The sequence below is a fragment of the Pelodiscus sinensis genome, chromosome 1, assembly GCF_052426305.1.
Source record: "Pelodiscus sinensis isolate ZL-2025 chromosome 1, ASM5242630v1, whole genome shotgun sequence".
NCBI lineage: Eukaryota > Metazoa > Chordata > Testudines > Trionychidae > Pelodiscus > Pelodiscus sinensis.
Genome location: NC_143052.1, coordinates 250,395,561 through 250,467,649, shown reverse-complemented (window position 1 = coordinate 250,467,649; position 72,089 = coordinate 250,395,561). Strand labels below are relative to the sequence as shown.

Genomic DNA, 72,089 nt, shown 5'->3' with positions numbered 1-72,089 from the left:
GGCTTCCCTGTAGTGGTGACACACTATTTCGATATTGTAAAATCAGGCATTATTAAGTTGAATTTAGTTATTTCAAAATAATTTCCTAATGTAGACATGATGTTAGGTGGTTGATCATAAAGGTTACTATTTCAAAGTCTCTGTGTCTCCCTGTGCCATTCTGCTATGATGCACTTGGACATACTCACAGGCAGAAATAATGAAAAATAATGGCATTATTATTACAGTGTCCGCCAAATGTAATTAAAAGAAAATGGATATTTATATTCTTTAGGGAAATAAAGAGATCTAGGCAACTACAGATTTGTTAGTCTGACATCAGTCAGACTAACCTGTTTTCCTTCTTTGAGGTATAACTGATATTTTAGGTAAGAGAAATGCAATAGATCTTGTATGCTTGGACTGCAGTAAAACATTTTACCATGTGAGAAACTATTAGCTACATTAGAAAATAAGGGGATCTGTACAAATACTGTAAGGTGGAAAAGGAACTAGCTAAATGGTAGACGGCAGCAATGGTGTTGAAAGGTGAATTATAGGACTGGAAGGAAGTTACTAGTAAAGTTCCTCAAAAATCAGTCTTTGAACCAATTTTGGGTCTTATTGAATCTTTCTATATATTTTAGAGATTTATATGTCTGTCTATGAGTCCATTTGTTCAAGAACTCCTCCTAAACAGTAAGAACTAGGCCCACCATATTTGTTTTATGCAATTTCTTCTTATCTTAACTTAAAGCAAGGTCAGGGTTTGGTTGTGCCAGGAAAATGGGATACACTTGGAATTCAATTGTTTTGCATAACATGGAAAGGGAGGGGGCAGAGAGGACGGGTGCTATACTTACAGTCACCACTAGGGGCAGCAAGCACAGGTGATAGCTATTCTGCAGAGAGTGGCCAGCTGGGAACAGGGCTTGCCATCCTGCCTGATCCCAGCTCAAGTAAGTGCCCCCCTATCTCAAACTCCTATTCCCTTGCCTTCGGACCTAGTACTAGACGGGGGAAGAAGTCCCACTGGCCCCACCCCATGGCTCCCCGGGACCATGGCAGCACAGATCTGGCCCCTGCTGCGGGACCCAGAGCCGAGTCCCCCCAGCACTGCTGGGCTGCCTAGTATGGCCTTCACAACAACTCTACCCTCTAGGTCAGGCCCAGGGAACACTGGCGGGAGGCCTGAATGGCCCTTCTGATCCTGGGCTGTCCCCCGTTCTGGTACTGGGCCCCTCTCCAGCCCTGAGCTGAGCCTGGGAAGCACTGGTGGGAGGCCTGCATGGCCACCCCATCTGCCACCACGCTGGATCCAGGCAATGCCAAGTCTTCTAGTATTTTTATAAATGACCTTGACACAGAAGTAGGAGCGCGCTAAAGAAATTTCTTGACGATACAAAGTTGAGAGGCACCATGAATACAGAGGAGAATAGAAATGCTTATATGGGATTAAATGTAATAATGCAGAGTGCATGATCAGGCAGTTAGGCCCTACTACTACTAATTTTATGCTACAAGTTGGGGGCTCATCAGTCAGAAGAGAATAACAGAAATGTTTCATGGCATGTCTTTGATCTGAAACATGTGGAGGTGTGTTTGAAAACACTGAACTTTTTTAACATGGCCTGCGCATGAACCTGATCTCTGCTTCTATTGAAGTCATCCATTGGGGTCCCTGGTATGGATAAAATGGTAGGCCCTTCCATGGATGCCATGGGCATAAAAAAGCTTGGAAAGTCTTTGTGTTGTAGAGGGAGGGAGGAAGGAAAATTATTTCCCCCCCTATGTTTTCATAAAGCAATGCTCTGTGGCACCTGTGCCCATTGCAGCAAAGAAGGCCAAGATGGGGCCAGGCTTGGAATATGCTTGTCCAATAAGTTAATGAGGGATGTAAGCCTTTCAGAGGTGTGGGGCTTTTATTGCAGTAGTAAATATAGAACTTGTAGTAGAATCCAATACTGTTTGACAAGAGCTCTAAAAGGGATGATAGGTGTGGACTGTAACTATGTTGTTTAAAGCTAAATGTTGAACTAAGGAAGGCCTAGTTTTAAACTGAACCATCAGAACATACATCTTTCAGATCCAATTTTCCTGGTCTCCAGAGAACAAACTGTACTGAGAAGCAATAACTTTCACATGCTGGGCTGTGACATGTAATGTTTCTTTTTCCCTCCTCTCAAATTGTGTGTGTCCAATGAGGTCTCTGACCTTAGTAGCTCTACTTCAATGACATCTCTGGGCATATGTTGGGGTTTTCACATTTGACGGTAAATATTTCATACAATCCTACTAATTTTAGTATTGTGGCTTGAGACATATTGTTAATAACACAGATATCGGAAAAATGACTATAGTTTACTCTGACAGAGTAGGTGTGGTATAATTGTAACTGTAGTACTTAAAATGCAAGACAGATCAGGTGATTTGTAAGCCACATATTAGTAAGTGGATTAAATGCATTTTTAAGGCCAGAAGGAACCATTATGATTATCTAGTCTGACATACTGCATAACTGGTGTCCTACCAAATTCATTGTTCATTTTGATCAAATTCATAGTCAGAGGGTTTAAACAATTGGTGAATGTCATGTTTTCAGAAGTTTACAACTGAAGTTTCATGGTGTTATAACCGTGAAGAACCTGACCCAAAAGGGAGTCATGAGGAAGAGGGTAAAAAGCTGATGCCGGGAGGGTCATGAGACTGCCACTCTAACTTCTGTGATGCCTTCAGAGTGGGTCTGCAGGGGGAAGAGGATGTCCCATCCTTACTGAGCTCAGAGGGTAGCATCTGGAGCCTGGTGATACTAGAAACCCCAGATTAGGGTACCACTAGTCCTGCTGCTCATGGGAAAAATCCAACTGCATGATCAACGAGATGTTTTTTCATAGCCGTGAATTTGGTAGGGACCTGTACATAGCACAGACTATGGAACACCACCCAGAAAGGCTTGTGTAATCACCACTGCATGGATTTGTACCTGGGACCTCCAGTGTTTAGTGTAGGAGTCTTTACAGCTTGAGCTATAAAGCCAGCTGGCTCTCAATTTAGGCTATAGAGGTACCTTGTTCTTATCTCCTGCTATAAGTGGTATAAGTGCCACTTCATGGGACAGTCACCTGCACTAGGTGTGTGGGTTACACTTGCACTGAGGATATAACTTCTGGTTGAGCTAGAACATTGTTTAAAAACATAACCAATATTGATTTAAAGATTTCAAGTGACGGTAAACCCATGTTCCTAAGAAAGTTGTTCTCGTGCTTAATTAACATGCATGTAAATAGCTAGAGAGTCTGGGTCTAATTGTTCTAAGATAATTCAATTCAACAGCTAAATCCATCCTGCTAAAGGCTTATTCCCATGGGGAATGCCTGGCAATAAACCTCCATTTATTGCTGAAGAAAGGGTCCACCTGCAAAGATCCAACAGCAATATTGAGACGTAATTAAGTGAATGGGAGTTTGAATTAGTGTAACATACTGAGGGGGCCAGAAGAAGGTATAAGTTGCACCTGTTTAGCCTGTGCTGCGAATTTGACCTTGTAAGTACAAGCTATATTTGCAGTGATTATACTACCTTGATATTTGATGATGCAATAAATAGAAAAATATATTATTATATAATTTTGCTAAACCCGTCATTGTGGTGAGTAGGAACATGGTATCAAGTAAGTTAAATAGCACATGATTTACATGATTTAATGTAGAGAACAAAAGCCATCTCCCTCCCTTTATCATACCACACACTAACTAATCTAGCAGTGTCAGGCTAATTAATGATGGACTGAAAACATGGCCCTCTGTGCTTTTCTGCAGGTCAGCAAATCTGAGGTCTGCTTCAAAACAGAAAACTTGACTGAAATAATTGTTCAGACAAATGAAAGTTAGAAAATCTTTCCATGTGCAGCAGGGTATGACTTGAGCAGGGAAAAAATAATTGTTTTCCTTGTGCTGCTTTACAGTTTACTATGGGCTGAGTGCCCCTTTGATCATTCAAAGTGCATATCTTTTATCTGAACTTAGTCCTCTTATCCGCATAGTTATCTGATAAGAAATAAAGCTGTTTTCAACTGTAATGATGGTACTCTTGCATAAAACTATATGGCACAACCTATCTGATTTCCATCTCGATTTGTTATCTTTGATTAAAGTCACAAAAAGTAACAATTAATTTTGAATCTCTAAAGGGAAACCTTAGAGTTATCACCCTTTCTGGTGACTTTTCCTTTCAAAAGAAAAGAGACTTGAACTTCCTTTCCCAAGTTCCAGGTCAGTGTGCTAACCACTGAACTTTGCCTCCCCCTTCCTAGAATTCAGGCCCTAAAATCTGAAGGGATTTAAATGTGTGTTTTTTACAGGTATTTGTAAGGGTAAATATAATTGATGATACATTTAATAAAATCATAGAAATGTAAGACTGAAAGGGACCTCTAGTCCCCTGTCCTGAGTCAGGACTAATCATTGTGGGATCCCACTTGATATGTCCTATCAGCTCATTTTGAATTCTTGATAATTACTCTCCATGTACAGCTTTCCAGCCAATTGTGCATCCACCTTATAGTATATTTCTCTAGTTTATATTTCTCTAAGATCAAGTGAGACAGTACCAAAAGTCTTTATAAATTTGAGATATAGTGCACTTACTGCTTCCCCACCGCCACATGATTTGTTACCCTGTCAAAGAAAGATATTAGATTGGTTTGATATGACTGATTCTTGGCAAATCCATGTTGACTGTTACTTATTACCTTATTTTCTTTTACGTGCTTACAAATTGATTGTTCATTTGCACCACTATCTTTTCTGAAAAGTGATGCGGAATGGTCTATATTTCCCTTGGCTGTCCTTATTCCCATTTTTATAGATAAATTCTATATTTGCCCTTTTCCAGTCCCCTGGTTTCTCTTCTGTCCTTTGTGAGTTATCAAAGATAATCACTAATAATGGCTTAGGGATGTCTTCAGCCTGTTCCTTAAATGTTCTAAGATATATCAAGCTCTTCACACCTGAAAATCTAATGTATCTAATGCTTCAGAATGGAAACTGAGTTAGTCTCTATCAGGAAAAACTTTAAAAACAACAAATAGACAAGTAGCACCTTGAACACTAACAAAACATGTATGGTATCATGAGCTTTCATGGGCACAACCCACTTAAGTAATTCTTAACATGTTCATTTTCTATGTTAGCCTCAGATCCTATCCCATTTATACAAATGTTCACTATTCTAGTTGTCCAATTACTGTTAACATTTTAGATGAAAATTGATATGACAGTTATTTAATATTTCAACAATTGCTACTTTTTCTGCTATTGTCTTTCCTTCCTCACTGAGTAGTAGACCTACCTTATCTGTGTTCCTCCGCTTGCGTCTCATGCATCTGTAAAGTGATTTCTTGCTGTCATTTATATCCGTAGCTTATTTTATCTTGTGCCTTGGCCTTTCTAATTTTGTTTCTAAATACTAGTGGTTTTTGTTCATCTTCTTAAATTTGACCTAGCTTTCACTTTGTATGTGACTCTTCTTTGAGTTTTAGATCATTGAAATAATTGAAAATTGGGTAAGCAAGGGTGGCCTCTCACCATACTTCCTATCTTTTCTATGCTTTTTGGATTCTTCAGTCTTGTGCCCTTAATATGCATATTTTAAAACTTCCAACTCTCCTTAACTCTGAGTTTGCTAAAGTCTGCCTTCTTGAAGTTCACTGTCTTTTTTCTGCTGTTTTCCCTCCCATCATTCCTTTGAATCATGATCACTTTTACCCAAGCTGCCTTTCACCCTCAGATTCATTGCTAGTTCTTCCCTGTTTGTCAGAACTAAATCCAGATTGGCCTCACCCTTAACTGTTTTTCTACTCTCCATAATAAAAAAAGGTGTCTTGAATACATTCCAAGAAAATGTTAGATAAACTTTGCCTTGGTATATTATGCTTCCAACAGATGTCTGGATAGCTGAAGGTTCCTATCACCACCAAGTTTTGTGCTTTGGATGATTTTGTTTAAAATCTCATCCGCCTCTTCTTCCTGGTTAAAGGGTCTATTGTAAACCCTTACCATGATATCATCCTTGTTTTTTAGTCCTATCTTTACACAGAGATTTTCAGTAGATCTGCCTCCCACTTCTCTCTCTACATCACTGCAGATATATTCATTTTTGATAAACAGGGGAACACCTTCTTTCTTGTTCCCTATCTGTTCTTCCTGAACAAGCTGTACCCTTCTATACAATATTCCTCTCATGCAAATTATCCCAACAAGTTTCTATGATGCAAATTGTGTTGTAATATGTTCAGTAGTAATTCTTGTTCTTCATGTTTTTCCCTATACTTCTTATATTATGTACAGACATCTAAGACATTCATTTAATTTCCCTTCTGTATTGCTTGTCTCTCCTTTTTTCCTGCTGTGATTGTTCATGTTCCCCCCCATATTCTCTTCACCCAAGTGTCCATGTTTTGTGCTGACATGGATTTTTATCTTCTGTTCTTGTGGAACCTAGGCCGTGTCCAGACTCAGGGGTTTTTTCGGGAAAAGTAGCCTTTTCCCGAAAAAACTTCCCCTGCGTCCAGACTCAAGCCGCGTTCTTTCGAAATTATTTCGAAAGAACGCGGCTTTTCTTTCAATGGCGGTAAACCTCATTTCACGAGGAAGAACGCCTACTTTTGAAAGTTCCTTTTTCGAAAGAAGGCGTTCTTCAATGTAAAGAGGCCGTCTTCGAAAGAGAGCATCCAGACTCGCTGGGTGCTCTCTTTCGAAAAAGCGGATTTCTCTTTCGAAAGAAGCCTGCAGTCTAGACATAGCCCTAGTGTAAAGGCTGCCACACTAGATTAGTCGGTCTGTTTCCAAAAGTACTTGGCAGGTGGACCCCATTTCTAGTCAGCAGTCCTTCTTAGCCAGATAGGACCTGTTGGTTAAGGATGCTGAAGTGCTACTGGTGACACCATCCTTGTAGTGAATTTACATCCAGGCTTTGTCCATCCCTGTGCAGGCCCCGCCCTTGACCAGAAGGCCAACACCTTCCCCCCTCCCACCGACTACTTCACCCGTACTTCCAGAGCCCCATGTAGTCACTTCTGATCTGCTCTGGGTCCTACTTCACTGTATCATTGGTATCCACATGGATAGTAGTCAGGGGTCTTGATAAAGCTTAGCAATCCTTCTGTAGTATCTCAGATATTGACCACTGGCAGGCAACACCTCCCAAGATGCCATGTCAGGCCTGTAGCTGGATTTCTGCATCCCGATAAAAAAGGAGTCACCAACCACTCATGACTTTTAATTTCATCTTGGCAGAAGTGGCTGCAGTTCTTACGGCCTTTGTGGGATACATGGGTTCTCCTCCTCCACCTTTGTGAGAGATTCCTCATTCCTCATTAGCAGGGCTCTACACTCTTTCATTCCCTGATGTAATCATTAACTTGTTTATTAATAACAATCCATCCAAATCTTTTAACTAGCATATAAATTGTACTAAACTAGTCTCTTTAAAAACAATACATCAAAGGTAGCAACGTTGGGAAAGCCTATATTTTATTGACTGCAAACTGAGAAAAGAATCATAGAATAATAGAACTGGAAGGAACTTTGAGAGATCATCAAGTCCAGTCCCCTGCCTTCACAGCAGAACCAAGCACTACCTAGGCCATCCCTGACAAGTGTTTCTATAACTTGTTCATAAATATCTTCAGGGATGGAAATTCCACAATCTTTCTATGCAATTTATTCCAGTGTTTAACCACCCTGTTAGCTAAGAAGTTCAACCTAAACCTCTTTGCTGCAATTTGAGCACATTCTTTCTTGTCCTATCATCAGAGGTTAAGGAGAATCCTTCTTCTCAATCCTCCTTGTAACACCATTTTAGATACTTGAAAGCTATAATCATGTGCCCTCTCAGTCTTTTCTTTTTTAGACTAAACAAACCTAATTCTTTCAATCTTTCCTCATTGGCCATGTTTTTAAAACCTTTAATCATTTTTGTTGCTTTTCTCTGGACCTTGCAGTGTAGACATACCCTATGAGACCAGAGGAAACTCCAGCAGAGAAAGGTGGCATGACTGGCTTCCAAACTCTAAAAGCAGGTTGGAAACTCCACTTCAGCAGAGATGTCTTGGGAGAAGGTTTTGTTTTGAGCCAGGAAGGCCAGTGACAACTGTGTGTAAAGACTTATTAAATTAGAAGCAAGAAGAGGAATCTTGTTCAAACTGGCTACGTCTAGACTGCAGGCTCCTTTCGAAAGAAGAGCATCCACACCACTAAAGTGCATCGAAAAAGTGATCTGCTTTTTTGAAAGATAACATCCATACTGAATAGAGGCTCTCTCTCATTTAAACTGTGATTACTATGAGCTGAATGGCCACCAGGGCACCTGTGCTTTTTTCCTCTTTCCTCTTCTTCCAAAAGAACTCCTTCTTCCCTGTCCACAGACACCTTTTCCCTAAAGAGGATTACCAATGCCAGAAAAAAACCTCTATTCTTTCGAAAGAACGCGATTGCAGTGTGGACGTAATTGAAGTTTTTTCTGAAAAACAGCTGTTTTTCTGAAAAAAAACCCTCTGTAGTGTAGACATACCCACTGTTTTGAACTGTGGAAAGTAATTGGGAGAGCCAGGAGGAAACAGGTCATGTGGCAAAACAGGGCCACCTTATGCCATGAGAGGCTTTCTTAGAGATGGTGACCTGGTCACGTGAATGAAAATTTTCCTTTACTTTGGGGGAGGGTGGAGTGGGGGAATAAAACAACAACCATCATTAGGAACAAGCGCTGAGCAGGGAGCCACAAAAGCACTCCCTGGTCCTTCACTATCTTTAGCTTCTCTTCTGACGATGCTACTACTAGAACTCGAACAAGCTTATCTAGGAATCTGCTATCACGCCCATGTAATAAATTCCACTTGTGGGATCATCAAATTGTTTAAGCAAAGCCTTGCCAGAAGGAATGCGGGTGATCCCCCAACTGTCTCGTACTTTATGAGGGAGTGTGGATGATCCCCTGCCTGTCTCAACCTGTTTGAGGAGTTGTGGGGATCCCCTACTTTCTTCCCTTGTCTGGGATGTTGCCTATTTTGTCTAAAAGGAGGTTGCTGAACTACTCTGTGGGTGAGAGCAACTGGGTTTAGAAACACAAAAGAGGTTCCATATGCCTGGGGGCCACTTTCCCCTATGAGTAATGACTAATGTTGCCACATGGTGGTTGGTTCCCGTGTCTTCATTACCTTACAACACTCAAGTACCTTCAGGTCTGCAGTTACTCCCCAAGATCCTCTACAATACAGAGCCCACTAGCGTGGAATAAACAAGACGCAGGAATCCAGAGACAGCCACTCTGTGGGTTGTGTTACTTGGGGGTTATATGGTGTTACTGATGTACCCAATCAGTCTTCCCTTTTCCATTATATGCTTTCTCATTTCCCCTTGTAAATAAAGTATACTTTGATTTATCCATTAGGGAGACATCAGAAAAAAATATGTATGAGGCATCAGGATAATCATAGGGACAAGTGCTGGACCAGAGATAGTTGAAACCACCTTCCCCCGTTGGGGACTGCCCCAGCCCCAAGCCTCCCACCCCTCAGGCACACTTTAGGGAGTGCAGAGATGTGTGAAGCCTTTCCCCCCCAATTCATATGGGGACATTGCTGGCTGTTCCCCTTTGTCAGGGAGGAAGGGGAAATTACACAATTTTCTGCATTCCTCACTCTGGCTGGGGAACACGGGGGTGGGGCACAGACAAACCTGGACCTGCCACTACCTGGGCACATGCACCCATCCTCTGGCTGTGTCCCCTGAGCTGCAGAGGTCACGGAGAAGCACTTCTCACCTATCCCCAAGTTGTTTTGGTGAGAGAGAGAGCTAGGGTAGTCCTTTTCCCCTGGGGCAGCCTGCATACTGAACTGCATACTGCAACTTCATCCCTATCCCAGAGAAATGATTTAAATGAAGCACGTATGCTTTCAATCTATTTTCCAAAAATCAAAAATTAATTGAGTTAAGGACCCAAGCAAGGCTGAGTCAATCTTCTTATATTTAAATATTATGATTCTTAAACAGCTTTTGTATAAGTATGTTGTCACAATGCAGTATATCACTGCTGGTAAATAAGTTTGAAGTGTTTATCATTCTTTTGTATTGTGGTGTTTGTACTGAAAAGCAAAAATTCTTAAAACGAGTATAACAGAAATGTGTGATAAAAGTCGTAGGGAAAGAGGAAGTGAGGTGTGGGAGTTCGTTTTAAAAATGTATGTTAGGTTTTCTACAACTTAATGATTCAGCAGATCTGAAAATTAAATTACAGCTATAAACTGTGAGATAACAAAGTTTATATGGGATGGTAAGACTAGGTGTAAAATGAATTATGTTCCTCATGGTCAAGTACATCTGAGACCATATAAATCTATATAAGGTAGCGAGTCCTTGGAGAAATAAGGGAGTATGTCCTTGAATTGAATGCTCCCAGAAAAAGCCTTTGAGTTCTGCTTTCACCTAGAGTTGAATCACAGCATGTTTCAGAGCAGGATTTGGTCCATAATGTTCAACAGCAAGATAGTAATTTATACTAAATAGAGGACAAACTACATACACCGGGTCTGATCAAACCTGCATTGATGTCAATGGAAATATTGCTGACCCTTGAAATTTTATTGCAAGCTTTGAAATATTTGCTGCTTGCTTTAAATTCACAAATCCTGGAATTCTGTGATAATATGAGGAGCTCAGATTTCTTTTTTCAAAGCACATTTCATGATTATAGAGAAAAGTGTAAAAATATGAACCCAAAATACTTGAAGCTGAGAAGGCATGTAATACCTACCCCTACATTTTTTTAATTAAAAAAGTCTCATGATTTTAACTTTTTAGGGACCTGACATCATTTTCACAGTCTTGGGGTTAACATTGCTACTTTTTATTAATAGTTGTTGTATCAAGGCCAGAGATAGCAAAATTTACGATGCATAGTCTCTGTTGTCAATCTATGTATTCATAGTCTTCAATGTCTTCAGTGAATTTTACTTGTGGTCCTTCTGATGATCCTTTGTAGATGCTTCTGTGCAAAGAGGTTGGGCTGGGTAAAACTTGTTAAAGGATTAGTTATACCAGTAGTATTATTCATTTTTAAATAACATTCTAATAATATATTTACTAAACTCCAGAATATTTAAGGTGTTGATTGCCAAAACTCTATAATGAAACCTCATGGGAAATGCCATGTTGGAGGTAAATTCAGTCATATGGGACTGTAATTGTGGCATGGGAACTGCTTCTCTCCCAGCCCGCTCCTTGAATGAGCCAAAGTTAAGCTTTCAGGAGCTGTGGATCATGAGGGATCCAAAAGAAACAGGAAGAATTTTAATAGGGGGACCATATGTTCACATATCATCTGTAACCCTTCACCCAGCCCTCTTCCCATGGAGAATGGCTCCTTTGGAATCACACCATGATTTCCTTAAATGACAGCTGCTCATTGAACAAAGAAAGAAATTCACAGCATAGAGGGGAGAACTTAAGCAGAGTTAACTGTTTCCTGGATTTCCCACTGGACTTTGTTCGGTTGAGAGCAGAGTGGTATTGTAGAAGCAGCCACTTTTTCTGAAGGCAAGATTAGCTTCCAAAGAGACCCTCTTTATGTAGCTCTGGGCCAGGTGTGATCTGACTGTATGTTTTACTCCCTACTATCATGATTATGGTTATACACCTGTATAAATGAAAGATGTTATCACTGGGTACAGTTAAAGGTGCATTACTTTATAGGAGCTCTTCTACTGTGAAACATGCAAGGTCATAATAGCATATCAAATAACCCAAAATAGACTCCAGTAGGAAAACAGACTCATCAGATACCAAGTCAGTAGCAGTATACTATTTTCTTTACTAAAAGAGAACAATATTGTTTATTATAGCGCCACTATTCATTATGCTGCATGTCTTTTAGAGGTGTATGACTTAGCATAATACATTTTACTTCAGTACAAAATTTGTCAAACAACCTGGCCACTAACTGTTTTTGCTTCTATCAGTTTATAGTTTTAAGTAAATTGAATGCTTGTCTGAGAGCTTTGGAAGTCAAATCCTATGCACAAAGAATGTGTATCATCTAAGAAGTAGCAGTGCAAGCTTCCCAATACATGTTTTCAGTGCTGGCCTGGAAAGTCCACTGCTTAATGAAAGGTTAGTTTAATCTTCATTCGGATGCAGTTCTACTATAATGTATCTTTGAGTGTTTGAGTGATGTGACTGGTTTGCAAAAATCAGTGGCTATTTACCAGTAAAGAAGCCTGTGATTTTCAAGTTAAAAGATACAGAGTGTAGTTGGATCTCCCCATGTGAGTGTAATTTATATAGTAGTAGTGGAGGGTATGGCTACACTACAAAGTTAATTCGAACTAACAGCCATTAGTTCGAATTAACTTTAATAGCATCTATACATACAAACCGCTATTTCAAATTTAATTTGAAATAGCGGAGCGCTTAATTTGAACTTGGTAAACTTCATTGTATGAGGAATAACGCCTGATTCGAAATAGCTAAATCAAAATAAGTGCTGTGTAGACACTTATTTCGAATTAGGGGGCCTCCAGCCCTTCCCAGTTCCTCCTGGTGGCCACTCTGGGCCAAACCAGGAAATCTCCTCTCCTCTCCCCCAGCCCCGGGGCCCTTAAAGGACTAACCTCTGGCCAGATGGCACTTGCCAGAGCAAGGCCTGCCAGCAGTCTCTGCCCCGACCCAGTGGCCCCAGGATGAGCCAGGCAGCCAGTGACAGCCAGCCGTCCCCCGTCCAGTCCCCAGCACCCATGGGCCAGCCAGGGGCCGTAGACGGCGCACACCCTCCTGGACTATTGTGGAAGTCATGGACCTCATTGAGGTTTGGGGACAGGCCCCCAACGTCCATGATCTCCACACTAGGAGGAGGAACACGGCCATCTACGGCCACATAGTGGCCACCATGGCCCGAAAGGGACACGGGCACACCCAGGAGAAGGTGTGCTTGAAAGTCAAAGAGCTGCAGCAGGCGTACACCAGGGCTACCAGGGGCAGCGCCGCAGCAGGGGCTGCCTCAACCAACTCCTGGGGGCCAGGGCAGTCCATGCCAGCCTGGGAGGCAGTGAGCCGGGACCGGAGGACCCTGACCCGGGTGCACCGGAGTGGCCACCGCCAGCTGTTCTGGCACCAGAGTCGGCAGGGTCATCCAGGGAGGCCATAATGGGTAAGTGTCAGCACTGTCCCCTGCCTGGGGGGGAAGAGAGGAGAGAGACCAGGGACCACGTGCATGGGCCATGCCTCCTACGGATCACTGAGCAGCTTGGGCAGGTGGCTCCAGCTGAGTGACACCCAGGGGCCGTGGCCCAATAGGCATATGCATGTGTGAAGAGACCTGACATGCTCCCAACACCAGGGCGGGACCCAGCAGGACTCTCTCCCTTCACACAGACCCTCTACACAGAGGCAGGGGACATCTCCCCCCCGCCCCAGCCGCACTATACACGGCACAGGGGCATAGGTGCGGTTTTGGGGCAGCTCCCAGTCCCGGGGAGAGCCAGACATCCTGACCATGGCCTCTGTGAGCACAGAGGCTCTGACGATGCAGGGCATGGTCACCCTCACCTCGCGGGGGGGCTGGGCATCATCCACTGTGTCCGCAAGGAGAACTGACCACTCCTCTTCTTTCTCTTAAGTTGCACCAGCTGTTCGTGCAGGGCGCACCATCCCACCCGGGACATGCTCCCGCACCTTAGGCCTGCTCCGGACCACCACCACACGGCAGGAGTACTGGGGCCAGCACCTGGGGGCCCTGCGAGCCCTGCACTGCACCGTCCAGGCCTGGATGCTGGAGGACCTGCAGCTCCACCGGGAGCAGCTTGCAGAGGACCTAGAGAGGAACTGTCACCTGCAGGACCTGCTGCAGAGCATGGTGCCCTGTGCCGGTCCTGCACCTGCTGCCCCCACAACTACTGTCCCTCCTCCCACTCCTACTCCCCCTCCCTCCTCTTCCTCCTCAACCTCCACACCCTCCCCCTCAATGTCCATACCCCCCACCTCAACCGCCACACTCTCCTTCCCATCCTCTCAGGGATGCCGAGGCCCCCTCCCTCGCCATGCTGGGAGGCAGTTGGCCCGGTGAGACCCCCACCCCTGATCCCTGAGCTTCCTCTCCCCCTTCTTCCCCTTGCTTCCCCCTTCCAGCTCCCTCCTCCCAGTTTCCCCCTCCCCTCTCCCATCCTCTCTCCTGCCCTCTCCTGCCTCCTTTCCCCCATCTCCCCACAGTTTCATTCCCCCTCCCCAGTTGTGTTCAATAAAGAGAGTTGTTATTTTTGAAAATATGTGTATTTTATTTGACATCGGGGGGGGGGGGGGGCTAGGGAAGAGTAAGTGGAAGGATGAGAGGGAGGAATGGGGCACAAGCCCCCAGTGGGGCAGACCGGGGAGACTGTTAGTGCTCCTCAGGGTGGTAGCTCTCCTGCAGGGCCCCCTGGATCCTCACAGCCCCTCAATGGTCCTCCCGGATGGCAGCCTGCAGAAAGTGCAGCCAGGCTGAAGGCAACATGTCCACGAGATGCAGCAGAGTCCCTAGGGGCAGGTCAGGTTCCATGTTGCAGAGTGCCGTGGTGTCCCGAGTGAGGGCAAGCAGAGCACTCTAAGACACAAATGCTTTGCTGTCCGTCAGCGAGGTAGACGAGGAAGCAGAGAAACCTGAGAACTGTCTGTCCGAGATGGGGAGTCGGGTCCTTTTAAGCACAGCCTGAGGCAGCAGCCCCACAAAATAAATCCAACCCTGATGCCCTGCTGGCACTGGTTCCGGCCACCCTTACCTTTGATTCAGGGTCCACTCAATGTGGACGTGCTATTTCGAATTAGAAAAATGCTTTTTTGAATTAGCTTTTGTGTCTAGATGTGTTATTTTGAATTAGCTTAATTCAAATTAATTAATTCGAATTAAGTTAATTTGAAATAACGCTGTAGTGTAGACATACCCAGACTTATCTGGCATTGTCCAGGTCCTTCAGGACAGTGGACTGGTAGTGTGTGTTTGTGTGTGTGTGTGTGGGGGGGCGGCGGGGGCAGGATTCAGGACAGGGCTTTGAGGATGTGGAGGGGTGTGTGTGCCAGAGGCTGAAGTCAAAGGGGCATGAAAAGAGTTGGGGGTGAGGAGGGGCTCAGGGTTGACATGGGCCTTATTTCCCCCCAGCCCAGCCCAACCCAGCCCAGCCCAGCCCAGCTACCAGGGACCTTATTTTTCCTCCAACATGTCCTCTGGCTGCCAGGGAACTTTTTTTCTCCACCCTCCATTTCTCCCCAGCTGCCAGGGGGCTTTTTTTCTCCCTCCTCCCCCTCTGGGGCTGAAGCCAAGCAAGAGCTGGGATGGGGGAATGAGTGTGGTGCAGGGGGCTACTTGGTGTGCTGGCAGGCAAGATGGCAGAGCCCCAGTCCTGTGCCACTCCTTTAATGGCATAGCTGCCTCCATTGGACCCTCTGCAGGATAGCTCTTCCCTGTGGGTTCACTGCCTCCTCTCATATTGCATCCCTCCGAACAGCAGCCCTTCCCTTTGCATATTATGGAAACAGTACTTTTCCAAGGGCTTCCCATTGTCCTGGTACAACCAAACCCCAACCTTGCTTTAAGTTAGGGGAAGAGAAAGCCATATACCAAATTTGGTGGCTCTAACTCTTATTGTTTAGGAGGAGTTCTTGAACAAATGGTCTCCAGAAAGACACACAGACTCTAATATATACCATATATATTTGATCATAAGCCTAATTTTTTGGTAAAAAATGATGCAGTAAAGAGCAGGGATCGGCTAATGAATGAATTATTGCGTTTTACCATTTTTTTTAAACTTGGGGATGGGGATAGGTTGGCAAACTTCAGTTCCCAGCTCATCAGGGCAAATTGTTGGTACATCAGGACATTTTATGTACCAGGAGTTTCTGAGGGCAAAGAGCTCGTCAGCTCCCAATAGCTGCTGTTCGCTGTTCCGGGAGTGGTAGGAAGTAGCAGTCAACATGTCCCTTGGCCTGCACTGTTTCCTGCAGCTCCCATTGAATGGGAACTGCAAATAACAGTCAATGGGAGCTGAGAGGCTTTGTGCCTGCAGACGCTTCAGATAAACAAAACAACTTGATGTGCCAGTGGCTGATGGTGACAAGCTGCGACTGAAAGTTTGCAAACCGTCAATATAGAGTCGGTTTATGAATGGGTCATTGTGATTTTTACATTTTTCTAACTGGGGGCATAACATCTTATGAATGTATGGGCTTATGAATGAGTACATTATCTATCTATCTATCTATCTATCTATCTATCTATCTATCTATCTATCTATCTATCTATCTATCTATCTATCTATCTATCTATCTATCTATCTATCTATCTCTCAGAACCTGTTGTGTGTAGCATATCTATTCAGTACACTAGGCCTCTCTGCTGAGGATGCCAAAAATAATATCAATTATTATTAGTTGTAGTACTGTTGCTTCTCACTGTAACTTAATTGGACTGAACTCACAAACTCATTTCACATAGACCGCCTGATAGAGCTTGTTAATAACATTCAGTTCTTGCTAGTGGGAGGCTCCATACAAAACTACCATTTCTCTGAGCCAGCCAGTCCACTACTGTTTTAGTCATTAAAAAATTAGTTTGTTTTTAAGATAAAAATGTGTGAAAAAATATTTGGTTTTGGGTCAATTTTGACTTTTTAGAATTGTAAGGCCTTGTGGTTAAAAGAGATTTATTGGGTGTTTAGTCCATATTGTATCTTTATCTCTCTGCACTATTAAATAAAAGAAGTTAACACTTAAAATAGTTTGTATAATAAGGTTTAAAATTCAGTTTCTCAATATCCTTTTTGCCAAGAAAAGAAGTATGGATTTTTATTGTAGGTCTAAATCTATGTTTGCTCCATAGATTATAGCAGCTGCATTTAAAGCCAGAAATGAATATCAAATAAAAATGAGTTTTAAAAAAGATTTGTAAAATACCTATTCAGTGTTCATGTAATAAACCAAAATACCTCATTAAGTGCTTTTCTAGAATGCTGAGTAAATAAGTGGTTTAATACCTATCTAATACATATGTTCACAGTGGTCTTATAACATGTTTTTGACTGTATTAATGAAATGGGAGTGCATTCTATTTTTTTCTATCTTAATAAATATGGCTATATTTTTAATAATCATTTCTCAACGTTCTATGTTTCTTCCATTTAATTACTGCATGGGAATTTTTAACTTGCTGTATAGTTAGATTCTATTTTTTTCAGAAAAATAAATGCATGCTGTGGGCAGAATTAAATTTAAATTATGGTCACATATATTAATAAATGAAGTACTGCCTAACATCAAAGCTGGCAAGACCTATAGAAAATAGAGATAGACACCAAATCAAAGTTCACAATAGACAATTTTAAGTCCCCAGCTGTAAGTAACCGTATGTAATCTTGTTTTACCTCATTTTCAACTGAGCATGGGACAATGGTGACTTTAGGTCTAAAAATAAGAAATGTGCAATGTAATCAGGCACAGTTGACACAAAAAGTGTCCAAATCCACCCATGGTGTTACTTCAATAAAGTCAATGGCATAGTACCAAGATGGAATGAATCTGGCACAACTGTCTGTGTAAAAGAATCACAGAAATGTAGGACTGAAAGGAACATTGAGAAGCCATCCAGTCCCTTCTGCTGAAGCAAGACCAAGTCAACCTAGACAATCTTGGCAGGGGTTTGACTAACTTGTTCTTAAAAATTGTGAGTGACATTTTCCTACAACCTAACCTTAATTTCCCTTGCTGCAGATTAAACTCATTATTACTTATCCTATCTTTAGTGGATATGGAGAACTATTGATCACAGCCTTCTTTAAAATAGCCCTTAATGCAGGGGTGGGCAAAATGGCCTACATGGGTGGTTCTCTCAGAGGTGGGAGGAGGGATTTCAAGAGCTATCCCATCCCAAGGCCAACCAGAGTCTGTCGGTGGGAAAACACTGGAAGTGTCCTGGCCCTGCCCCTTCTTCTCAAGGACCTGCCCTTTCCAGGGTGCCCCAGATCCACTTCAAAAATTTCTGAAGTGGCCCCAGTCAAAAATTATTGCCTACCCCTGCCTTAACATGTTTGAAGACTCTGTTCGAGTGCCCCCAAAATCTTCTTTTCTGAAGATTAACCAGACTGGTTTTATTTTAACCTTCATTTTCTAAAACTTTTATCATTTTTGTTATGGTCCTTGGGACGTTCTCCAATTTGTCCACATCTTCCCTAAAACATTGCACTGAGTACTGGACGCAGGAATCCAGCTGAGCTTTATCAGCATTAAACAGGGTGTGACAATTACTTTTCGGCTGTGTCTACACTGGCATCCCTTCCCGGAAAAGGGATGCTAATGTAGCACTTTGAATAGGCAAATCTGCGGGGGATTTAAATATCCCCCACGGTATTTGCATTAACATGGCTGCCGCTTTTTTCCGGCTTGGAGATAAGCCGGAGAAAAGCGCCAGTTTAGACGTGATTCTCCGGAAAATAAAGCCTTTTCCAGAGGATCTCTTATTCCTACTTGAAAGGAATTCCTAGAGAATCACGTCTAGACTGGCGCTTTTCTCCGGCTTATCTCCAAGCCGGAAAAAAGCGGCAGCCATGTTAATGCAAAATATTTAAATCCCCCGCGGATTTGCCTATTCCAAAGTGCTACATTAGCATCCCTTTTCCGGAAAGGGATGCCAGTGTAGACACAGCCTTCAAGTCTTACAAACAACTCTCCTGTTAATTCACCCCAGAATATTAGCCTGTCACACAATTTTATCACATTGTTGACTCATTCAATTTGCCAACCGCTACAGCACCAGATCCTTTTCCATCAGGTTTATGATCCCCCTTCAAGTCTGGCCTGCAAGGCCTCTTGGCTGAGGACATCTCCTCTGACCAGGGTCCTCTTTTTCTCCCTCCAGCTGCTAGCTACACCTGGCCCCAGAATGCTCCAGCCCAAGCACTGCTGCCATTCTTCCAGGCATGCAGATCCTTGGGCCTCTCCTGTAGTCAGAGTGGCTCAGTTCCGTTCAGCTCAGTCTGTTCCTGTGGCCCATGAAGCTCCCCAGCTCAGCCTGGGATTCTGCTTCCTCCTTAGCTTAGCCCACTATGGCCCAGGCAGCTCAAGCCAACACAGAAGATGGAAACCCTGGAGTCCTGAGTCCCTCATTAGCCTGCCCACCTGCCAATCAGGGTGACCTAGAATATTTGCTTCTCCTCATTTCCCCCTGTCAGTCTCATGACCTGATTTCCCATCAACCCATCCCCTTTCTTTTGGTATTGGAAGATGACCAACTACCCCTTCCTCTCACACACAACAATTTCTTATGTTAAGCAGAGGGTCTGGCCCATAGAACTTAAAGTGAACTTCTCTCCTTAAAAGTGACTCTGTAAAACTTAACATAGTGTTCCATGTTCATTGTCCCCTGATTGTTTTCACATCACAATCACATATTCATTTTTACAAGTAAGCAAAGGTATCACCCCACCCCCAACTCTTAGCTCTTGGGATTCAAACTGGATTCTTTCCATCTCAAACAAATCCAATGACCAAAAATACAAACATTATTTCAGTTTATCATTTCATACTATTTACAAGTGTTTATTTTATATATACACATATGTGCTTGTGCTTCTGGTGTCCATCCCAGAGAAAGCAAAGCCGGTTAAATTAGTTTAATTAACTGGATAGACTGCACGTGGGGGATAGCCAAGGCTTGAAAGTTTGATTGAAGACTTAAAAGTCTTCTCGGTTTAGCTGAGAAGGAACAGGCAGGGCTTGTATAAAACCAGGAAGTTGGGAGCAGAGCTGGCTACAGAGAAAGTAAACGGCAGTCACTCTGTAGAAGAAGGGAGGTGTGTTTGGGGTTAAAATATTTAGTTTGCAGTTATTCCCTGAGTGGAGGGAGTTTGGGCTGGTAAGCCAGAAGGTGGGCAGAAGAGAGAGCAAAGAAGTAGGAAAAAAGTCCAAGGAAATAGTAATAGGATGTGAGAACAAGCAGATAATAGTTACGCAAGTGGTGGATTGGCCTGTCTTCTCCTATTCGTTGCTGGGAAGGTAGCAGAGAATCTACCTGTGGCTTGGAAGTTAACCAGGAGTGGATGAGGACAGTTTACCAGTGGGATTTTGATACTTTGATCTACACATGGTGACCTGGCTGGAGAACTGACTTGCAAAGAGGAAGTGTGTGACATCCTAGTGAGCAAGTGGGCTATGGTGAGGGTCAGATGACAGAAGGGGATTCTGGATTGGACCTAAAGTAACCAGGGGTAGGTGATCACAGCAGAGAGTGTATCCTGTAACACATGCTTGTATCCTATTAAAGCAAGACAAACTATGAAACTTAATATATTTTTCAAATACAGTGAAAGCATGTACAGAAAATTTTCCCTTCAAAAGCTCAGAGGTGATTCTAGCTTTAACATAGCAGACAGGAATATTAAGTGAGCAAAATTTGAACTTTGCCTTCCATACTTAAAGCAGGGAACAAACATGAAAATAGTCTCCAACCAATGTAAAGTGAACAGTAGAGCTCTCATTGACCCAAAGAATCAGGTCCAAAGACCTTTACCATTGCTATTGGAGTTAAATTCTTAGCTTTTGCTTACTAAGTTGCTTTTCACATTTATGATAGCTCCACAATTGGCTGCAGTGCACCTGTCTTTTTAAATCAAAGTGAAGGTGATATAAGCCAGTTCATGCCAAACACTGAGAACTTCCCAGAATGTTAGGAGCACTCAATTTCTCAGCACTTTGCTATATGATAAAGGATTTAATTAGGACCCTTCACCCCCACATCTAGGACACTAAAATGATTCACTTTATTTGGTATGCAGCATTTTTCTGAAATGGTGAAAAACTGTATGGCTGGAGCTTAAATTTTTTAGCTAAACTGTGTTTGCAAAATGCATATTTTGGATAGAAAATTATAAAGTGTTTGGGTATGTGTGAGTGTGGGCACAATACCAAGAAATGTTTGCTTGACTTACCCAATCCTGAAAGAGACTGGTGTTGATATCACTGCTCTACAGCCAAAATGCTTCTGAAATAAATGTAGTCAAACTTTACTAATTCTGGGTCACTGAGAACGAAAATGATGCTTAAAATTGTTGATTGGTTCTAGTTTTCAAGATATGCTATTGGGTCAGTATATACGACCCTTGACTTGCGAATGGCGGAGGATAAGTGAGTTATAAAGGGAAGGGATCTCAATTTAAACCAGAAATGACTAAAATACAACTTTGACTGGATCTATGAATAAATCTATGACTGGGTTTGGACAATACTTGCTTTTTAAGCAAAACAATGAATGATGCAATCTGAAGCTGGTATTGCGTCATACATGATATGAATTGCATCATGTTATTCCTAGAAGTCATGGATGATGCAATCATAATGAAGCTTACATCACTCTGCTGAACAAATTGCCCTATATCAGCTCTAGAAAACATACAGTGTCGTGCTCTCTTATTTGTCAGTGTTTGATTTTGCAAAGGGACACATTTCTGTTTAGCCAAAGTGAGCAGAGATGCCTCGTACTTGTGTGAACAGTGCAGATAACTTCTGCTATGTTTGTGTGAAGTGACTTTTGCATCACAAAAGCGTAGTATAACCACTATGGTTAAGAAAGCCTAACACCTTTATTTTGGCTGCAAAATTGGAGCTCAGGACAAGAGGTGGGCCCCACACATATGCTGCAACACTTGTGCAACAAATCTTCGCCAGTGGTTGAATAGGAAAAGGAAATCTATACTTTTTGCAGTGCCAATGATTTAGAGAGAGCCAACAGATCATACCAGCAATTGTTACTTCTGCATGGTGTCTCCAGTTGGGAAAGGTGTGTCATAGAAGAAAAAGTGGACTGTGCATTATCCAAACATTCCATCAGCTATACGCCCAGTACCCCATGGAGAAGGACTGCCGGTTCCTGATGCACCAGAATCATTCTCACTTGAGTCAGACAAGGAAGAGGAAGAGGATGAAACTTCTGGTCCTGAGCCATCAGTGTCACAGGACCCACATTTTCTCCCATCCTCCTCCTCTGAACCACACCTCATAACACAAGGTGAACTGAATGACCTTGTCAGGGATTTGGAACTACCCAAGAGTAAGACAGAGCTGTTGGGCTCCAGACTACAGCAGTGGAATCTCCTGGCAGGTGATGTTAGGGTTTCCATGTTCCGTGACCGTCAAAAGGATCTTGTCCCATTCTTCTTCATGGAAGGTGATCTTGTAGCCTGCAACAACATCGATGGTGTGATGGCAGCTCTCAACATCGTTCATGATCCAGATGAGTGGAGACTGTTCATTGATTCATCGAAGAGGAGTCTTAAAGCTGTTTTGCTGCATAATGGCAATGTTTTGCCATCAATTCCAGTTGGTCATGTAGTCCATATGAAAGAAACCTATGACAACATGAAACAACTTTTGAGGTGCATAAACTATGACCAACATCAGTGGCAGCTTTGTGGCAATTTGAAGGTTGTTGCTCTCTTGCTTGGTCTGCAGACTGGATACACAAAGTACTGCTGTTTTCTCTGCGAATGGGATAGTCGTGCAAGAGATTCCCACTACATCAAGATAGATTGGCCACTCCAACAGTCATTGGAGCCTGGGAGGAAAAGTGTTCAGCATCCACCACTTGTTGAATCAAGGAAGATTTTGTTACCACCCTTACACATCAAGGTGGATCTGATGAAGAACTTTGTCAAGGCCATGGACAAAACACAAGCAGCTTTCAAGTACCTCCATGGAAAATTTCCAAGGTTTAGTGAAGCTAAGATAAAGGAAGGTATCTTTGTTGGTCCTCAGATTCATGAACTTCTTTGAGATGATGCATTTGACCATGCACTGCGTGGCAAGGAAAAGACGGCATGGAAAGCCTTCCAGTTAGTGGCAATAAATTTTCTCGGAAACAACAAGGCATACAACTACAGGTTGTTGGTGGAAAACCTCCTCAAGGCATACAAAAGCCTTGGTTGCAACATGTCACTAAAGATACATTTTTTGCACTCTCATCTAGATTTTTTTCCACCGACTGCGGAGCAGTGAGCGACGAGCACGGCGAGCGATTTCACCAGGACATTGCAATAATGGAGAAACGCTATCAGGGCAAATGGAGCCCATCAATGCTTGCAGACTATTGCTGGACAATGACAAGAGATGCTCCATTTAATGAATACAAGAGACAAGCCAAGAAGCGCCGAGTAGACATTGAATAGAACTAAACTATGTACATAATAGTTTTTTGCCTTTTGTTTCATAATACATTTTATTTATATAACCCTTTTGCTGATTTTTTAAAGTGTTACATAAACAGGACAGGTGAAATATTATCATGTAAAGCAACCATAAACACATGAAAAGACCTGGGTTTACAATTTATGATTAAAACTTTACTATCTACACAATATACATAGACGTAAAATGTAAAAACTTAAATATCTTGGAAACAGTAGCCAATCAGTTGTTTTAATTGTCATATTTGAATTCAGCACGTCAGAATACATAATAAATAGCACATTTTATCTCTGAAGCAGACGACTTCTAAAAAATTGTAGACCAGTGTATTTAGCCCCTTGTTGAGGTTCTTATTCAACTACCCTTTCATTAGCTTTGATGTAAGTTTTCCCTGTGTAAGGGATGCAGAATTAGGGCTACTAAATATGTTTGGGGTTTAAAGAATTACTGTGCTTGTAAGCAACCTCAGATCACCCATACATTTGGGGCAGATTTTCAAACAGTAGCCTCCAATTTTCAGGAATAAATAGGTGCATTTTTATTTACAATTACTATCCATAGTTTAGATTATATAAATCTTTCAGTTCCGGATTTCATCAACATATCTATTTGACCTACACTGAGATGGGAGAATTTTAACTCTTAATTATTGTAGGCCCAAAATTTGGGGCTCAAGGCATTTTTATGTATTCAAATAACAGTGTTAGTATGAATTAATCCCTTTGTTACTGTCTCTTCTTGTAAGCAATGGCTTAAAATTGTGTGGTTTCTGTCACCTTCTGCCAAGACCATGACAAATAAACCCATTTTAAGCCCTGCATCAGTGAAGGAGCACTGGGAATTTGAGGGCTCTGATCTGATCTGCCTTTTGTGATCAATAGAAAATCTGTCAGGTTAAAAATAACAAACTGCATACCTTGATAATGGCACGTAATTATTTCAATACAATGTTTTGGCTGCTCATGCTGACCTAAGTGAAATATCGTGTAATTATTTGCACTTTGGATTGTTCTTTTTTTTGCATAAACTGGGGGGAGGGAAGCTTGTGTCTGAAATCTTGCTCAGATTTCCTCTAGGTTTACTCTGTTCTCCCTTGCTCAAATGAACAATTATGGGCCATTGCATATTAAAGCAAATTAGTGTGAAACCTAGATTTTTATCCCGGCGAGACAAGCTTCATTCAAATATTAAAACAGAAAACCACAAAGAAACCTTTCACCAGTCAGTCATTGCAAAACTCTTTTGCACGATGTCAGGAGACGATAGTGTCATATGTGTTTCTTGTATTGTTTTCATTTGATGTAAATCCTCCATTCATCTGGCCATATGCTTCTGGCTTCAATTCAGTTTCACCTGCTGGTTCTATGAAGTCTGACTTTGTTGGGCCACAGTATCTTTTGTGCATGTAGTAGACTAGGAATCAATATGTATGTTACAATAAAGGCAGATATTATAATAAGCTACTGTAATAAGATTTTGCTGCTGGGCTTTTACTTTCCTAATATTTAACAAAAGGTAGAGCCAGCTACTATTTAATGTTTAACCTAGTTTTCTAAATGGAAATCTATCAACAGTAACCCATCCTGGAAAAAAGTAGCAGGGAAAGAGTAGTCAGGTGACACTTGTGTACCTCTTGAGATTCTGTGCCTATTTAGAGTGTAGAATAGAACTTGCAGTGGACAGGGGCAATGGCTAAGGTGGCATGGTCACCCTTCTGTCCTTACAATCACCCAGGACAAAACTGGAGGGGTTCTTGGCAAAATTTGGAGGGGCTTGGCAGGCTAATTTATGACAGGTTACCTAGGCTGACTTGTAGGCTACAGCTTGGCCTGGAATCTCTGCAGTGCAGTGTTATGAGCTGTTATGGAGGAAGAAGCCTTATGGCTGTTTTTCATGAGGTCTAGGTTGGAGATATCTTCCACTGGACAGAACTGGAACTTACAATGAAACTAATACCAACACCATCTGTCTGGTTTATTGCATCATTAGCTCTCAAGCTGCTTTAAAGGGAGAGCCGTCTCTTTATCACCATTTTACAGATAAGGAAAATGGAGCACAGAGCTGTGATGTGACTTGAGAGAAGCAGACCACTACCAAAACTGGGAGTAGAGCCCAGAGTGTCTGACTCCCAGGCTAGTTTGCTATCCCTAAGGTCACACTATCTCCACTTTCTAGGCTCCCTATATGGTGCTCTTGCCCACATAAGTGGTGTAAAAAGGTAGGAATAAGGATGAGGCTCTTTCTTTAGCTTCTGTCATATCTATTTATGCCTGTTATCCCCACAGTGTCTGTGTACCTCTACAATCGCTAATGGTTTTTATCCTTACAATATCCCTATGAAGAATTATTCCCATTTCACATCTGGGAAAATGAGGCACAGAGTAGATGAGGTGATGTGCCAAGGTCACACTCAGTCTGTGGGTGAGCCAGAAACTGAATGTAGGTCATTTGAGTCTCAGTTCAGTGAGAACAAAACATCTTTTGTTCTCTAAGTAGAAAATAGCAGCAGCAGGGGGCAGCTATAATTTATGCTGCTCTGGTCTTGTATTGGCTGCTGCAACTGCTCAGAATCCAGTTACATCTGCTCTGTGCTAAAGCACCTCCTTTCTACCCTGGTTATATCCTTGGTATGCCTTCCAGGAGATGCTCTTGAGTTGGGGGTATTCCCAACTGGCCAGTTCTAGATGTTCCATTTGTGATGGAATAAAAGGCCCGGACAGAATACAGAACTGAAATCCATGTCTGCTATCTTCTGTATAGTGACTAGCACAATGGAGACTTATTATTTGGATTGTATTTTTGTATTTGAAATTGTCTCTTTTTCACTGGGCACCCAGGAATAAATGTAAAGAGCATTATTAATGATAAGTGTATTAGTAAAGGAGAAGGTATCTGTGACTTACCTCCTACAAATATTACAGCAAATACTAGCTGGAAAATACTGTAGATGAGTGGAAAAGTGAACATCAATGCCAGCTGCTCAGGGGTGAAGGAGAGCTGCACTATAGTCGTACACAGTTGAGTGTTCTGCATACCTGTTTCCAGAGCTACTGTACGACATCTAAAGGGAACGATAAAAAGAAAAAAAATCCTATAGTATCTCATTGTGCCAATGTACTTTGACAGAATACAAATGAATGAAAGAGACATACAATCACATATGTTTTAGATGTCAGGGAAGAAACGAACCATCTTGTTCACATAATCTAGTCCCACAACTCAATGAAATGTATGCATTGAAAAGGACTCATTTCACAGACCTTTGTAGAAATGCAGGATTTTCTTAGCTTCTTTCAACTGATTATATCTCATTAACTACTCTTGGAAAATTGTTCAGTGAATTCATGGTATGATTGTATGCCTCTCAAAGTCAGTGCACAGCTGTCTATGGAGTTCATGGACTTTGGATAATGTTATTTGTGACCCACAATTTATAACATATTAAACTTGTTTGCAAATGGCTTAGCAGAGTAGTGGAACAGTATATGACAAAGCCACAAGTGTGATGAGAATTGATATACTGTCCAGCAAAGTTATAACCTACAAAAAGTGGAAACACAGATAAATATCTAAGGATGCATACAAAAGAATAGCACGAGCATGTAGAAACAATTAGAGAAGCTAAGGCACAGAATGAGTTATACCTAGCAAGGGACATAAAAGACAAGAAGAAGAGGAGCCAGAAAAAGATGAAGGAAAGCTTAAATCCTGTACTTAGCAGGGGAAAACATTAATAATATCAAGAAGAGTAAGGTGTTTAATACCTAAGTTGTTTTCTCTTTGCTAAAAAGGCTAATTCTGGGCAGATGCACAAAAAATTAATATTTACATCAAGAGGCAAAGAAGGAAAGCCAAAATAGGGAAAGAACAGGTTAAAGAATACATAAATAAGTTAAATAAAAAAACAGGACTATGTAGCACTTTAAAGACTAACAGGATGGTTTATTAGGTGATGAGCTTTCGTGGGCCAGACCCACTTCCTCAGATCAAATAGTGGAAGAAAATTGTCAACCATATATACCAAAGGATACAATTAAAAAAAATGAACACATATGAAAAGGAGAAATCAAATTTCAGAACAGAAGAGGGATGGGGGGGGGGGAAGGTAAATGTCTGTGAGCTAATGATATTAGAGCTAATATCAATGATATTAATAAACCACCTAATAAACCATCTTGTTAGTCTTTAAAGTGCTACATAGTCCTGTTTTTTGATTCAGATACACCAGACTAACACGGCTACATTTCTATCACTAAATAAGTTAAATGTATTCAAGTCAGTGGGGTCCGATTAAATTCATCTCAGGGTATCTAAGGAACTAGCTGAGGCAATTTCAAAACCATTAATAATAATCTTGGGGACATCACATGTCTTCCATGAGTTCTCAGAGGTATGGAGAAGGAGGAACCTATCTTTAAAAAGAGGAACAAAGAGGATGCAGGTAATTATAGACAGTCTAAGTTTGATACCTGAAAAGATACTAAAGAAATTATTTAACAATCAGCGTGTAAGTTCCTACAGCAGGGGTGAGTAATAAGCCAGAGGTGGATCGCCAATTTTAGTCTCTGACAGGTTGTGGTTGCTTTATTTATCTGGGCCTCTGCAGGTACAGATGGTTGCAGCTTCTGCTGGCTGTGCATCACTGTTCCTGGCCAATGGGAGCTGCAGGAAACATCATGGTCTAAGACACCACTTTTTGTACCTCCCCTTTGGCCAGGAACATCCATCCTTTACAGGTAAATAAATCATGATCCTAGTGAGTGATTTATTTACCTGTAGAGGTGCAGATAAATAAAATGGTGGCGGCTCACTAGGGGCTAACTCTGGTGAACTGCGTTTGGCCTGCAGGCTGGTTATTGCCCACAGCTGGGCTAGAGGATAACAGGGTTACAAGAAATAGCCAATGTGGAGTTTTCAAGAACAAATCATGCCAAACCAACCTAATTTTCTTCTTTGACAAGGTTACTAACTTAGTGGGTGGAGGGGAAACTGTAGAAATAATATCTTGATTTTTAGTGAGGCTTTTGGATGCAGTCCCTCCTAGCATTCCCATAAGGAATTTATGGAAATGTGGCTTGGAAGAAATTATAACAAGGTGAATGAAATACTATATGGTTGACCAGATTAAAGGGATAGTTATGATTTGCAATCAAATTTAGAGAATTTATATAGTAGGGAACAATTGGGGTCAGTCCTGGGTCCAGTACTAGTCAATATTTTCAATAATTGACCTGGATAATGGAGTAGAGTGTGCTTATAAAATTTGTAGATGACACCAGGCTGGGAGAAGTTGCTAGAACTAAAAATTATCTCAACAAAACTAGATAAATGGTCTGACATCCACAAGATGAAATTAGGTTAAGAAAACTGTGAATCATCATGCTTTGAAAAAGTCAAGTGCACAACTACAAAATTGGGATTAACAGGCTGTGTGGTAGCACTGTTGAAAAGGATGTGGACCTGTGTATTTATGAGTAGAGCAGTCCACAAATTGAGTCTGGGTCAACAATGTGAAAAAGGCTAGAGATAATTGTCCCACTCTACTCAGCACTGGTGTGGCCTCAGCTAGAATATTGTGTCCATTTCTCAATTGCAGTTTAGGAAAGATGTGGACAAACTGGAGACAGTCAAGAGGAGAGCTACAAAAACCAAAAATGATTTAGAAAACCGGAAGCTGTGAGAAAAGGTTTTAAAAAAAAAACCTGGTCATGTTTAGTCTGTTATCAGTCCTTCCCCCAGGCTTCAAACATGCTAAGGACTTTTTCAAGGAGGGTAGTGATCAATTGTTCTCCATGTCCCCAGAAGGTAGAACAATGAGTAATGGGCTTAATTTGCAGCAAAGGAGATTTAGATTATGTATTAGGAAACTGTATATCTACAAGGATAATTAAACTCTGGACTAGGCTTCCCAGGGAGGTTATGCAATCTCTGTTATTGACCAACCTGATCTTTAAAACCTCCAAACACCCACCAGAAAAAGTCTAGATATACTTAGTTTTGCCTGAATGCAGGGGCACAGGACTAGAGGACCTCTCAAAGTCCCTTCCAGTTCTACACTTCTATTATTCTATTTTGGTTATCACTGGACCCTGTAATAGTGCTCTGTCCTGTGAAACAGGAGAGATAATTTAGAATCTCAGGGCCATTCTCTTTGCTGACAGAGGAGCTGTTTGAAGGCAATGTAAGAATGTACATGCATGTGTGTAGGGGTTTGATATGCAGTGGTGATTCGTGATTATCAATCTTTGGATGCATCAGAGCTCTTTCAGCTGAAGGTTAGTCACAGTGCTATGACCTCTATTGTAAAGGAGAAAGGAAGCTGCAAATGGGGGAAGAAACAGTTCACTAAAATATCAGGTGTACAGATATTGGGCATTTCCTAGGGAACTCTGCTGTATTCCCAACCACTCTGAGGAAGACTTTCTGGACCCAGAGACTAGCCAGAAACTATAACTAAAAGTGTTCAGAACAAAGTTTCACTTTGATGTACACTCAAAGGTGAGGGCTGTGATGCTGTAAAATAACTATTCTTAAAAGCCAATCACTGGTTAGTCATCAAATAGAAATAGGCCAATTTTCTTGTATGGCTGGAATAAGATTACATAGAGTGTTACAAAACAGTCTCTACCTGTGCCAAGGCTGACCAGCTATGCGAGCCAGAAGAAAACCTAGAGAGTAGCCAGCAGCTGGAAATATGGTTCCAATGATCCACAGTTGAGGGGTGATAATCCAGGATCCGTTGTACAATATTCCTCCAACCACTGCTATGATCACTATAAGAGCTAGACCAGTAATGGAACCAGCCTGAAGGGATAAAACAGGGGTTTTAAAAAAGAAACCTCAGTTAAATCAAGATCAGCCACGATTTAATCATGCACAAACATTTATTTCTTATCACATCAAAGTATCTTTTCAAAAATGTAAAATTTAGGGTTTACATTAAAGGTTCATAAAAGCTGTATTAGATAGGGTGAAAGACAAGTACTTCAAAAAGCCAAGTATCCATTGTTCTGGGACTAGACTCTCTGGAGGTCCCAGCTTTCTTCTAACTGGTCTGCCTCTATTCATGTAAAAGTAGCCGGATTCATCAGTTTAACTGGCATGAAGGTAGCAGCCCTTAAACTCCAGGGCTTGCAGTCTTCCTTTGTTTCCCTGTCAATTTCTTACTGCCAGTCTACACTACCACATACATTAATGTAACTTGCATCGCTCAGGGTTGTGAAAAAAGACACCCTCCTGGAGTGACGTAAGTTACTTTGATTTATGTGCAATCGACACCTCATTATGTCAGCAGGAGACTGACTCCTGAGGACATAGTTTTGATCTCCTGCAGAAGTGGAGTAATTATGCTCTCCCATTGGCATGGCACATCTTCATCAGCTGCACTACAGTGGCACAGCTGTGTAGTGCCAGAATGTAGAATTGCTCTTGGATGGGACAGTTATCCCTTTACCATCCTAGGCCTTTCTGCTTCTTTCCCTGTCTCTCTCTTGTCTGCTCCCTTATAGCTATGCTTGTTTTCCCAGCTGTGGATGCAAGCTTCGATGATGAGTATATCTGGCAGCTGTGCTGCATATGGAATCTTGGTTTCCTATAAGTGAGGAAGACTCTGCTCTCCTTTCTGACTATGCTCTTAATAGGCTTTGTGAACCCCATTACCACAAGATATGCTGAAACAAGTAATGGGAACATATAACTATGAGATCTGCAGTCAACAATGTACAGGGATACTAAGAAATGCTTTGGGTCAACATTTTAACACAATTTTAAATTCTTACTGTAACAAGTCTCCAAAGGAACAATTTTCTGTTGATTTTCTGTTTTGTATTTACAACATTTTTTCTTTACTTATTTTTTTAGAGATGAACACTTAATTTGGGCCCTTGTGATAGGTTGTGTGGCAATCCCTTCCTCCATTTAGCAGAGAGAAAAGGTAAACCTCTTCCTGAGGAGAACATCTAGCCCAGATGTCTGACCCTCTATCAGATTGACTCTGGACTCTGGTTAATTATTCAACTATTAAGACTATGGGACTGCCCCAGCTATTATTGAATTCAATGGAAATATTTATTTCAATGGACTTTGGCCGAGGCCTACGAACAATGTGACTTCATGTGATTATTCTTGTTTTGGTTTGGGTTGAGATAGCAACCAGATTATTCTAGGGAAGAGAAAAGTGTCTGGTCATGCAAATCTAGTTTGATTTCATTCTAATAAATGCATTTTAGTAAATTCTAGTTGAGTCCTTTTCACCCTATTTGAACCTAACCTTGTCAGTTATGCCTCCTTCATCTTGCGCTTGCCCTTGCCCTTTACTTGACCCATCATTGGCCTACACAAAGCAAACTGTGCATATATACTATTTAGTATACACCTTCTCTTTGTTTGTGTAAAATTTAAATATTTCCGAAAGTTTAAACTTCTCGATTATTTTGGCCCCAAAATGTACTATGTCCAAATTTATAAGTAAGCTATGAATCAATTTTGAAATACAACACAGTATATGAATATGTTAAGAAAATGAATTTGACATACAGAGAAACATTACATGATATCACTGAAAGGATGACAAATATTAAAGGGAATAACTAAAGACTAGAAAGGATTATTTTAATAAGAGATTATGTATAGTACTTAATGATAATCAGTGCAAGCTGAAAGAACTCAGAATCTTTCAGAAGCAATGAGAACCTTGTAGGATAGAGTCCATCATCCATTTAAATTAACAACAAATCACATGTGAAATCACACAACTATTTGTACAGGATGGAGCAACTTTTTGTTAGATGGGGAACCATGCTGCTATCATGGAGCTAGTTATTGATCTTCTATTAGAAAGATATTGAAACCATAACCTGGCCCATAAGGAATAATGGTTCAAATCAGTATGTGAAGGCTTCATATCATTTAGGACTTTAACAGGGTTCAAAAAAGAGCAAGGTAGATTCATAGAGGGTTAGGTCCATTAATGGCTATTAGCCAGGATGGGTAGGAATGGTGTCCCTAGTCTCTGTCTGGAAATGGGTAACAGAGAAGGGATCACATGAGAATTACCTGTTGTAATTCATCCCTCTGGGCATCTGGTATTGGCCACTGTCAGCAGACAGGATACTGTGCTAGATGGACCTTTGGTCTGACCCAGTATGGTCGTTCTTATGTTCTTATGTTCTTAACTTACCTTAAGTATAAATTTAGCTTTCTTGGGCCATCTGTGATTAACATATATTCCAAATGAAACAGGAATTACGAGGGCTACCAATGAAATACCTGAAAATAAGAACAAATAACATTTAATAGAAAACATATTGAATGATGAGATGTTTAAATAGGAGGTCTTTGTCAGTTTATACTCACGTGTGTCCACACATGCATAGTAATGTAAAGTGTAAGAGTATGAATTATACTATCTTTGGAAATCTTCTGAGGTAATTGTGATTAAATAGATACTCAGGCAGAAGATAAAAAAGACATATACAATAAAACACCAATAGTCTGGCACCCAATTGTCTGGCACTCCCGATACTCCAGCATCAAAATGTCAAGCGCTCCTATCCAGCTGATTAAAAAGCCAGCCGCTCAGCGCACATGCTGGCTGTACCCAGACCGAACATAAGGTTGGGGGGGGATCAGGTTAGAGCATGGAGAGGAGTGTTTTGCTTCAGCTAAGGGGAAAGGAGAGAGGAGAGGGAGGGAGATTGGGTCCCGGCCAGCTGTTAGGCCATGCAGCTGTACTGGGACCTCCCGATACTCAGGCATATCCGATAATCTGGCACCAGCTAGATCCCAAAGGTGCCAGATTATTGGAGGTCTACTTTAGCAATATAAGTGTGGTGTACTGTTTACTTACTGTAGAAGTAAACATGTATTTTGCCTGCAGGTGTTTCTACTGTGCCATAGCAGCAACCATGTTAGAACTTATGTTGTGGGCATTTTCCCCAGCACTGATATTAAGGATGGAAATGGTTTACATGACTCTTCTTTGGAACTGACATTTAAATATACGAACGTGACTACGCTGGTGTGTACAGGGGCGGCCCGTGAGCCTACGCAAACTAGGCAGTTGCCTAGGGCGTTGCTGGCCCGGGCGCCTGATGATGATGTCACGGGACTCTGGAGTGCCCTGTGATTACATCATGGCCATTGACGGCCGTGCAGGCGGGGGTGCTGACCGTGCCTTCCACCTGGGGCACCAGCTGTCACAGCCGGCCTCGGGCCGCTCCTGGATGTGTGAGGAACAGCTTCTCAAACATAAACCAGTGGGTGTTAAGGGCTGAATTCTAAATGTGAGTGTAGCCCTATTGACCTCAAGCATTCAGCTGTCATTCTTTTTTAATCTGGCCCTGTGAAATTTCCTCTGCTGAGTCAAATTAAGTTTCACTGCTTATGGTGCCCCTCGTTGACTACCTTGGGTTTCAGGTTGGCAATTTACATCTGTGCATGTGCTTACGTGTATTGCTTGATCAAGGCCAGAGCACTCAGCACTTTGCAGGTTGGTGCCCTATGGCCATTATAAAAATGGCACAGATATTTAACCAAAGGTAGGGAAAAATCTCTATCTCTTTGTTTTCCCTCTAGCCTTACAACATTTCCACAAAGAATGCAGAGATTTGTTACCCAATAGTAAATTATCTGTCCTGTTTTTATAATGGCTGTGGACTCCATGCTGGGAGGTGCAGAGTAACCTAGTCTCTGTCAGAAGGAACTACAGGTTGCTTGTACAAAGATAACTACTACCCAAAGGAGAAAGAAATGAGAGAGAGAGAGCGAGAGAGAGAGAGAGAGAGAGAGAGAGAGAGAAAACATTGATTCGACTCACCTATACTGTCATAAGGAATTATGATGGATTCAGTTTCTGTCCACATTTTGGTATACACAAAGAGACAAAGCGGCATCATCCCCAGTGCAAGCAGTGTTGAACATGTTGTCATACTGATACTGCAAGGACATTGGCAAAGGTTACTGTTCACCACCTGTTCTCCAAGAAGTCTCCTATTCTCTTCTTATAATTTAATGACTTATGAAAAATGGTGAAAGAAACGCTACTGTCTGCAATCAATTTATCCTACAGATTTAATCCACCAAAAAATTAATGTTGAAGTTCCAGGTTATACTGGAAAAAAGTCAACTATTTCAAGTTAATGTAGGATTTTAGGGTTAAACCCTTACGATGAGATGGGGGTATGATTCCCAGCTTGTGTATGCACACTTGTGCTAGCTCTTGTTGAGATAGCTGAAGTAGTACCATGGGTGACATGGCTTAGTTATGCTGAGTACAAACATGCCTGAACCCTGCGGGTACATATGTGACATAGCGAAGTTGTAATGCTGCTGCCCATGTTACCACAGCTATACTGCTATTTATCTTTGCACTGGCTCTCTTTAAGCTAGTGCAAGTATTTGTACATAAGGTCGAAACTAGACCCCTCGATTTCATGCTGATGTAGACTGAGGTAAGGGATATGGTTAACTGACTTGGGGTATGTCTACACTAGAAAGTTAGTTCGAACTAACGGACGTTAGTTCGAACTAACTTTCCTATGCGCTACACTAGCGCTCCGTTAGTTCGAACTTAATTCGAACTAACGGAGCGCTTAGTTCGAACTAGGTAAACCTCATTTTACGAGGACTAACGCCTAGTTCGAACTAGCTAGTTCGAACTAAGGGCTGTGTAGCCCTTTAGTTCGAACTAGTGGGAGGCTAAGGCTTCCCAGGTTTCCCTGGTGGCCACTCTGGCCAACACCAGGGAAACTCTATTGCCCCCCTCCCGGCCCCGGAGCCCTTAAAGGGCCACGGGCTGGCTACTCACTTTGTGCCAGTTGCAAGGCTGCCAGCACCCGTGCCTGCACAGCCTGCACCTGCCACACCATGAGCCAGCCATCCGAGGGCTCCCAGCCCTCCACTGCTCCCCACGACCAGCCTGGCGGCTCCCGGGAGCCTGCCCGGGGGCGCACAAGGCGGGCGCCCGCCTGGTCAAGTGCGGAGATCGTGGACCTCATCGAGGTTTGGGGGGAAGCCTCAAATGTCCACGATCTCCGCACTAGCCACCGGAACGCGGCCGTCTATGGACGCATGGCTGCCAGCCTGGCCGCCAGGGGCCACCAGCGCAGCCGGGAGCAGGTGCGCTGCAAGATTAAAGACTTGCGGCAGTCCTACTCCCGGGCCTGCCTGCCAGGGGCTGACCCGGAGGCCTGCCCCCACTTCCATGCCCTGGACCGCATCCTGGGGCCTCATGCCGTCCCTGCCCCCCGGGACGTGATTGACCCCGGGGCAGAGGGACCGCTCCTGGACACCGAGGAGGAGCAAGAGGGCTCTGAGAGCCAGGAGCCTGCTGCCAGCCTTCCCAGGACCCGGGACCCCCGAGGCACCCCACAGAGCCGCTCGCCTGCATCATCAGAGGCCGGGGAGGCGTCCACCTGTGAGTACCCTCGTGTTCCCCTTATGTGTACGGGGGGCTGGGGCGAGAGGGAGCCCCGGGACCGTGCGCCTGGGCCTTGCCCACCACGGAGCAGCAGCTGGGGATCCTGCAGGGGCCCTGGCCTTGCAGAGGGGAGCTGGGTTTCACACACCTGGGCCCCTGGGGTAATTGACCGCTGGTCTTCTTGCACCACAGCTGCAGCACCGGGGACTGCAGGGCGCACCACACCGCCTGCAGCAGCCGCCCGCGCCCGGGCAAGCAGGACAGCCAGGAACCAGGAGGACTACCAGAGGCGGCATCTCCGGTTCCTGGACCGACAGCTCCGTCTCCAGGACCACTGGGTCCAGGAGGACCTCAGGCTGCGCCAGAGGAGTCTGGAGGCCCTGGAGGAGCAGGGCCGTGCCCTGCGAGGCCACCTCCAGAGCCTGCTAGACCGCTTTCCATTTCCTCCTCCCCCTGCTCCCCCTCTTGCTCCCCCTGCTCCCCCTCTTGCTCCCCCTCTTGCTCCTCCTGCTCCCCCTCTTGCTCCCCCTCTTGCTCCTCCTGCTCCCCCTCTTGCTCCCCCTCTTGCTCCTCCTGCTCCCCCTCTTGCTCCTCCTGCTCCTCCTGCTCCTCCTGCTTCCGCTCCTGCTTCCTCCACACCCCCTGTCCTCTCTGCCCCCCCCTCCACAACCATTCCCCACCGACGCCCCCGGACCCGCAGTGTGGCGAGACGGGAGAGGCACCCAGACTCCCACCCCTGAGCTTTCCTTTCCCTTCCTCCCTTCCCTCCCCTCCCCTCCCAGCTCCCTCGTCCCAGGTTTCCCCCTCCCTTCTCCCACCTTCATTCCTCCCTCCCCCACCCCAGTTCTCTGAAATAAACAGACGTTTTTGTTTGAAAAACAGGTGTCTTTATTGTACAGTAGCTAGGGAGGGGAAAGGGGAAGGGGGGGGGTAGGGTGGAAGAAGGCCCCGGTGGGGCATGCAGGGAGAGGTCAGTCCTCCTCCTCCTCCACCTGGAAGCTCTCCCGCAGGGCTTCCCGGATCCGGATGGCCCCCCGCTGGGCTTCCCGGACGGCGGCGGTGCGGGGCTGACCGTAGTGTCCAGCCATGCGGTCAGCCTCAGCCATCCAGGCTGGCAAGAAAGCCTCCCCCTTCCGCTCACACAAATTGTGGAGCACACAACATGCCGCCACCACGGGAGGGATGTTGTGCTCGGCCAGGTCCAGACGGGTGAGGAGGCATCGAAAGCGGGCTTTCAGTCGCCCGAAGGCCCCCTCCACCACGATGCGGGCCCTGCTCAGCCTGTTATTGAAGGCCTGGCGGGAGGGATTGAGGTGTCCCGTGTAGGGCTTCATGAGCCAGGGCTGCAGTGGGTAGGCGGCATCCCCCACCAGGCAGACGGGCATGTCCACGTCCCCGACCCTGATGTGGCGGTCGGGGAAGAAGGTCCCGTCCTGCAGCCGCTGGCACACGGAGGAGTTCCGGTACACCCGGGCGTCGTGTGCTTTGCCGGACCAGCCCACATTTATGTCCGTCAACTGTCCCCGGTGGTCACATACGGCCTGCAGGATGACGGAGAAGTACCCCTTGCGGTTCACGTACCGGGACGCCTGGTGTTCCGGGGCACGGATGGGGATGTGCGTCCCGTCGATGGCCCCCCCGCAGTTGGGGAAGCCGAGGGCGCCGAATCCCCGGATGACGGCATCCGGGTCGGCGAGGCGGACCACCCTGCGGAGCAGCACCCGGTTGATGGCCTTGACCACCTGCGGAGAGAGACACAGCAAAGCGTCAATCAGTGGGGCGCCCGGGTGGCTGGGAGCGTGCGTGCCCTGGCAGTGCCCCGCGCCCCACTCCCGGAAGCAACCCCCCTGGCGGCGTGTAGTACGGCCGGGACAGCCCGACCCCTCCGGTGCGGGGCGCTTTCGCCTCCTCCCGCCCCCCCCTTTGTCCCTGGGGCGGCCCATCCCCTCCTCGCAGCCCCCCTGCCCCCCGGCTCGGTGGCCGACGAGCGCCGTACCTGCATGAGCACTGCTCCGACAGTGGATCTCCCCACGCCGAACTGGTTCCCGACGGATCGGTAGCTGTCCGGCGTGGAGAGCTTCCAGAGGGCGATGGCCACCCGCTTCTGGAGGGGGATGGCGGGCCTCATGCGAGTGTCCCTTCTTTGCAGGGCAGGGGCGAGCCACTCGCAGAGCTCCAGGAAGGTGTCCCTCCTCATCCTAAAGTTCTGGGTCCACTGTCGGTCGTCCCAGCGCTCCAGGACGATGCGGTCCCACCAGTCGCTGCTGGTGTCCAGACGCCAGATGCGGCGGGGCACGCCGGTGCCAGGGCGCCGCCGCGGCTCCTCCACGGCCCCCAGGGCGGCCAGGCGGAGAGGCAGGGGGCTGACGTTCCCCAGGTGGTGCCAGGCAGCCTCGAGCCATTGCTGGCAGGCTTGCAGCAGCAAGTCCAGAACGTGCACCAGAAGGTGCAGGGCGAGCCGTGGCTCCATGTTGCCACCTGCGGCGGCCCCCCCGAAGGGAAGCACCGACACAGACGGGCACAGAGACCGACGCTTTGCTGTCCCTCGGCGAGGTTGGCAAGCAAGCAGGAAAAGCTGAGAACCGGCTGTCCAGGGGGGGTCCCTTTAAGCACGAGCCTCAGATAGCCTCAGACAGCAGCCACACAAAGCAACTGCTGACCTGATGCCCTGCCAGAACCGGTTTCAGCTGCCCTTAAATGCCCCCCTGCGTCCAATCAGTGTGGACGCGCTAGTTCGAACTAGCAAAACGCTAGTTCGAACTAGTTTTTAGTTCTAGATGCGCTAGTTCGAACTAGCTTAGTTCGAATTAACTAATTCGAACTAAGTTAGTTCGAACTAGCGCTGTAGTGTAGACGTACCCTGGGAGATTATCTGATGGGGATTCATTCTGCATTAAACATGTGCAGGTGATGGGAGCAGAGAGACCCAATAAGCTTTATGTAGCCCCATCTTTGGTCCAGATTCCGCCACCTTTAGATTCTTTAAACCAATAAGACTACTCACGATATAAGTTACTGCAGAATCTAGCTGGAGTACTGTGCTGGAATTGGCTCTTTATAAGCTTCTAACCTGTTTTTTTTCCTTTTGTTTATCTTAAAACATATGTCCAATTATTTTTATCTGGGGAAGCTTGATTTAGCTCCTTACGGATGGTATTGCAGCTTGTTTGCCATTAGTAATAATATACAGCTATTCAGCAGTAGCTCCCAAATCACTTTATAAAGGAGGTTTTATTCATCCAGTTTTACAGAAAGGAGTCGGAGAAGCGAAGTGATTTCCCCCACCTCCAAGGTCCAACTGCAGGCTATAGAAATGGAAATAGAACCCAAGACTCTTTAAGATCAGCTTCAGTGTCATCACCATGGCACCATGCTGCCTGCCCTGGTGAGGTATCCTGTGCTATACCATGTAATACCACATGATACGTCAGATCCTGTCCCTTGACCCCTTCAGTATCCAGGTGCAACAAGAGAAATGAAAGAAAAAAAAGTTACCCCAAAGGATAAGCTCACCTCTAAAGCATCATTTATTTCTGGTTAATATGAATGTGAGGCATTGTTTTATAATTTCATTTCTTTAAATACTGAAAATATGAAAACAAAACAGAAAGGTCTTTCATAAAATCAGTGAAAGCTGAGCGACACACTTCAGTTGCTAATGGTGTACCATCTTTAATTATTAAAATGGACACTATCCTGTTATTTAGTAGACTATGACAATACAGCTTCTGGTAAACAAGTTTAAAAATACCGTATATACTCGAGTATAAGCCGAGTTTTTCAGCACATTTTTTGTGCTGAAAAATGCCCCCCTCGGCTTATACTCGAGTCAGCGTCTCGAGAACTGAGGAAAGTGTGTACGCTGGTCAGGTTCTAAGGCATCCAGGTTGTCGTATCTGTCAGGAGGTGTTATTGTTATGGACTGCGCTGTAAATTCATCATCAAAGTATCTCGTGTCAATTTCTGAGGTCTGAAAGCTCTATGTATGTGCGATGAACAGCGCACATACATAGGCTTGTTGGCTGTACAGTGACTGCCAGTGATTGGCTTGTCACTGTGCTGTGGGCAGGGGGCGGGTCCGGAGGCAGAAGCGCGGCTCGGCGCAGGCTGAAGAGAAGAGATAAGGTAAGGGGCCTGAATGGAAAGGATAAAATCCTTATGGAGAGCAGGATCTGCCCAGGGATTGTGGAAATATTTTATCCTCTGTGTCGGGGGAATGGTATATGTGGAGAGGGAGTTGCCATCTGCAAGTTTCCCTCAGCTAAAAACACGAAAACAGCTAGGAAGCCGGGACACCTGAGGAAAAGAGCTATGGGTTGTGGCTGCTTAAAATGTATGTCAAGGCAACATTTTAAAAAAAAGCTAAAATATTATTCATACAGTACATCTATGCCTGTGTTCTTGCTAAATCATACCTGTGTTCTGGCTACAATGCCTGTGTTCTGGTTACAATGCCTGTGTTCTAGCTACAATATCTGTGTAATGGCCACACTCAGTGATGATGACAATGTCTATGCTGATAACCTCACACCAGCTGAAGCTCTGTTTGGACATACAGATGATGATGAGGAGAACTCCAGTTTTGAAGGATTTTAGCTCTTGTGTGTTAGCTTGGTTGCTGATTGAGCTAAGGTTGTTGTACTTTTAAAGTTACGGTATTTTTGATACCATATTGTTTTTGTTGACCCCCTTTTCCACTTACAGAGCTAGGTTATTGTTTTTCTTTGAAATAAATATTCATGTAATTTTATTGGTATCTATCTTCATTTTTTACATTTACCAGTAGCTGCCTCATTTCCTACCCTAGGCTTATACTCGAGTCAATATTTTTTCCCAGTTCTTTGTGGTAAAATTAGGTGCCTCAGCTTATATTCGGGTCGGCTTATACTCGAGTATATACGGTACCCTGTCCATGGGATACTCATAGGAATTTACAGAATATAGTGCCTTTGGTTCTTTACAGGACAGAGGTCAATCCAAAGTCTTTGCCACCAAAACTTCATAATCTTGGGGCTTGATCCAAAGTCCCTAGGAAGTTATTGGTGCTTCACTCAGGTGTCAGGGGTCTATTTAGGTTCATCACATTGCAGGATCGAGGCCAAAGAATGAAGGATGTGTGCATTGAAAAGCAGTGTGGTTGAATAGTGAAGTTTTGCATTAGTGCTTCCTTATTTGTTCATGGATCTTTGTTTTTTTAATGTGAAGGCTTTGGGAGTTCTTCCTGTTTATGGCAGTCAGTCATTTGGTAGTTACATCTCTTTGAAAAGGCCTCCCTTGGGGTGAAGATGTAGAGGGGAAAGGTTGGTGGGTAACAAATAGAATCCCAGGAATATGGGATCTGTAGATAAAGGCTTGGCTCTAAATTCCCTCTCCAGAGGTAACCACCATGGAAGCAAACTCTAGGAAGGAAATCTGAATCTCCCCTTATTATGCCAACAGAATAGGCCATGGAGCCTTCTTCCAGACCTGGGGGATCCATGAGAGTCAAGCACCATCAACATGGAAGCCCTATCTTTTCACTGGCCCTTAATTTATCTCCTTGGCTGCCCAGAGGCTCCAATTGGAGGATTTTATGTAAAAAGATGTCATGTAAAAATAGACTTAGACCTTGGGCTTTGTTATAGGGAATAATATGGGTTCATTTTCCTTTCTGGCCATCAAAGTCTGTCCCTTCCCTGCTTCCCAAACTCCCCCCACAATAGAATCTCCTCTTGGCACAGACAACTCTTCTCTGTAAGGTAGAACGAGAGGCCAGTGATGTCATCCAATCTCCTGACCTCCTTTATGCAGGGTCTAATCCCCTGCTTTGCCTTTCTCTCTAATCTCTCTCTTCTCTTGTTCTTTCTACTCACAATATAAGCATGCTTGAATCTTTCCCGTCTTTAAAAAAAACCCCTAAACTACCACCTCATCTCATTCTTCTTTTCCTCCTTAAGCTAATTGAAAATGTTTGTGATCATTGGCTGGAATTGCTCTGCTCTAGTTTCTTCTTTGACCCTCTTCAGTCTAGCTTCTATCCCTTGCACTCAGCTGAAACTATTCTCACAGAAGTCTCTAAAATCCTATTTCTAGCTAAAGCTAAGAACAAGCATTCCAGCCCCATTCCTTGATGCATCAGCTCCTTTTGATGCAGTCAGCCATGTTCTTCTTGAAATCTTGTCCTCCTTTGGCTTCTGTGACTGTCTTCTCCTAATTTTCCTTGCTCTTTAATTGTACCTTTGGCATATTCTTTGTAGAATCCTCTTTATCCTCTCTCCAATCCTCTGTTGGGAATGCACAGGGGTCCATACTTGTTCTCCTTCTCTTTGCCCTCTGTACATTGTCTCTAAGTAATCCCATCCACAAACACAATTCAGCTAATATCTTTGTTCTGACAACTCGCATCTCTACCTCAGATCTGTCTTGTGTTGTCCAAACTACTATTGTGGCATGTGTCTCTGACAACAGCTTGTGGATTTCTAGACATCATCTCAAGATAAATATGGCTAAAACAGAGCTCTGCTTCTTTCCCTTCCAGTCTTCCACCCATCACCTTTCTCAGTCACTGCAGACAACACTGACTCTCCTGACTCTCACTCAGTTTTGTAACCTCAGCATCATCTTTGAAGTCTCCTTAGGTCCTCTCATTCAGACTATATCAGACCCTGCAATATTTATTTTTCTTTATGTCACTATGATACCTTCCTTTCTTATCCATCCAGGCAGCTAAAACTCCCATCCAGATTTTCATCATCTTAGGTTTCCATTACTGCCACATTTTTCTCTCTGGTCTCGACAAATGCAAACTCGTCCTGTTTATATCCATTTAGAATGCTGCTCCGAAGATAATCTTCCTGGCCTCTAGCTTGGACCATGGCATACTTGCATCTATCCACATCAAACATAAGATGGTTGTCTTCACTTTCAAGATCCTATCTCACTTTTACTTATCTCACATTCACTCCAGCCTCTGATTGGCCCATGATGACAGTCTCTGTTGCCCACTTCTAAAAGTTTCATACAGTTATGGTCATTTCCCTATCCCTCATGCTTGGTAGATGCTCCCTGTTAACATCCATAAAGCTACTTCATTATCCCCTATTAAAGTCCCCCTTAAAACTCCTTTTACCTAATGCCTAAAAAATCCCCTTGACAAGTTGCTGGTCCCTGGCTTACTCCCCTTATTTCAAAATAACAAGTGGAGAATCCACACTACCAACCTTGTTATTTTGAAATAAGGGCTGGTTATTTCAAAATAATAACTCCTGCTTTCCACAAGGAATAATGATGATTTTGAAATAGTTATTTTGGGAGTTATTATTTTGAAATAGGTTATTATGAAATTATTTCCTACTGTAGGTATACCCCGGATGTTGTGTGGTGAGACTATGTTCTATTGTGCTGACAGACACATTGTCTCATTGTTTCTTTGTACACCTTTGTCTTTACTATTCCATTATCTCTTGCCTTATTTTTGTTAGCTTTTTGGAGTAGGGGCCCATCTTTTTTTGGTGTTTGTACATCACCTAGCACAACGTGGCCGTGGTTCATAACTGTGGCTCCTAGGATTTATAATACAAATAAATAACAATCATAATCCTATAATGAAGGTGACCTTCTGAGGAACTCATAAATTCACTCTGGCTATGTCTACCCTACAAGGTTTTTGTGCAAAAGCGGCCGTTTTTGCGCAAAAACTGGCGGAGCGTCCACACTTCAAACACGTTTTTGTGCAAAAAAAAATACAGTAAATTGACAGGACAGAGGGCTTTTTCCGGTAGAGTTATTCCTCTCCCCACGAGGAATAATTCCTTTTTGTGCTACAACTCTTGTGCAAAAAGGCATGTGTGGACACTCTGCAGGGATTTCTTGTGCAAAAAGAGCCTATGAAAAAATGCACAGGTACTCTAATGGCCATTCTGTTAATGGCAAACAGAGCTTTCTTGCACATGAGTGTCCATGCAGTGTGGACGCTCTCTTGCACAAAAGCACATCACTTTTGCGATGCGCTTTTGAGGTATGGACGTGCTTTGGCGCAAGACGTTTTTGCAGAAGATCACTTCCTCAAAAAGCTGCTTGCGTAAAAACCTTGCGAGTGTCACAGAAGTTTCCTCCCTCAAATTAGAGACCAGGTCTTGTGCTTACTTACAGCAGTGTCAATCCAAAATAATACCAGTCACTTCAATGGTCCTCCTTTATGGTAGCTGAGGACATGTCTTGCAACAAAGGACCTGTAACTGCCTTGGTCAATGGCCCCTGGCCCCAGGGCTAACAATTTGAATGAATCAATGCCATGGTTTTTTTGGTTTTATGTGTGTGGGGGGGGGGGGGAGGAGTCTGATTGAAAGCCCATGGAAGTCTCAGGGTTAAAATCTCTACGTGAAGAATGCAAAAGTGGCGAGGAGTCCTGTGGCACCTTATATACTAACCGAAGTGTTGGAGCATAAGCTTTCATGGGCAAAGATCCACTTCATCAGATGCATGCATCTGACGAAGTGGGTCTTTGCCCACGAAAGCTTATGCTCCAACACTTTGGTTAGACTATAAGGTGTCACAGGACTTCTCGCCGCTTTTGCAGATTCAGACTAACACTGCTACCCCTTGAAGAATGCGTCCTTTGTAGGCATTTATCTTTAACTTTGCAAGTGTCATAGAAGTTTCCTCCCTCAAATTAGAGACCAGGTCCTGTGCTTACTTACAGCAGTGTCAATCCAGAATAATACCAGTGACTTCAATGGAGTTCTTCTGAATTTACATTGCAGTAGCAGTCAGAGCAAGATTTGGCACTACATATACAGTTCTGCTGTTTGAGACCAGAACAGAATTTCAGCCTCTTCCCTCCTCCCCAGCCCCTTTGAATTTCCTTCCTTTTTGGTTTTACCTGATCGGTGCTATGCTGAAATAAAGCACTTGGCAATGTGTAATATTTCTAGGTCTTCTCTCCAAGGCAAAAAGTGGGCAATTAGCACAGTTGCTTAAATATTACATTGACACCTGTATGTCACAAAGAAATTCTCTGTTTTCAATGTAGAAAAATGTCTTATTAAGTGTGCAATTATTAAAATTCTTCATCTATGCACCTTAGTTTCCCATCATATTACTTCTATTAGTTTTTCCATTGCTAGTTCAGGCTGGCATATGATGAAATGGACAAATGCTGTAATTTATGCTGCTCTGTGGGAAGTAGAGAGAATTTTCTGTTTATTTTAGAACAAGGTAATCAGGCTTTTTAAAAAATATTGCACTTTTTTATAGGCTGTTAGAGTGAAATGATGGAAAAAATAAGTGTCTTGGGATTTGCATCAAGAGCAGTGTTTACCTCGAGTATGCATTTGATGTCCGCAAACATGCCAGCTGCTCGACACACACAATTTCTGACTCTACAGCATCTTAACATTGCAGCCAAGTGACCTGTCACTGAGCTCATTGCATTCACAAAGAAGTTTTTTCATTGCAACCAGTAAATAGGTTATGGCTTATATCCTACAAAACACTCTTTGAAAACTTGGCACATGTGCCAGAAGCATACAGAATTGTTATGAATGAATTTGGAGTCTGGATAAAATCTTTCCAAGTCTAGCCATTGTGAAAAACACATAGGTGGATAAATAATTTTCCACAGGTGACTTCTTTAATGAGACATTAGAACTACAGCTGATTATTGACCCCTGTTTATAAAGGTAATTGCTGTGAAATTGATATTGCAATAGTTCCTAGAAGCCTCAACCAGGTTGGAGCCCCATTGTGCTTAGAACTGAAGAGATGCATAATAATAGTAAAGATCAATAGATCCCAAAGCATTTCACAGTCACTAAGGTATTTATCTTCACAACACCCCGACCAGGGAGGGAAGTATTATTACCCTAGTTTTTACCAATGGGAACTAAGATTCAGAAAGGCTAAGTGATTTGCTTAGGGTCACACAGAAAATCAGCCAGAAAATTGAAATCTGGATGTCCCAAGCCCTAAGCTAACTAGCCACTAACCCATCCTTCCTTCTTCCTCCACAGAGGTTGAAGTGTAACTTTAAAAAAAAAGTAAGTCTCCAGAGAAATGATGCTCTTACCTTAGGTCCATGTCACCGTCTACCCAATAGGCTAGAATGTTGGAAGATGTTCCACCTGGACAGCATCCCATGATCAGCACAGCAACAGCTTGAGCAGGAAGCACATTAAAGAGGAGTGCCAGCACAAAGCCTGTCAAAGGCATAATTCCAAACTGACAGAGAAAGCCCACACATATGCCCCAGGGCCTTTTTATGTGTCCCCAAAACTTTTTTATGTCCACATTGCAGCCCATGGAGAACATCACCAATGCCAGCAAGATTGTTAGAACAGTACTTAAAATTAAATTCAAAATTTGGTTAAAATTGTCATCAGGTAACACACAGGAAGTGCCTTTGCAAATGGTGGCATTTACAGAACAGTGCGAAGTATTTGTGGTTGAGTTTGCTGCCATCTTGAAGTTGCCAAAATGAAATTTCTTTGAATGTCACCACTGCCACCTTTTAAAATAAAGAATTTCTCCAGTTCACCTGAATCAGGCTTTTAAGATCTCTGTACATGCACTCTTCTTGGTAGCTCTTTTTAAATGACATGCAAGGCAATAAAGAGCAATAAATACTTGCACTCCGATTCTACATAATAGTGCTGACTCACAAAGGTATGTCTAATTGGTGCTATCTTATTGAAGCAGAAAACTTTGAATTAATCATTTATTCACACTGCCATATACATTTCCACACCAGAAGAGCAAGCGTGTTAATATTTAAAACCATGAGCTAGGTTTGTTAAATAGCTTTAACACAAAGTGAGATCCAATGGAGCTTTGACTTTATCATTCCTGTCTTTCCGTTTATGTATGAGTTTGGGCTGCCCCTTCCTTCACAGAAGCCCTTTGAAGTCAATGGGGTTCTGGAATGGTGAGAATCCTCCTAAGCAATGAGAGCCTGCAGGTTTAAAGTCCATGAATTACACTTACTAATATGCACAAAACTATGTTTTAGTGGAGCTGGGGACATTTTAACAATAACACGTGCCTCATGTGGGTACACGTGCGTGACAGGTTTAGGCTTCCTTTGCTGCAGTCACTCTAATAAGCTTGTTTTCCCTACCAGCTTTGGTGCCCTGTCTTGTTGGGGTCAGATACACTAGCCTGCTGCAACACAGGCACAGGGTCTGGCTCACACCCCCATGGCTGAAGACTTTAACTGTTAACAGCACAGCAAGATATCTGTCTCCAGTATGTAGCTCCCCAGCCCCACTGGAGGCCAAAGCCCCAGAAAAATCAGTCTTATGCTGCAGAGTGATCTGTACAATATAAAGCTCATGAAATTCACCCTCTTTCTCAATGTAAAGAGAGAGATGTACAGACTCCTTGCCCCCACCCAGGAAACAATTATTTATTTTGGATTTAGTAATAAACAAATGTGATTTTATGAAGTATAAAAGGTAGGATTTAAGTGGTCATAAGAGATTTCAGACAGAACAATGCAAAAAATAAAACAGAACACGCGAGATATTTTTAATGCACTAAGAAACTGTTTACCAGTAATAGATCACTCTCAAAGTTGATCTACTCAGCTTTTTTCACAGACTGGAAAGCTTTGTAGCCTGGGCCCAATCATTCCTCCAGTTCAGTGTGAGATGTTTCCTGTAATCATGTTGGGTGATGCAATCTGGAAGAATTGATGACCCAAGATTACCTTACTCCCCTGCCCTTAAATAGGTTTTGCATAAGGTGGAAATCCTTTGTGTTCAGTATAAACTTTCCCTTTGATCTTGCAAAATACAGCATCTAGGATGGATCCCAGCATCAGATGACATGGCCACATGTCTTGGTAGGAGCCCTCATACATCCTCCTCCCAGGCTTAGAGGAAAAATAAGTCAATTCACAGTTCATTGTCCTGAGTAGTGGGCCATTGATTATTACCAATGGTCCTCACTTAGCATAACTACATTAGTGACATAGGTTTAGTCTTCATATTTCTAATTTCAAATACAGGGATGATAAATGCATACAAACGGCATAATCATATTCACTAGATTACAACCTTTCCAATGAATTATCTCATATGAATTATCTCACATAAAGTATAGTCCAGTTATATCACTTTCATCTTCATAAGCATAGTCCTCTAAAGAATATGGAATGTCCCATCACAATGTGCAACTATCATCACTGGAAACTCACATACAAAATACATAGCGCAACACTAGGTTCTGCAGCAGATAGGCAGAAGTGAACCCCAGAACAAACTAAGGCCGTTGTCCTGCACTGAGAATGGTGTGAGGTGAGGTTGTGCTTGGGTTCTGAGGTCTGGCCATCCGGTTAGAATTAGGAACTAAACTTTTTGATCAAATAAAAATTAGCAATGAAGTCTCTCATGGTGCAAATACTCATGTGCATAGTCATTGGTTCCTTTAAATCCCCCATCTATCTGTAGTCTTTTGTTTTATCCTCTGATTGGGGTAGCACCGCTGTGGAGTTGAGTGTGGGATAGCATCCCCAAAATGGAAATACTGTGGGAGCTCTGTATGAACTTGTACACCTCTGGGCAATCAGTATGGAGGTGAGTGGCTGTGGGGCATAGAGAGGCTTGCATTAAGGCCGGTAAAGGGATTAGTAGAGGCTGATGGGAAACCCTGACACCTTCTTCCCAGCTTGGATCCAGTTCCCCCACACATAGTCTCAGTACTTTCCTTCACTCCCACTCCTGTCACCCTGACCTCTCATTTGCAGGGATCTTCCTCTCCTCTCCCTTACTCAGACAGTATGCTCTATGGGGAAGGGAACTATCTCTTTACTCTGTACAATGCCTATTGTAATGGGATTTAGGGCCATGATTAGGGTTCCTAGATGCTCTAATAGAGATAATAAATTTTATTCACCTGAGTAGTCCTGCTGAAGACATGGGGAGAACTCTCATATGTCAGTACTTTACTGGATGAAGGCTTTAAGCCTTTATCTCATTGTACTGCTCATTGCAATGAATTTGGGAAGTTTTCCACATCAATTGCCGTATTTATCATGTGACTGTGAGAACCCACAGAACACCCCTGTTTTCTTTTTATGATTAAATTTATAAAAATAAATGCTACGTTGAATATTACAATAAGATAAATGCTAGCTTTTAAGGTCCAAATTTACATGTTTTACTCATGTGTGTAATGATTTTAGTTGGCTTGCTTGGATGAATAAGAGCTGAAGGATTGAGCCTTGGTTTTTGTCACTGCATATGGCAAAAATATAGCATACTTTCTGTTAAGAGATCCTCATAGTTCCTGGCTCCTTAAGCACCTGTGCATGTTGGCTCCCTTATTTCCAGCCTCAATGCCTTGAATTTGATTCCACCTCCTAGCTTTACCTCTTTGGGAAGTTACTATTTTTAATTTTATATGCTTATAGGTATTTATATGATACTTATCATAGCCTCACAAATATTAACATATTAAATGTTACAATAGCTCTTGCAGGTTGCTATTGTTAACCTTACTATACCTCAGTCTTCCTATCCATAAGCTGGGATAACTGACTTCCCCATTTCATACAAGAAGTCAGTGGAAAAGCTGGAAATAGCACGCAGGTCTCCTGACACACAGTACTGTCTTCTAAGCTTAAGAACATCTCTATAGAGATAAGTGAAATTTTTCAGACAAACAGCATATGTGCTGCAATAGGCAATTGTAGTCAAGCCAAAAACAGTTCATGAATTTGCTTTGTTTTGGTAGACTTAGGTGCTATTCCCAAAATGGGCAGAAAAAAGCAACCTCCATTAGGGCATGTCTACACTAGCCCCCTAGTTTGAACTAGGGTGGCTAATGTAGGCATTAGAACTTGCAAATGAAGCCTGGGATTTAAATATCCCTGGCTTCATTTGCATGTTCCCAGGCGGACGCAATTTTTAAATCCCCTTAGTTCGAACTGACTGCCCGCGGCTGCACGCGGCAGTTAGAAGTTAATCCGAACTAAGTCCTTAGTTCGGCAAACTAAATCCTTAGTTCAGATTAAATGTTACACCTCACTGCAGGAGGAGTAACAGTTAATCCGAACTAAGGACTTAGTGTAGCCGTGGGCAGTCAGTTCGAACTAAGGGGTTTTAAAAATGGCGCCCGCCCGGGAACATGCAAATGAAGCCCGGGATATTTAAATCCCAGGCTTCATTTGCAAGTTCGAATGCCTACATTAGCCACCCTAGTTTGAACTAGGGGGCTAGTGTAGACATACCCTTATAGCCTGCTGATTAACTGTGCTAACTAATCAGAATTCATATCCCAGGCCAAGAGGTGCCTTTTCATCTTCAGTTGTGTGTGTATGTTTGCTAGGGTGGTGGTAAATTTGGTGTATAAGAAGCAGTTGATGTTCAAAAAGCATTTCAATATTCAGCACAGAAACATGTCATACTAGAGGAAAATACAACATGACTACCCCAAATCCACAGGTTCCTCCTTGGAAAATGCTAGTGATCCACGCAGAACTCTGGCTTTCGAGATGATGTGTGCTCATGCCTTCTCATGTTTCTGTTTGATGGATTTGTTAGCATGGAGGTCCTTACTCTGGATCTTACCTCTGAGAAGTCTGTCCTAGTATACTTTTGTGGTAGCAGATTCTCTATATTTGGAGCAGATAAACAGCTGCAGCTCTGAAGTGGACAGTCAGTTTTTGAAGCCGGGAAGTAGACTTGCTGTTTCCTTTTCTTTTTTCTCTCATGCCTAAGGGAATTGTGTCTGTTTATAATTCATACATACATAAATATATACAGTATAGAAGAATAAAACAGATGGAGTGATCATATGATGATCAGACTTTACTGGGATGAGTTTGGGATGGACATATTTACTCTCACAGAGCCAACCTAAGAAACCAGACGTGTATTGTATATGATGCTTAATCAAAATGAATAGGCAAGGACACTATTTAGCTACGTCTACACTACCAGATTTTTCAGCAGAAAATATGTTTATAAGGGACTCATTAGCATAAGTCGAGACATCATGAGCTTATTTTCTGCTGTTTCTTTTTGCTCAAAAAGAAGCCGTGTAGCTGCTTTTGTTTTGTGCAAAAAACCTGTTTTGCGCAAGATCCTTATGCCTATCCCAGAAAAATGGCAGAAAATATCCTAATGATGTCGCAGCTCATGCTAATTAGTCCCTTATTAGAATATTTTCTGCTGAAAAAACTTGTAGTGTAGACGTAGCTTTTGGGAATAAGTGATACTTTTGCCTATTTTTTTCTATAATTTTGGAGACACCATGAACTAGATAATTCCCTGTATTCCTGTACGCATAGGGGATTTTGATCTGGTAGGTCTCAGTTAGGTTTCCATGTAAAGGGAACTTAGCTTTTCAGTCCCAATCTGTGTGAGATTAAACTCTGTGAGATTTTCAGTCTGAGGAGACTGTCTGTTACTCTCCCATTTCTAGGCAATGACTATCAATGTTGTCACCTAGACTGTGACTGATGTGGCATTATCTGAATTCCTTCTAAAGGAGCCAGCTGCTCTGAGTGTGAACAACAACTGATCTAGTACCACAAGATTTTGGATACCCTTCTCCATGATTCCTAGAAATTACTGTGGGCCTCCAATTCATTCTTGTTTGTGTGTCTAATTAATTCTTGCACTTACCTGGGAGACAATTTTTAACTACTGATTAGATCACATGACGTTTTAATGTTAAGATAGTATTGGCAGTTAATGTGAATGAGATTTCTTATGTCATTATCCCATTTAGACACACTTGTTTTACTTCTGGTGATAATGAGGTAAATCTAGGGAGCATTGTATGTATGACAAGCCAGGGACAGGTTTGTTTGTATCTGTTAGTAAATATTAACACTGTCAGTTTGTTCTTTTAGTATATTTTGATTCATGAATTCTAAGGACCAGAACACTGGTTCTTGATTGGTAAGTAACACTATTTAGTAATTTTATCCATTATGCCATATTTTAACAATCTTGTGTACCTTCATCTCCATACATCTGCAGATATTCTTGGAATTGTGTGTGTAATATAATGCTTATATAAGTATATATTGATGGAATTGTAAAACTAATAAGGGACAATTGTTTTAACAGATGTTTTCTGTTGGAGAATCAATAGGAAAGAATGATTGTGAGGTAACAAGGACCCACAGAGTTTATCTTGAAGAATTGTCATTCCTCACAGCTGCCAATAATCATACCATCACACATATATCAGGTACACAGAAAATATATAGAAATGACATCGGCACATATGTTACTGGGAGAATATTCTTGGCAAAAAGTGTTTCTTTGTCTAAAACCATATATAATGATACTGGTATGTTAGCTTAGTCGGGGGAAGTAAAAACTCCAGGAAGGAGAGAGGCAGAGTCAGATTCTTTCTGACAACAAAGGATGGTAATGTATTCATTTCTTTTTGTATTCTGTACAGTGTATAGTAATCTCTGATTCATAAGCTTTGATTAAATTCCAGCTGAGCCTGTTAGTCAACTATCTTTGGTCATTAACTCAGACATATAACAAATTGGTTATTTTGATTTGCTTGGCAAGAATGGCATCATTGGATATAGATTTACCCAGGATAATGACCTAGGTTTTCTGGTGCAGGCAGGGGACAGCTTACAGCAGTGGTTTTCAAACTTTTGTTTTGGTGACCTCTTTTACATAGCGAGCCTGTGAGTGTGAACCTCCCTCTTATAAATTAGAACCACTTTTTCATATTTAACTTTATTAAAATGGCAGAGGAGAAGTTGGTTTTGGGGAGGAATGGCTTGTGATCCCCCACATAATGACCTCATGTCCACCAAGTTTGAGAGCCTCTGATTTACAGGGAGTTTTCTGTGCAGTTCTAAAGATTAAGTGAACAGCTCACTCCATCATAAAAGTTGATTTGGGGGAAAGAATAAGGTAACAATAAGATGATAAGAAAATGCTGAAATAGATTAAATAAGAAAAATGTCAGCTGACCAAGGGAAACCCTAGATAATGTTATAATAAGCTGTATTATTGAACAAGGAACCATGTTATTTGCATTAAAAGCAATTGATGAAACTGATCTTTGGAAATGAGGTTGTTAGTTGTTTGAAGAAGAGTCAGAGGAGATAGATAGAAAAGGGAAAGAGACAATGAAAAGGCATGGCTGTAGAAGGTCTGTGTGTAACCTGCATTGCTTTTAATGTGGTTAGTAAAGGAGGAAGAAAATGAGGGAATTAGAATATGATCTGAAAGTGGAAAGGAGCAAGAGAAGAAGTTAAAAATAATTAATATTACACCCTGTACTATAAGGAATCGATTATATGTCTCAAGAAGAAAGACATACCATTTTTATTTTCATTGCCTTGTTGGCTCAAACAAACACAGGACAGTGTGGGGAGGCAAAGGAATGTCTGCTGCTTACTTACACCTCCTCCGACAACACCCTGTCCCCTCTCACCCAGCAGGCAGGGATACAAGTTCTCTCCCTGCGGGACGTTGCCACTGTCGGACCAGGCAGATGCGTGGTACATAGGGAAGCCCAGCCACCCCGTGTCTTCCCTGGCTAAAGTGCACATGGCCTTGCTCCAAGCACATCGCCTTCATCTGAGCCGAGAACTGTTGCTCTCAGCTCAGAAATGAAGGCAAGGCTTCAGGTAGAGTGTCTCCTGGGATGACTGACCACCTCTCTTTTTCTCCACAGCCAGACCATCTGCGAGACGGGGGTGATCGACACCATCCGGGGCAGCCTCCCGAACTCAAGTGACCTACAGGTGCTGGAGACCCATGCACTGCGATCCATGGAGCAGACTATGGACTGTAGACTGCAGGAAGACATCCAGCTGTGGCAAGACACCTGGTGGGAGAGGCTGGATCAGGTTTGCGCCATGCTTGTGGCTATGTAATCTATGGTTGCCAGCATGCTGACTGTCCCTGCTCCCACTCCTGCCCCTGCTCTTGCTCCCAATCCAATTACTCCTGCTTTTTCCCACTGGCCCCAGTGGTCTGTGACGGCCTGCAGGACCATCGAAAAGTAGCCCTTCCAGCAGATGTAGACAGAAGCCTGGTGACTGGGGGCCCCGATTAGGATGTGGGATCTGTTAATAATCCCTCTACCTCACAGTTGGGGAAGCCCATATCAGCAAAGCCGGCGATGATGGTGTCCATGTCGCCGAGGTAAATGATGCTGTGCAGCAAGATGGTGTTGATGTCTCTCACCACCTGTTGAAGGAGACAAATAAACAGAAAATCACAGGGTGGCTAAAGCCCTCAGAAGGTCCTCAAACCCAATCCCCCCTCCTCACTCCCACCAGGAGCCCTCCCCTCCCCAGACACTTACTCCATTGCCCAGCAGGACTTTGTGAGGGAGGGACTGAAAAAAACCTCCTGGGGAGGGGGCTTGCACCCCCCTTTCTCTAGGGAACCCCGTTTCAGCAGTCCACCTCCCTCCTGGGACAGTAGCCTAAGAGTACCATACCTGCATGAGCATGGCTCCGACGGTCAATCTCTCCCTGCCGAACTGGTTCCCAACGGATTGGTAGCTATCAAGTGTGGCGAGCTTCCACAACGCTGTGGTGACCCTCTTCTGGAGGAGGATGGTGGATATCATGTCAGTGTCCCATCGCCTGAGGGCAAGGGCAAACCACTCACGCAGCTCCAGAAAGGTCTCCTTCCTCATCCTGAAATTCTGGAGCCACTGCTGGGCACCCCCCACCCTCACTCCATGATGAACTGGTCCCACCAGTCTGCACTGGTGTCCAGACGCCAGAAGCGGTGGTGCATGGAGTGCAGGGGAGGGCAGGCAGGATCCAGCAGCATGAGTGACACTCGCAGAGAGCGGAGGAGGGTCTCCAAGCAGAGCAGGAGGTTGGGCTCCTGTAGGGTCTGGGCGGCAGCCTGTAGAAACTGCCGTATGAGTTGCAGCCCAAGCTACAAGAGTTGTCGACTGCCCAGAGGCAGCTCTGGTTCCATAGCTGTATAGCTGAGGTGTCCTCAAGGGCAACCACAGCAGGCAAAAGAAAAGGCTTTGCTGTCCTTCAGTGAGGTAAGCAAAGGAAAAAAGCCTGAGACACAGCTGTACAGAGGGGTCCCTTTAAATACGAGCCTCGGGCAGAAGCTCCAGGAAGTAACTGCTGTCCTGAAGCCCTGCCCGAAGTGGTTCTGGGTGGTCTTAAATGCGAGTTAGTGTCCAACCAGTGTGGATGCTCCATTTCAAAATAGCTAAGTGCTATTTTGATGTGCTACTGACGTGTAGACGCACTATTTCAAAATAAACTATTCTGGATTATTTCTTTGAAAATTGCTTATTCCAATAAGCCAAAGTTATAACTGACATAGCCAAAGTTATAACTGACTTTTTGAATTTCAGTAGTGGATGATCCCTATGGCCTGCTCTTCCGAATACAGAGTCATAAATATTGAATATTGCTCTGTTGAATTTTCAGAAGCTATAGGATAGATCTTCTCTGGTGTAAATTGTGGTAGCTCCACTGAAGCAAATAAATCTAGGCTGAATAACACTGGAAGGGTATCTGGCCTTCTGTATTTCTAAATATATGTAGTTTGTGTTAAATGAGAGATTTATCCACTAGCTCAAAAATAGTGCCAAAACACATGAACAGTAAGTGCATACTAAACCATAACCTGTTACTGTGTGTCTTCTCCATTATATTTTGTTTATCTGTTAATAATCTCAACTCTATATATTGTCAAGGAAGAGAATTACTTAGTTTGGAAGCAGTATTGCTGTATAACTAAGAGTAAAGGACGGAATCAAGAAATAGAAAATATGTATTACTAATAGCAAGAAAATTTTCCTGACATTAAAATACATTTAGCTACATAAAATTCTTCCGAGGGATGTTGGAAAATCCCTGACACCTGGGGACTGCTAAAACCAGCTTAGACAAAATACAGGAAACTGTCTTTAGAGTACAATTTTGCATTTTCAGGAAGATGGTCTGCATGTTCAAATGTGTTTTCAATCTCTAACTTCATTCTAATTGCAGAATTTAAAAAACTCTGTTTATTTTTTCAAATGTAAATCCCTGTAAAGTTGATGTAAAAAAATTAAATTGGAAAACAAGCTAGTTCTCAAGTGTGTGAATGCATGCATGGAATTCAACTCTATAGTCTGCCTGTCTGCTCCATTCTCCAATTCAGACTAAAAAGACATCTCCAAGATACCTGCTCTCCTGCTCAGGCAACTCTTCCTGAAGATTAAACAAAAAGCAGACAAGATCAACTGGGAAAAAGAATTAGGTAATTGCATATACATGCATCATGTGTAAAGTCAATTTTCTGGGGCACTGTCCTTGAAGTGGTTTTTCAATCCATTGGTACACCTGTGCAGTCAATCAACTGAGGGGAGCATGATTCTGCTAATTGTTTTTTAATCCCTGTCCACACATGAAAAAATTCAGCCATACATTTGATTTCTATGAAATATTTCATGTTAGCATACCAAAATCAAGATAGAAAATCTAATCTCCTAGGCTACGTCTAGACTGGAATGATTTTCCGCAAATGCTTTTAACGGAAAAGTTTTCCGTTAAAAGCATTTGCGGAAAAGAGCGTCTAGATTGGCATGGACGCTTTTCCGCAAAAGCACTTTTTGCAGAAAAGCGTCCGTGCCAATCTAGACGCGATTTTCCGCAAAAAAAGCCCCGATCGCCATTTTCGTGATCAGGGCTTTTTTGTGCAAAAACAAATCTGAGCTGTCTATACTGGCCCTTTTGCGCAAAAGGACATTTGCCCGAACAGGAGCAGCATAGTATTTCCATAAGAAGCACTGATTTCAGACAGTAGGAAGTCAGTGTTCTTGCAGAAATTCAAGCGGCCAGTGTAGACAGCTCGCAAGCTTTTCTGCAAAAGCAGCTGCTTTTGAGGAAAAACTTGCCAGTCTAGACACAGCCCTAATGTATTTATTTATTTGTAGCCAAACTCCAGGATTTTGACTAGAACAGAATGTTGCATCTCAGAATCATGTGATTACCCAACAGAGAGCAACAGAGTGCAAGTGTCCTAGATTTCAAAGAACTCTTCCCTTTTTACTACATTTATGAGAACACTTGATGAGAGCTGCACTTTTATATGGTGCAGTAAGGATTGCATATTATAAGACAAATACCAAAGGTTTACCAAGAATGTAATTTTTGGCCTTTTGGTCATTGAACTGTAAGGGTGACCTAAAGCATCATTGGCTAAACAGCTGAAAGGTAAATAATTTCATATTACTGAAGTCAAAGAACTGAATCATCCCATAAGTGCATATTTTAAAGTTGCCAAATGATTTTATTGGATTGGAATCTGTTAATACAAGTGTTTCATGATCCTAAGCAAGTATCAACCTTGGACTTTGACAGACAATATGCTATGCAAATTCATCCAGTGTCTCTACTTTAGCTTCAGAAGTTATAATTTTACTAAGCAGGAAAGATTTTTTTTTTTTTGGTCTCTTGTTCAACAACTTACTGGATTTTAAAAATCCTAAAGCTAAAGTAAGATGTCATTACAGGGTCTTCTAATCTCTTTTCAGAATAAAAATTAATTCCTCTAATTTTGCATATAATTGATTAAAGTCTGTAGTAGTCAATTGCAAGATAAGAAAATTTCCCCCCTAAAAACACAGGCAGAGTTAATGATAAAACTAGGAATGCAAATCACTATTGAACCATGGAAAGCGAGTAAATTATCTTTGAAAACTCATGGGCTGTATCTACACTGGCAAGTTTTTCCGGAAAATCAGATGATTTTCTGGAAAAACTAGCTAGCTGTCTACCCTGGCCGCTTGAATTTCCGGAAGAGCACTGACAATCTAATGTAAAATCATCAGTGCTTTTCCGGAAAAACTATGCTGCTCCCATTCGGGCAAAAGTCTTTTTCCAAAAGACCTTTTGCCCAAAAGGGCCAGTGTAGACAACATAGTTCTGTTTTCTGCAAAAAAGCCCCGATCGCGAAAATGGCGATCCGGGCTTTTTTGCGGAAAAGTGCGTCTAGATTGGCACGGACGCTTTTCTGCAAAAAGTGCTTTTGCGGAAAAGCGTCCATGCCAATCTAGACGCTCTTTTCTGCAAATGCTTTTAACGGAAAACTTTTCCGGAAAATCATGCCAGTGTAGACGTAGCCATGGAGATCAGGGGATATCCCGGACGGCTGAAAAAAGGCAACTGTAGTGCCTATCTTTAAAAAAGGAAAGAAGGACAATCCAGGGAACTAAAGACCAATCAGCCTCACTTCTGTCCCCAGAAAAATCATGGAGGAGATTCTCAAGGAATCCATTTTGAAGCACTTGGAAGAGGGGACTGTGATCAGGAATAGTCAACATGAATTCACCAAGGACAAGTCATGCCTGACCACTGGAATAGCTTCTATGATCAGGCTCTGGGGATATGGGGAAGTCAGTGGATGTGATATTGACTTTAGCAAAGCTTTTGATATGGTCTCTAATATAATTCTTGTCAGCAAGTTGAGGAAGTATGGATTGGATAAATGGACTGTAAGGTGGATAGGAAGCTGGTTAGATTGTTGGGCTCAACGGGTAGTGATCAACAGTTGAATGTCTGGCTCGTGATCAGTTTCTAATGGAGTGCCCCAAGGATCAGTTCTAGAGCCAGTTTTGGTCAACATTTTTATTAATGACCTGGATGAGGGGATAAATTGCACCCTCAGCAAGTCTGCAGATGACACTAAGCTAACAGGAAAGGTAAATACGTTGGAGGGCAGGGATAGGGTCCAGAGTGACTTAGACAAATTGGAGGATTGGGCCAAAAGAAATCTGATGAGGTTCAACAAGGACAAGTGCAGAGTCCTGCGCTTGGGACAAAGAACCCCAAGCATTGTTACAGGCTGAGGCTGAGGACTGACTGGCTAAGCCTAAGGAGATTACAATGGGTGGGAAGATGGTTATGACTCAATAATGTGCTCTTCTAGCCAAGAAGGCTAATGGGCATATTAGGATGCATTAGGAGAATTTCCAGCAGATCCAGAGAAGTGATTATTCCCCCTTATTCGGCATTGGTGAGGCCACTTCTGGGGTATTGCATCCAATTCTGGGTCCCCCACTACAGAAAGGATGTGGATGCATTGGAGAGGGTCCAGCAGAGGGCAACCAAAATGGTTAGTGGGCTGAAACGCATGACCTACAAAGAGAGGTTGAGGGATTTGGGCTTGTTTGATCTTCAGAAGAGAAGAGTGAGGGTGGTGAAGCACTGGAATGGGTTACCTAGGCAGGTGGTAGAATCTTCAACCCTAGAGGTTTTTAAGTCTCAGTGGGTATGTCTACACTACCACCCTAGTTCGAACTAGGATGGTAATGTAGTCAACCGGAGTTGCAAATGAAGCCCGGGATTTGAATTTCCTGGGCTTCATTTACATGTTGCCGGGCGCCGCCATTTTTAAATGTCCACTAGTTTGGACTCTGTGCCCCGCGGCTACACGCGGCACGAACTAGGTAGTTCGGACTAGGCTTCCTATTCCGAACTATCTGTACTTCACGTGGCACGGAGTCCGAACTAGCGGACATTTAAAAATGGTGATGCCCAGCAACATGCAAATGAAGCCCGGGAAATTCAAATCCTGGGCTTCATTTGCAACTCCGGTTGACTACATTACATTAGTTCGAACTAGGTGGTAGTGTAGACATACCCAGTTTGACAAAGTCCTGGCTGGGATGTTTTAGTTGGGGTTGGTCCTGCCTTGGATAGTGGGCTGAACTCGATGATCTCCTGAGGTCTCTTCTAGTCCTAGGATTCTATGATTCTAAATTTTAGTAAGCAACATAAAATCCTGCCAAGACAAAAGACTTGGATGTTGAATTTGCCAGATGTTTGTTCTTATTAGTTGGTTGTATGTGATGTGCCTCTGCCTTTCAGGGAAGCTCAATGTGGTCATAGTGTGCACTTATTACAAATCCCTTTAAAAATGGAAAAAGTAAACCTTCCAGGCCACATTCTGTCTTCATTTATCAATATATTAAAATGAGGTGGCTCAACAAATGTACAACATAAACAGATAAATTTGCAGGTGTGAATCCAAACATGCATAGTATAAATGAAAACCTTTTGAAATACAAATGGAGGTGGATGCACTTATTCATTAACCTGTGTAGTGTTGTATTTAAGGTACAGAGAGCTTGTATTTAAATAGCTTCTATTATTAAATATTACACAACACAACAGTTGAGTTTTTCCTTTTTCTGGCAGACCAGAACACCGCCTCCCAAAACACTGGATGACCTTTCTCTTCTTTACAGTATGGTGCATTCTGTGTTGGTATCATTAACAGTTTAACAAATAGATAACAGTTTACAGTGTGTCATATGTCAAGAGAACATTTTAATAAGGATCAGGCTAAAAATAAAGTAGTTCCAAGGTGTGAAGGTAAGGAAGAGAAAAAGCAACAAAATCATCAAGATATGGTTTGCTTTTTCTGAGTAATTCTGATTCAGATGATATTCTTTCATGTGTATACAAAGTTAGAAATGTCATGAGGTTATTTTCTGATTTTAACTCAAATTAACTTTCATCAAATCTGATGTAAACGTAACATAGGTTACCACACCTTAGAATATATTTGGAAACACTTTCTTGTGGGATCTGGTTTGTTATGGAATTATGAACCAGATTAACACTTTCATTATTGTAGTATCTAGAGCTAGCTCTTTGCTGAGGTCAGTGCCTTCTTCCTTTGTGCTAAATGTTACATACATCTATAATAAACAGTGGGCTTATAATCTAAGGACTTGATTGTGGCTTTACCCCAAGGTACTTACTCCCTTACTCCTCAACTAGGCACAAAGAAGGAACCTCCCTTATAAGCCAGACAAGGAGTGGGGAAAAGGAAATATCATTATCCCTATTTTACACCTGAGGAACTAAGGTATAGAGTAAGTGATTTTCCCAAGAACACAGGAAAACAGCCTATCTTGGAGCTTGTCATTAAAGCCATATCTCCTGAGTCCCTTAAACATGACCATTCTTTCTCATTTCAGAAAGAGGATCACCAAAAAGTGACTACTATGAACACTGTCACTTTTGTGCTTCCTCTCCCATTCCTCCCTGCCTTTTTGGTCTGTGGTCACGGGAGCAGCCTCCCTGGGCCTCTGAGCAAGTTGGGAGGAGCCCAGCTTTGTACTTCCAGAATGTAAAGGGGTGAGGTGCTGCACCAGGCCCCTGCCTCCCAGGCAGTACTAAGAAACACAGAGCATTTGATGTGGCACTCCAGAAGCGATTTAAAGGGCCTAAGCTTCTGGGTGTGGCAGCAGCGGCTGGAATCACCAGGCCCTTTTGAAATGCACTGTCCCCTCATGAGTGGGCCTGTCTCTGGTTCTAATTGTATTACTTCAAACTTGGATTGTACAATCTTTAGTGAAGGATTGTGTCTTCACTTGATTCTGTGAGGTACTTAGCATGTTTTAAAATAGCTAAAAACCTTAACAGAAATGATATAAGAAAAAACATAGTATAAAAGAAGGATTATCAAAAAAAGATTTAAACAGAAGAATTTACTGATGGAAGATTTAAATGGAAGAATTTACAGTATTAATGCGTATCAAATTCCTACATCAGAGTCTTCTAGAAACAGAACACTTTCAATATCTTCCCTTTTCTATAAAGAAATAATGTCACATACTGTATTTTTGAAATGATGAATTAAGTTCCTTACATATTACCAAGTGGTAGGAAATAATAAATGATAAAATGTTACTTATTCCTATTAAAGAAATTAATCAGTTTTACATCTTTCAAATAACATGCTAGCAATTTGTCTTCTATTCTCTGCACCTGGTTTTCTAGTTAGCTACATATTTGCTAGTTTAATGGATTTCAAGTAACATCTATTTACATTTTAAAATAAATGCAGTACTTCATAAATCAGGTTTTACTATGCCAATTGCTTCCTCTCCAAATCCCCTTTTACTTTTAATCCTAGGTTCCTTTCCATAAACTTATTTTGTGCCAGTTTCCTCTTCTTGTGCCAATTTGTGGACCCTCTTCCCTTCTAATAATCCCCACTCCAGTCCTAGAACATGTAAATCATGCAACTATGGCATCTGGAGGAGGGAAAATGTTTGGAACAACTGTAGTCTCACATACCTTCTCCTCCAAGTCAGTGTTTATTACTGCTTGTAGACATGTACAAGGTCAATAGTATCAGCACAACCTTAAATCCGGTGAATTTAGTTCATCCTTCTGCAAGGTCAGAGTTTTTCCTTGTGGCATACTTAATAATACTTGACATATTCTGTAAATTGTTTATAGTAGATCCTGCTATGTTCTTTCCAGACAGAGAAAAAACACAGTCCTTGTCCCTAGGAACTTGCAAAGGATAGGTAGGCAAGTAGACAGATTAGGTGGAATGAGAAATAACATTTTTTTTTGTAATTTAAAATTTTTTGTAAACATGAGTCACACTTTAAGTAGCACAGAAGAAATGGATCTTCAAGAGGGTTTTAACTGGATTTAACTGTGAAAAAGGTGGGCATTTGTCTTGCAGATGATCTCAGTAAGGATTTATCATGCACAAGACCTGTTCTGATTTTAAATATCTCAAGTGGAGGGGTGGTTTTAACCATGTCTGTCCCAGGATATGAGTGGACAAGGTGGGTGAAGGTGGGTTTTAACCATGTCTGTCCCAGGATATGGGTGGACAAGGTGGATCCAATAAAAGTTTTGTCTTTTATTGGACCAACTTCTGTTAGTGAGACAGGAAAGATTTTTAGATTACAGAGCACTATTAGTTTGAAAGCTTGTCTCGTTATCAACACAAATTGGTCCAATAAAAGATATTACTCTACCACAGTGGGTGAGGTCATTTCCCATTTCCTCAGGAGACTGTTCTTCAGCCAAGTAGAACTCAGTGTCACAATTTAGTCCCTGTTATTGAGTTTGAATTACTTTAGTTTAATTTCACTGCAGCTTAATCATATATGTAACTCTTCTGCCGCATAGGCCCGGCAGCAACCAGGGCCAGGTTCAATATCTGGGAGTCCATCTCTCACAGAACCGGCTCGAGCCCCCACCCAGTAGCCTGGGAAATTCACACACTCCTGGGCGCCTCTGAGAGAAAATGCTTCCCCACTCGCAAGCACAGAGTCTGAGGATATGTCTACACTACCACCCTAGTTTGAACTAGGGTGGTAATGTAGGCAACCGGAGTTGCAAATGAAGCCCGGGATTTGAATTTCCCGGGCTTCATTTGCATAAAGCCGGGCGCTGCCATTTTTAAATGTCCGCTAGTGCGGACTCCATGCCGCGCGGCTACACGCGGCACGGACTAGGTAGTTCGTGGAGTAATGGTCATGAGGAGGAGTAACGGTAGTTTGGACTAGGAAGCCTAGGCCGAACTACCTGGTCTGTGCCGCGTGTAGCCGCGCGGCATGGAGTCCGCACTAGCGGACATTTAAAAATGGCGGCGCCTGGCTTTATGCAAATGAAGCCTGGGAAATTCAAATCCCGGGCTTCATTTGCAACTCCGGTTGCCTGCATTACCACCCTAGTTTGAACTAGGGTGGTAGTGTAGACATACCCAGAGTGTCTAAAATAAACTTTTAATGAAAGAGAGAGAAGTCACATGGCATTATCTTGGGAAAATACCACAGAGTTTGTAGCCCCCTCCCCCACGAGTAACTGTCCCAGCTCAAAAGGATTGAGCAATGTCTTCTGCCTCTCAGGCTCCCCAGTTCAACAAGGTAAGGGTTCCATTCACTTACCCAAACTTTCTCCGTACCCCACGTCAAATGCCCCACTTACAGCTCTGTCCAGTCAGTGCAGACCCTGACACATCATCCTGATGACTCTCCTCCTTGAGCCTGAGGCTATGCCACCTTTGTGCTGCTCCTCCCGGCCATCTGCCAGTCATTCCCACCAGCCACTCTGCTGGTTGCAATGGGTCTAGCTTCCGGCCAAACCAGTGATTTCAGCTCTTAGTGATTTCAACTCTTTAGCCACCACCTAGGCTGGCCAAAGATTCCAGCTTCCACTGGACTAGCAAAAAGACTCCTCATGGAATCTGCTTTAGGTCTGTCCTTAAAACCAGGGGGAAAGGGGCAGGTTGAGCCAGTCTTACAGCTCACACCTGGCAGGCATGAAGCAGGCTGACTCAAGCCCTTTCCCCCCAACTCAGTTCACTCAACTCTGTCAGGGGGGACGCTTGTTCCTCTAAGACCTCTTACAGTGATGGTGTCTCTCCTGCAAGCACTGCTGTCCTTCCCCCTCCTGGCATGAGCTGTATTTACATATCAACAGTTAATTACCTTGCAGAGCTAAACAATTGGAGTGAGCACACCCACCCCCAGAGCAGAATTCTCCTTTTACCTGGCTGATAGCAAGCAGAAATTCAGCCCCAACTTACATATGCACAGAAAATCAATGCAATGAATCATTGTGATGACAACGTTGGTAGTAAAAGAACAATATGATACATTATCTTTTTTTTTTAAACAAGAAAATTATCAGGAGTTTTTCAGAATGTTTAAGTTTGCTTTGAGAGTTGGTCTTGAAATCAAATGACAGTTGTAGTTATTTTGTTTTAAATATTAGACAAATAAATAGGTAGTCAGATTTGAAGATGATCTGTGTCTTTTGATCCTCTAAATAAAACTCCCCACTCATGTTCATTTCTCTCTGAAGGTATGTCTACACTGCACCCTATGCTCAAAATAAGCTACGCAATTTGATCTAGGCAAATTGTGTAGCTTATTTCAAGTTAATTTCGAAATAGAGAGCTATTCCAAAATGTCCCTTAATCCTTGTGGAATGAGATTTACAGGGACGTCGGAATAGTGTACCCATTATTTCGAAAGCTATTTTGAAATAACAGGCGTGCTGTCAAGATGCGACAATCGCTATTTCAGGATACAGAAAGTATCCCGAAATAGTGCTGCTGTCTAAACACACTCTGAGAGAAAGAGAGACAGAGACCTTAATTCCCATTGAGTGAACGAGCAAATAGCCATCCCCAAATAGCATGGTCAATGCACAGTTAAGATTACAGAAAATAAATTATATTCATTGGAAATTAACAGAAATGAACAAGCAAACAAGAACTCCATTAATTAAAGTCCATTAAAGAGTTTTTATTGTTTCTGACTCATTCAGCTTTGACCACTCTTTCTCTTAACAATTGCTCAAACAGAATGGCATAACAATCTATAAATACTCAAGCCTATTCGCACAATAATTTTCTATAATTTCTCAAAAATCCAGAGATGCCAATGTACTCCTATATGTGGTATTATTTTAAAAATAAATGCAACATTCTCATTTTAAAGGCAAATAAAATGGGACCTTCACCTTCTGGGAACAGATTAGACTAGAAAGAGGAGTTAGATTTTTTTCCATGCCATTTTATGGCTAAAGCACAGTATCCTATCACAAGCAACTGCTGGAGCACTTCAGCCCTCATAGTTCCATCTGACCATGACTAACTTTCATCTGTTGAATAATCCACTTTAAAACTCGCTTCCCTCCTTCAAAGAACAAAATCCCATTCCTTTCCTAAGTTTCCCAAAATTTACAGTGTCACCTGTTTTTCTTAAAATTGCACTGATTCCTGGAAAGAGTCTCCATAACTCAGTATCCTTCTAAATCCAGTAGGCACGTCTGAAAATCTTATCTTTGCAAGCTGGTTTCTAAATAAATTAATAAATTCAGTTATTGTGGGACCAATTCTGTTCCTGGACATAGAATAGTCACATTGATTTCACTGGAACTATTCCACATTAGTAATAGCTACAGAATTAGTTCATAGATTTACAAAAATGTGTTGTACCGAAAGCTCTATAAATTAGAGCAGAAAACTGTCACTTGTTTACAGTTTAAAACATGACAGCCCATAGAAATATATATACATATTTACAACTTGATTTTGTCCAGGTTCTACATCTCTACTTAAAACATGACATGCAAAACACATGCACACACAAAGTTACTAACAGTTTAAATCTCTCTAATTAAAATCAGTCTATAGCTGCAACTCCAAGGCACCTTAGCCAATTAATCTGAGTCAGCAACACAAATTATATCTCATTGATTAGCCATACTTTACTAGATAAATTAGATGGTATAGAGGCATTTCATGTACTCTGAACACAGTATAATTTGTTGTTAAGACCACAATTCTATTGCTTTGTAAGAAAGATTAAAAACACTCGTGTGTAATCGCTCACAATTCAATTAGAGTAACCCTCCTTCATTTTGATGCTTTAGCACAATCACGCTGTTTTATTACAGAGCAAACTCCTCCTCCCTTCCTTCCCTCCCAGACAAACAACGTGTAAGAGGAATGGGGAAAAAGATGCAAAGGAAAAGCAAAAAAAGTGAGATAAGCATCATCTGTCTGTCAGTCATCCCCATCCGTCTGCTCCTCCTCTTGGGGCATTTATCCAGAAATAGCAATCCCAGATGTTAACTGGGCTAAGTGAATCCAATTAACTTTTCATAATTATGAAATATACAATTTGTAGCTAGTATAAGAATTTCCTGAACGTTGATTTCAGTGATTTATGTAAATCCAATATAAACACTTGGAGCCGGATGACTAGGCCCGTAGTATGGATACAGCACATCCCTCTTTCCATGTGGCTGTCCCCTTTCCTGTACGAGGAAGGTGAGCTCAATCCCCTCTCTGCTTGGGACCTGATGAAGTTCAACTCTTGAATGCAAGATGGAAGACTCTGGAGGTGAAGGCTTGAGTAAATGTCATGGCTAGGCTAGGTGGGATACTTCAAGCTCTGTGTAAATCCAGCAGAGTTCTTGCTGCCTGAAGTTGCTTTACATCTTCTGCAATTCCATATAAATATAAGCTATTTGACTTTTTTTCTTATTATGATAGTAGCTTTCCCAAATACCCACTTTGCATGCACAACAGCAGCACTGGCTTATGCAGATCAGGTATGCAGTTGTGCACCTTCTATTTTTTTGAAAATCAAGTTTAAAAATTCTTGGCTGTTTTCACTTGGAGAAAAGGCTTTTACTCCAGTCCTGTCATTCTAGTTTAACTTTAACATGACTGCCATGTCGTCTTTCATTATAATGGACAACTTTTGTCAGGACTGCACAACAATATCTAGATCCCTGACGGCTTCAGCTTACCGGAGCTTTGTTTCAGTGATGGATTGGTTCTACAGATAATTTTATTGTGTCTGAGAGACTGTTGTCACGGCAGCTGTTAAGTGAAAATTTTTGAAATAAAAGTTTTAAAGTTGTGGTTTTGAAGTTATTAAAGCCATTTTTTCAAAAGCTCAAATGTATGCAAATCTCTGCCTGGGAGCTGCTAAGTTCTGGTGTTTTGGAAAATTGGGCCATTTGTTTAGGTGTCTAAATATGGATTTGGGAGCTTAATTGTAGTCATTTATTTCTATGTTGCCAGGCAGCTATATGGTAGTAAGAAATATAAGCAGGCAGGAGTCATGCCCTTGAGGGTAGATGGACATTGGCTGTAATGCTCCTTGTTTGGCTGGGGATAGGTATAGTAAAGGAAAAGAGTCAGTCTTTTGGGGGAGGGAAAGTCTTTTTTGTTTTGTGTCTGCAAAGCACCTCGAATAATGAGTTTCTGGTCCATGCCCATTTGCACTGGATGTTATCACACTACAGAATAGTAATAAAACAGATAGTCAAATTATGTAATTTAATAAATGTTTGCCATATATCTAACAATAGTAACCTAAATCTAGATTTAGTCACATAAGTAAGTAACCTACATTTTAGGCCATGTGCAATTCTATTTAAAGCAACTTTACTTCAAGCATGTTTGTAACAGTACATCTACACGTGGCGCTATTACGGGATAACATCTGTTATCCCAAAATAACTTTCTGACCATCTTAACAGTACGTTTTTAATTCCAGCTTCCTGTAAACCTCGCTGCACGAGGATTAAGGAGGATGCTGGAATAGTGATTTATTTCAAAATTAGCACTGTGTAGATAGGGCCAAATTTTGATATAAGCTATTTTGAAATAAGCTACAGAATTTGCGTAGCTCAAATGATGTAGCTTATTTCAGAGTACGCACTATTGTGTAAACTAAGTGTTGGCCTTTGTTTACTGGTATTCAGTTTCTTTTAAACAAGATATATGAAGTATCTTAGTACTCATATGTTAGCTGTATTCCGATGCAATTGATGCCTACTGCTTGGAGTCACGATAAAAATGGATTCATCATGCCTCTCTAAAAAAAAAATAGAAATTGCTATATGCCACAGGGAAAGCAACAAGGAGTCCAGTAGCACGTTAAAGATGATCAGTTTTATTATGGCATAAGTGTACATGAGCTGCAACTCACTTCATCAGAGGCATGAAGTGAAAGAAAAAGAGAGTAGGGATATAGAGATGGGAATTTTACATTAGAGTTAATTCAGTCAGAGTGGATGTGGATAAGAAGGTGAGAATACCTAAAGTGAAAAATTACTTATTGTAATGAGAGAGCCATTCCCAGTCTCCATTCAGATCCATTCTGAAGGTGTCAAATTTGCATATGAATTCCAGCTGAGCAGTTTCACTTTGCAGCCTGTTTTTGAAGTTTTTTTGCTTGAAGTTGGCTTTCAGGTATGTAACTGTGTGTCCAGGGAGGTTAAAATATTCCCTGGTTTTTGTATGCTATCAATATTGATGTCTGATTTGTGTCCATTTATTCTGTTGCATAGAGTCTGGTTTGTCCAATGGCAGCATGGCATAAGGGCATTGCTTGCACATGATGGCATATATCATATTAGTAGATGTTCAGGTAAATGTGCCGTTGATGGTATGACTGAGGTGGTGAGGTCCTATAACGGTGTCACTAGGGTAGATATTCTTGATACCTTAAATGACTTCCTCTTGGAGCAGCTGGTTCTGGAACCCACAAGGGGAGAGGCTATTCTTGAGTTAGTCCTAACTGGAGCACAGGATCTGGTTCACGGGGTAAATATAACTGGACCACTTGGAAATAGTGACCATAATATAATAAAATGTAACATCCCTGTGGCAGGAAAAACACCTCAGCAGCCCAACAACTTGGCATGTAATTTCAGAAAGGGGAACTACACAAAAATGATGAGGTTAGTTATACAGAAATTAAAAAGTACGGTGACAAAATAAAATCTCTACAAGCTGCATGGAAACTTTTCAAAGATACCATAATAAAGGCCCAACTTAAATGTATACCCCAAATTAAAAAAAACACAGTGAGAGAACCAAAAAAGTGCCACTGTGGCTTAACAACCAAGTAAAAGAAGCAGTGACAGGTAGAAAGACATCTTTTAAAAAGTGGAAGTCAAATCCTAGTGAGGAAAATAGAAAGGAGCATAAGCTTTCTCAAATTAAGTGTAAAAATATGATAAGAAAAGCCAAAAAGGAGTTTGAAGAACAGCTAGCCAAAAAGTAATAGCAAATCCTGGCAATTACAGACCAGTAAGTCTAATGTCAGTACTAGGCAAATTAGTTGAAACTAAAGAATAAAGAATAAAGAATAAAATTGTCAGACACATATATGAACATAATTTGTTGGGGAAATGTCAACATGGTTTCTGTAAAGGGAATTCATTCTTTACTAATCTACTAATCTTTACTAATCTACTAGGGAATGACTATACAGCAGCATGCTGTATAACATGCATGGGGTTTGAGGGCAGCATATTACCTTACACTGCCACCTAAACAACTAACAAGTATTGGCAAAAGGGCCAGTGTAGACAGCTGAGATTTGTTTTGTGCAAAAAAGCCCCGATCGCAAAAATGGCGATTGGGGCTTTTTTGCGGAAAAGCGCGTCTAGATTGGCCACGGACGCTTTTCTGCAAAAAGTGCTTTTGCGGAAAAGCATCCGTGCCAATCTAGATGCTCTTTTCTGAAAATGCTTTTAACAGAAAAGTTTTCCATTAAAAGCATTTGCGGAAAATCATGCCAGTCTAGACGTAGCTGCACTGAAAGAATTATATGTAGGGTGCCTGTCAAAAGGAATCTTTTTATGGCCCTATGTACACTTGGAGGAACATGATTACATGGGTATTGTTATACTATAGAGCCACTACTGTCTGTAACTGAACCCAAGAAACATGTTCCTGAAGGAGAGTGAAGTGGGCACTTGAAGTAATTTCCATTATATACAGGATTTACAGTTTGGTTCAATGGCTTTCAACACCACCACTATTAATATTGTTCCAGCACCTCTGCTGGGGCGGCCCATCAATGTAGGCAAACTAGGTGGTCGCCTAGGGCACCAAGATAAAGGGCCATTGAGGGCTTTGGATGCGGGGGTGCTGATCGCGTGTTTCGCCTATGGCGCCGGTTGCCAGCAGCTCGGCTAGGGCTGCTCCTGGGTGTGGATATGTACATGCCAATGCTGTGACCCATTCTACCGTGTAGTGTGGACGGGGACAATGGGCAGGTCACAGGTATCCACAGATTATTGCTCCCTTTGCTATCTGACACACACACAAAAGGTCTCTGTTTGTTGACACTGGTAGTAGCGACCTGAACCGAGCACTTGTCAGTTCTCCTGCCATGAGCACTATTGGTTAGCACAACCTGCAGGTTGTCGAGCCTAGTTTAAATGGAGATGAAATGTTTCTGGACATCACCTACCACCATCTCTGCTGCTTAGCCTGGGAACAAGAAGCATCTCCTCCATTTACTGCTCTACCTCATTCTCCTCTGGCTGCCTGCCAGGCTGCTGTTGAGCTAGTAAATCCCATCTCCCAGCCTGACAAGGAGGAGCATGCTGGAAACCTAACAGTGCATTTGGGGGGCAACGAAGAACCCAATCCTGTAGCTTGTAGCCAAGCCTGTTTAGCACCCAATCCCCATGCAGAAGACTTCCCTGGTTATCCCCCTGCACAGTGTTTATCAGCCATTCTCTCCTTGTCCAGGACAGCAGAAGGGTAAGAGCTTGTATACATGCCTAAAGACAGTAATGTTTGCCTGTTGTTGGAGAATTTGTCTGGTTTTTTTCTTTTGTATGATTTGTTCCTGTTTCAAAGCATTTTTGCAGTGACTTAGATGTACATTCAAAAATAAAAGTTACTGCTCACTTCACATATGTGTGCATGCATCTTGTTTTCCAAGGATGATCAAAGTGATTAGTGAATCGGGGTTTGGGATGGGGTAGAAGGAACCACAGTAAAAGCTGTGTTGTCTGTATAAGTCTGGAGCCATGGAAGTGCAAATAATGATATCTCTCACCCTAACCCTTACCCACCTGCCACCCCTTGACTATGGGATTATTATGTGTAAAACAAACAAAATAAAAAGGGCTAATGGCAATGAAATAAACTGTGAAATAATGGCTGCTGCATAAAAGCACCAACATGAGCAACAGAGAAGTTAAATCACTAACAAACCTATAAAGATTTTTTAGTTAGTTTACAATACAAAGGAAACAAAAGTAAAGTCCCATGGAAGACAGGTCATACTGTGCGTGGACAACCTCTGCTCCCCCAAGCCGTTGTAATTAGCAAGTATGGGAGTACTCATGCCATGTGAGTAATCATGCATAACACCTAATAAGAATTATGAGCACAGCATCTTACAGTGTTGTGGAGAAGCAATGCCTGAGGACCCATCCTAAGCAAAAATTATTGCCCCCATTTTTAACAGGGCTTAAATGCTTCCCATAAACCAAATCAAATCAAAACAATATTGATGAATGGTGGCATTGCAGTGCATTAACAGTGTCCTCAGCACAAAAGCATGTGCAAAGGTGTTAATCCGGAGGCTCTTTGCAATAACTGTGTGCTTTTAGTTAGTTAGTGCAACTAACTTGCAACACAAAGGGGGGTGCTTTCTGAGCTTTTGCAGCAGCACCACCATACTGGAAGTCTACCTCAACACAGTCTTAAGTCACCTTCTAGCTTCCTGGTGGTCCATGGCGGAGCACTCTGAATTTCCCTAGACTGCTGGGAATGAGGAGCAGTGTATACATGTATTGGATCAGGCTGCCTATACAGGCTTTGGAAAGCAGCTCTTTCCTGTGCCAGTTGCTGTGGAAACATTGCCCTTTGCATTCACAGACACTGAGCAAAGGCATGGCATGCTGCTATAATCCAAACTGTGTTGGCCACCTTGTCATTCTGTGTTCCGACAAGGCATTGCCAAAAGGCTTTCAGATGCCCCACGCCACCGCCATTCTGCAGCTACTCAGTCTGTAGCTGAATTCCTTTTCTTTGGGTCAGTGTTGCTGAGGTATGGCTTCATTATGGTAGACTATGGTAGGAGCATGTGTATGGAGTTATTCCAAATAAATGCCAGCACAGAAATACCAAACATAATGCTAATGTTCCTGGAGAATAAAGTCCCTTTTTGCCACATGTGGTACAGTCTGAACCTTTGAGCACCTTGGTGTCATGGGCCTTTCCCAGGTGTCCTGAACTGACCCCTGTGGTCCTTGGAGAATTGGTGAATTGTACCATTTTAGGTTCACATATTCACTGGCCCCTTTTGGTGGGCAAACGATAGGAATGTGTGGTCCACTGATAGCCCCTTGCACACTCTGGAAAACCCATCCACTGAAATTCTGCTATAATTTCCCATCT

The 72,089-nt window shown here is 42.6% G+C and overlaps 1 protein-coding gene across 1 annotated transcript; it reads right to left on the bottom strand.

The window, feature by feature from the left end:
- Positions 1 to 23,440: 23,440 nt before the first annotated feature.
- On the bottom strand, positions 23,441 to 46,227 carry SLC10A2 (solute carrier family 10 member 2). The gene is made up of 6 exons (XM_006131034.5): positions 45,692 to 46,227; positions 34,045 to 34,163; positions 32,407 to 32,495; positions 29,857 to 30,032; positions 26,132 to 26,289; positions 23,441 to 24,641 (listed from the first exon to the last, which is right to left on the bottom strand). Exons 1-6 carry the CDS (start codon positions 46,081 to 46,083, stop codon positions 24,481 to 24,483), a joined length of 1,095 nt encoding a protein of 364 aa, XP_006131096.3. The 5' UTR covers positions 46,084 to 46,227; the 3' UTR covers positions 23,441 to 24,480.
- Positions 46,228 to 72,089: the final 25,862 nt, after the last annotated feature.

Excerpts from the sequence above, each read along its gene's own strand:
- SLC10A2 (XM_006131034.5), bottom strand. The coding sequence starts at position 46,083 with ATGGCAGCAAACTCAACCACAAATACTTCGCACTGTTCTGTAAATGCC. Across the intron at positions 32,496-34,044 it reads AATTCCTTATGACAGTATAG|GTATTTCATTGGTAGCCCTC; the intron begins GTGAGTCGAATC and ends TCTTATTTTCAG. Across the intron at positions 24,642-26,131 it reads TGCTGTAATATTTGTAGGAG|TCTACTACATGCACAAAAGA; the intron begins GTAAGTCACAGA and ends ATTGATTCCTAG.